General features: G+C 46.2%; 2 protein-coding genes and 2 pseudogenes across 2 annotated transcripts; 1 reads left to right on the forward strand and 3 right to left on the reverse strand.

Moving 5' to 3' along the window:
- Positions 1-18,946: 18,946 nt before the first annotated feature.
- LOC128940336 (olfactory receptor 6Y1-like) lies at positions 18,947-27,042 on the reverse strand. The gene is made up of 2 exons (XM_054281688.1): positions 26,120-27,042; positions 18,947-18,977 (listed from the first exon to the last, which is right to left on the reverse strand). Exons 1-2 carry the CDS (start codon positions 27,040-27,042, stop codon positions 18,947-18,949), a joined length of 954 nt encoding a protein of 317 aa, XP_054137663.1.
- LOC128940262 (olfactory receptor 12-like) lies at positions 20,780-21,721 on the reverse strand (annotated as a pseudogene).
- A 3,864-nt stretch (positions 27,043-30,906) lies between the features above and the next one.
- On the reverse strand, positions 30,907-31,866 carry LOC128940068 (olfactory receptor 6B1-like). The gene has a single exon (XM_054281374.1). It carries the CDS (start codon positions 31,864-31,866, stop codon positions 30,907-30,909), a length of 960 nt encoding a protein of 319 aa, XP_054137349.1.
- A 5,353-nt stretch (positions 31,867-37,219) lies between these two features.
- LOC128940069 (histo-blood group ABO system transferase 2-like) lies at positions 37,220-51,033 on the forward strand (annotated as a pseudogene).
- The last annotated feature ends 20,523 nt before the right edge of the window (positions 51,034-71,556 follow it).

The following is a 71,556-nucleotide window of genomic DNA, read 5'->3' on the forward strand; positions in this document are numbered from 1 at the left end:
CTTTGCTCGTCAACTCGGTGGCCTCGAGCTACAAGGGAGGTATAGTCTTCTCGTCAGCAGAGGTATTTCTTCAGAAGGGTCTAACCTATCACTGTTATGCTGTTTCAGAGAGAAAGAGCTCATTACCAAAGAGTACGAGGGATCGGATTACAGGGGCACCGTCTATGATTTTGCCAAGAACTTGACTCCCCTCTTTTTCTCTTGTGGCTGATTCCACCATCTATCCTGACAAATTTTACATTTGCACCCTCTACTGTGGGGTTAATGAAGTCTTTTTCCATGATTTCATTAATATCCAATCACCTGGTTTAAATGTGATGGTTCATTTTTCAGGTTTCTTCACTAGTCTTTTGATTTTGCTGGCATGAGATTCACCTTCTTTCTGTGGTGGTCTTTGGGCTACCATGCTCTTTTCCACAGTTCTGCCCTATATCGCATTAGGGTGGTCAAGTATGTGTTAATCTGCTGGTCCCTGAGGCTGGGGTGGTCTTGGGGTGTATCCCGTACAGCATTTCGAAGGGGGAAACCCCCACATCAGCCCTAGGCTGGGTTCTAATATTTAATAGTACCAATGGTAAACACCTGATTCATAACGACTTTGTTTCTATTATCAATTTAGTGAGTTGTTTCTTTATTTCCCCATTCATCCTCTCAACTCTTCCTGAGCTTTGAGGGTGCCACAGAGTGTGATGGTCCCATTGTATCCCATTATTTTCATTACTTCCTGAATAACTTTAGACACAACTTCAAAGGCATACAAAAGGATTATTCACTCTTTGCATACCACTTAACAAAATAAGAATAAGGCACAAAAACATTTTGGCATGCTCAAAAATAATTATGAGCGATTTTTTACAATAAACTAAAAGAATAATATATGTACAAATTTCATCAGTATTAACTGCCTGCTAAGCCTGTTCTCCATTCTCAAACAATTGGTATATGTTTTGAACAGGGCTAGGCTCCAATGGAAATTTCTCTGATGTTCATGTTAACATTTTACACACCAATTATAAAATAAGCGTTTAGCATAAATTTATCTAACGTCACTTAAACCTAATAACACTTAAACTTAAAACACTTAAAACATTTGAGCTTAACAGAACTTAACATCACTAAAACTTATCTTTACTTAAACTTAACAGAAATTAAACTCAACAGAATTTTAACTTAGTAGAACTTAGTTTAGCAGACCTTAACTTAAACAAAACTAACTTAACAGAACTTAAAAGATTTTCAAATCAACAGAACTTACATGTAAAATCACTTAAATTTAACAGAACTTATATTTAACACAACTGAACTGACTTTAGATTCTGCATGACTTAAACTTAAGAACACTTTAACTTAACAGGAATGAAACTTTAAACACTTAACTTTAACAGTATTTAACCCTTAATGACACTCAATAGACAATTTAACTTTCCACCAACGGAGTTATCTGGGCTTCTGATGCACTTTGACAAACAAAACACACATATCAAACACTCACACGCTTAGTTTGGCCAAACTACGTAAAACATACATTCCTTACTATAAAAACTTTTACCCCAAATTATTTGCTTTTATCACTTCAAATTGTAATCCTAAAAAGCAGATTTATGTACTATGGTAGACAAAATGCTAAAAATCTAAAAGCATATTTTTATCCTTAGTATGAGCCCTCTCTGAAAGGCTCTAACACATTTTGGTTGGCAGCATCGTAAGGAGCAATGAAATGTTTGAGTTCTTCAACGCATTGCTCACCTCTTTCATGCAAGTTCTGCCTCAGGGCGAACTGAATGGGCTTCTCTAATGAGAGATCTTTTTCTACTAACATCTTAACTACCACGCTAAAGGTTTCACAGTCTTGCCTGTAGGCCTGTTCAATTTCCTTTGTTTTAGTTGTAATTGTTTTTAACCGGTCTAGAGGCTGCCTGTCTGTTAGATTTGCCTCTATCATTTTTGTTTCGCTGTGGAGGCCAAATTCATTGTCCGTACTCTGCAGTTGAGTCAATAATTTCTGATCAACTGGAGCATTTGTGACATCGACATTTCCCTGATTATTAGTTCTATTTACCAGAGGGAAAGCTTGTATCTCACTCATAGTTTTCAGGAAGTCATAATCCTGATGATCTATTGCCTCCCTTGCAATTGCTTGCCAATTTACTCATGAAACCCTATTTTCAGACCCTTCATCTTCATCCTGCATCCATTCCTTTTCCTCATCCTCCTTCCTCTTACGGCATTCTCTCCTAAAATGTCCTTTATTCCCACAATAAAAACAAACAATCTTCTCCCTTCTTTTAGTCCTCGGAACTCCAGCTCCTTCCCTTTTCCCTCCTTGCAACATACGTCCCTTTTTATCATCCCTTCTTGCACACACCTTCTGAGCTTCCCTTCGGAGCTCATCCAAGTAAATATTTTTCTTCTGTTTCTTATTAATTACTTTGTCGATATTTTGTCCCTTAAGGGGAACTGAAATAAACCCAATCCCGGCTTGAGCACCCGCATCGGCACTTCCCTCAGGGGATAGAGGTGTAGCCTTTTCGGTTTTACTTTGAGTCAGTGGTCCCCAATCGTCTAGATAACCATCCGGGAAGGGGAGAGGATCCCCCTCCTGACTCCCAGTTTGAACAGGGGGTGCATTTGGTGGGGGAGGAGTATATGATGGTGATACTAAGGGAACCTCCTCCTTCTTCTTATTTTTATAATTTATGCGTGGAAGAGAAGGGAGACGACCCATCCTCTGATCAGCATTGAAGTCCGATTTATTGATCCACCAGGCACATTTTATAACAGTGTTAATTAAGTTCATACATATTGCAAAACCTGAGCTCATCATTGGTTACAGATTAAACATAATCCCTCCTTTTGTTTTCAATACCTGTGGTTTGGTATTGAAACCAAGATTTGTTTTCTCACCCTGATATGAGTGGTTCTCAAGGCCTCCATGTTTGTCACTTTTGCTTTCCCATAACTTATCCAAGGACAAGATATTTACTTGTTATTAAAAACAACCTGAGAACTTCTGCTGTTTACATAAATGTGCCTGAGAACCTTGTTGTTTACAGAAACAGGCTTTGAGAATTTGCTCCTCACAGCTGCCTTTTACTCCTCCATCAGCTGTATATGATTATGGCATGTCTGAACAAAACTCTATAAGCCATTTCTGAGCAAAATTCTCCAACATTTATGCAGTCATCCCTCTCCCTTAGAGGGTATATTTGCTCATTGTTAATTCCTGAAGGACATAATTTTACGCTGAATTTGCCTTTAGATAACTGTATTCCTATTCCGAATTCAATCATAAGGTCCCGCCCAAAAAGATTACAATCGGCTTCTGGGACCAGCAATAGAGACCCTATTCCCATTTTGGAGGGTCCTTGAATTATTACATCTTTTATTATAGGTACCCCAAAGGGTTCCCCTGTAGCTCCCTTTAGCTGCACCATTTCTGTGGGCTGGGTGCATCCTTTGGGAAGGGTTTGGATTGTAGATAGTTCGGTCCCTGAGTCTGCAAGGAACTCGTATATCTGTTGCTGGGGACCTATCATAAGTTTTATCAGGGGCTTCTCTTTTTCTCCCAGCAAACAGAACTCCTGGTCTTGAAATCATTTCCCATCCTTTTCCCTCTTTTGACATGTTCGTTTCAGGTGTCCTCTCTCCCCGCAATAATAGCAAACAACCACTAGAGGTCGTTCCATGCTAAATGATTCCCTTAAATTCACGTAATATATCTCGTCTGGAGTGTCCTCTCTCGGCACTCCGGTACCGATGGAGTGTTCCCGGAGGGCTTGGCTTGCTCTTCCCCCTCCCGGAGTGTCTCCACACACACACACACACACACACACACACACACACTCGCCCTCTCCGTTCGTGGCCCAGTCCCTCTCGGGTACGTGGGAACCGCACTATAGGAGGTCCGCAATTGCCTCATCCATGGGACGTCTAATACGCCACACTCCGGGAGCACTCACTGCAACATCCCAACGGGAGCGCCCCTTGTTGCCCCTTGTTCATACTCACATATACGCTCGCCTGCGTCTTGGTCCGGACTTCGTTCACAAAGATTATGGGTGGTTTTGTTGCCAGCTTTCCTTTGCCTATTACCTGAATTTGGGTTCGTCGGGTCGGGGACCCGGGAGAATAGCAACCCTGGGGCCACTGGGAAGTGGGGCGCCTCCCCAACAAGTTCTCTTCTCCAGGAATTAGCCCGAATCCGAGTCACGGCACCAATTTGCTATAGATTAGTTGCGGTGGGGAATTAATCACCGACTAAGAAGTCCAAATAAAATGAAATTTATTAATTGATAGAGCAAGCAATAATAGGCAAAGTCAGCGCTCCGGGCACGCTGGGCGACAGGAGAGTCCCCGCTCTACCACTGCCACACTCTTCTGATATTTCGTGGAGTTCTTATACAGTCCTGCTTCCGCGTTGATGTGTAGTACTCTGCGAATTCTTTTGTGTCTAGGTGGTCATAGTCCACCTCCCGGAGGTCTGAAAATGAAGGCCGGTGTGCTCCTTGTTTGCTAGGTCTATCTGATTCCTGGAATTTTAGGCTCAATCTGCTGAGTTCCTGGAATCTTAGGTTTACTGAGCGGAAATCTGATACTGTGCTATCAATCATAGCAAACCCCCCACCCATATTAACAGTTTACTAAACAGATAAACAAATGTTTGTGAAACCCATTGTCTTTGGTTTCACCATCCTTATCTTTTTAAGTTTGGAAATTTACTTAAGCAAACAAATGGAGGTGGTGCAACTTTGTCAGCTCTGATGAACAAACTTAAAGTTTTACCCCATTACACCATGAGCTCTGTTCCCTTGGTAACCACAGCTCCGGCTGCTCAGGGAAACTTTCTAAAAGAATCACTTTATCGAAACAGTAAAAGTTCAGTTAGAAGAAAGCCCTCTCCTGATTCTTCCTAAAAATACAGGACAAAGACTATAGAAGATAAAAATCCAAAAAGAATGGGATAAATGGATTGGTCTGTTTCCATTAAGAGAGGTCCCCATAGGAGGGGGCGGACCGGGGTTTGTAAATGCTCCTTTGACTTCATCTGAGGTCTGAAATTTTAAGAAATAAATCAAAGGGATATTTTGAGGATCCCATAGGCATAGCTGAACAATTAGACCAATTTTTAGGTCCAAACATTTATACTTGAGAAGAGATGTGGTCAATAATGAAAACAATATTTTTCTCAGGAAGAAAGGCAATTAATCAGAGCAGCTGAAATAAAAGCTTGGGAAAAAAAGATAATCCACGGGGATCCCCAGAGAAGATAAAATGCCAATTGTACCTCCTGAGTGGGGTAAAAATAATGAGGGGGAGAGTAAACACGTGAATAATTATCGTAATTACATAATCAAGGGAATAAAGGAGACAGCATATCAAAGGCAAAAAAAAAAAAAAAAGCGGTTTTTAAGGGACAGCTTTTAGAGGGGAAAGAAGAAACTCCAGCTAAATAGATAAACAAACTTAAGAGAAATAGGAAAATGGTCCTAAGCAAGTGGAAGATCTGAAAATCTTTAAAGAGATGGGGAAAGAGGAGGAATAGGGAGGTCATAAGCTCTAATTTTTTGGGGGGGGACAAATACCATCTGGAGCCTTTGATAACTTTAAAAGTGGGTCCCCAAGAAGAAGAAGAAGAATTAGAATTTGCAATAGACACAGGGGCAGAGAGAACCTGCCTGTTAAATATTCCAAAAGGCTATAGTGTGAGCAAACATAAAGTGAAAGTAACAGGGGCAAAAGGAGAAAGTTTTACGTTTCTTGTCATTAAACATGTGGAAATTGAGGGAAGAAACTAAAATTTGGATGGGAGATGTCTTATTGGTCCCAGGGGCAGGTAGCAATTTATTGGGCAGAGTCTTACAAGTGCAATTAAGAATAGGAGTTATACCAGAAAATGGGAAAATGACAGCTAGAGTTTTAAAATTAGGCCAAGAAGATGAAGGAAAAAAAAATCAACAAAGAAGAACAGGTTTGATTAAATATCGACCCCACAAGGGTTACAACTGAGAGAGAAGATTGTCCCATACATGTACGTTAGTATCCTGTATCTTTAGAAGGACGGGAAGGTTTGAAGCCAGTAACAGAAGGACTAATAAAGGATGGGGCATTAGAAACTTGTATGTCTCCTCATAATACCCCTATTTCCCCAGTAAAGAAGTCCAATGAGAGTTATAGACTAGTACAAGATTTAAGGGAGGTTAATAAAAGAACTCAGACTTACTACCCAGTGGTAAAATATCTTAGACACTTCTTAATAAAAGTAGCTAGAAGCCCAACCATTAGAAAATTGCAAGAATTTCATTCCTTCTCCCTCCCTCTTCAAAGAGGGAGATCAGAAAATTACCTAGATTTTTAAAATATTATTGATTATAGATTGAGGGTTACACACAAGCAGCAAAATTTGTGTATGAAAAATTGACAGAAGGAGATGATATAAAACAGACCAAGGAAGATATTGCGAAATTAAAAGAGTTAAGTTAAAACTAGCCTAAGTACCAGCTTTAAGCTTAGCCTTGTTTGAAAAATTCTTTATAATTTATAGATAAATACAGAAAATGGAGTAGCTCCTAAAATTTTAATTCAGGAGTGAGGAAGAGTAAAAAAATATCTAGAAGCTTATATATCAAAGATGTCAGACCCAGTAAGCCACAGCTAGCCAGTATGTATGTAAGTTACAACAACTACTGCAATCCTAGTAAAAGAAAGTTGTAAGCTTACTTTTGGAAGTAAATTTGTTAGGTTCACCTCGTACTGTCTGAGGTGTGTTGAATCAAAAAAACCCCAACAAGTAAGAAGAGAAGAAAGAGACATGTTGAAGTAGGGGGGTGGCTAGCAAACTCTGAGATGCTGGAATGTGGAGTGATGACATCTTGGTGCTAGAAGAGAGCAGAAGTGTGAATGCAGGTTTTTTGAATGAAAGGCAGGGAAGTGTCTTAACACATGGTTGTTGGGAGGTTATTCAATGCCGAACTGAGGTCCAGAGAGGGTTTAGCAGAACGGGCCCTCCTTGAAGGGAAAAGAGGATAAGTTGACTAGAGAAAGAAAAAGACTGTCAGGAGCACCTGGGGACGCCAAGTTTGGGGTTGTCAGGGCTGGGAAGTGTCTGACCGCTCCCTACGAGCGGCGGGGTCTCGGGGGCTGCGGCAGGAACCGATCCATGGAGGTGACCCGGGCGGTGCTGGCAGCAGAGGACACAGGTTTGCCGGCCAGGAGCGGGCTGGCTCCGTGGCGGAACTGCCGGGAGGGCTCCCAGACTGTCGGGGTCCCGAGTCCAGGATGGCAGCGTCGGCCCGGGAAGTGGGCCGAGAGAGAGGAGGAAAGAGAAAAGGAGAGAAGAGAGAGAGGGCAAAAGGAACCCAAGGCAGCCCCCAGGGTCCCCATGCCCGTGGCTGCTCTCCCCGCTCCGGCCCTGCAGCCAAGGGACAGCGCCGGGGAAAGGGCCAAGAACAGCATTGACAGCAGGGCTGTGAAAAGAGGGGCAGGGGGGACTAGCACTAAAAGATAGAATCAAAGCGGAGATTGCTGACTCTCCAAACCTCACAAAGTGGTTTGTTTTTCTAAAGTAAGAAGTTTTTTGTTTTTTTTTTTCTTTTGTGTGTTTTGTTTGCTGTTAAAAAGAAGTTGTTTGTTTGGGTTTTTTCCTGAAGAATGGGTTTGTAAGGCTAAAACAATAAAATGCTGCCAAAAAGGTAAAAAGCAATAGATGTGATACATCTCGTGTTAAAATTGGTCTAGCTTTTCTTATTTAATTAACTGTAACTCACAGAAAGAAGAATTTGCCTCTGCAGCTATTAGCACAGCTGGATAGAAGAAGAGGCTGCTGTGGAGAAAGCTTTTAGCTAAACCCAGAAAGTTTGGAAGAAAAACAAATGGTAGAAGTAAAAGCAGTATTGTCTTTCTTTTAGTACTATGCTATTAAGAAGTCCTTTCCAGGTACTACTGAAGCAACGATCAGAATTGTGGAAAGAGGGTGAATTCATGCCAGCAGAATCAAAGGACTTGTCAAAGAACCTGAGGAATGGACTATCACATTTAAACCGGGTGGTACCAAATTGACTTTCCAGTGGGGACTGAGTGGTAATAGTTTGGAAAAAAGACAAATGATCCAAGAAATGTACAAAGAATAACACTGAATTAAGAAGTAAGACAACGCTATATCACTGGTTTCGAGCACTGCTTGAATAAAATATCTCCTTGGGGGAGGAATACTTCAGATAGGAGGATCAAGACAGTTTTTGTATTCTGACCTTAGCCTGAGAGTTGTACAGGGGAGAAGGGGAATTACCATTTCCATCAGGAAACTTTATTTGATTCATTCCAATACTGGACATCCTAGCTGGGTTATAAGTAAATGCTTAAATTGTGAGAGTAATTAGTGTTGTGATTTTCAAAATTTATTTTCTTATTGCAAAAAAGTGTTAAAGTAATAACTTGGTTGTGTGGATGGGAATTATTAGTGCCTGCTGAATGAGAGATACCTTAGGAACAGTAAGAGACCACAGTTAAAGAGTGTCAAAAAGAATTTGCCTAGAAACTAGTTAAGAGAAAGTGACAAGGAAATAGAGGGCAAGACCAGATTGGCCTCTGTATTTCACCACTGAGAAGATCAAATAAACCTGCTGTGGGTTGCAACCTCACAGGCATGGGAGGTGGGAGTATAAGCCATACTGGACCTCTATTATTCCTGTTTCTGGCACTCATTTGTTGTCCTTTCCCTTTCGGGATACCAGCAAGATTGTGTCACGAATGCTACAGAAAGCATCACATGGAAAGAAACCAAAGTTCCTCTTCTATTACACACACACCTATGTCAACAGCCACTGTTATAAGCCATCCAAATTAAGAACTTTTTGGCAAAAGAGAGTAAATTATTAGATTACAAGAAACTTAAGAAAAAATGGCAATAGATTTAGAACTGAATGTCCAAAAGGAGAGAGATGGATTTGTTTTAAATTTAACCTTGAAGATACAGTTCAAGATTTGGGGAAAAAAAAACCCCAAATAATAAACGAAAAGGTAAAACCAGCACAGCAATCTAACTCTGTATTGACTCCAAATTATCTGTTGAATTGTATTACAAGACTCCAAGCAGTTATAGAAATGATAGTAAATAAGGCTGCCCAGGCATTAGAGTTAATATTAAGCCAGTGTCATGGTTTAGGCCTGGCACAGAGCCAGTGCCCCCATGAGAATACCCTCTCCCTGGTGTCTGCTGTGAGATGTGACCAGGAATAAGCAAAGCTGGCTCCAGCTTAGAAATAAAGAAAACTTTATTACCTAAACTACAAGAAAAGAAGGAAAACAACTGTGAGGGAAAAATTGAAAACCTTACAAAAAGCACTTGCCTCCTCCCCACCACCAAAATTTCCTAATCCGATACATTCCCCCAAATAACCAACTGCCCAGTCTGGCACCATGTTGCGGTGTGTCTTAAGCTTCCGGTCCCTTTCCCAGGTGTTCCTATATGCCTCTCCCTTCCCCCTCGCCCCCTTGCTTAGTGTGTTGTGTCAATCAGGCTTAACATTCCAGCAAGGCATCATGTGATTGGTCAAGTTCAAAAGATGCCCCTATGCCCAGGGGTCATTGGCCTATGTCTAGGTGTCCCTCGTCCCTTGAGACCGCGCCCGTTTCCCCTGGTTGGTGCTCAGCTGTCCCCCCCCCTCCCCCTGCCCCAGGAGCTTAAAAAGGTGATCAGGCCATGTGCTTATTATTCTGCTGGAGCAGCTGCTCCCGTCCAGACCTCTGTAACCATGGAATAAACTTCTGGACATTAAACCCTCCAGCGGAATCCTCTCCTTTTTCTCTTCACCATCGCCAGAAGCTCTCTCTCCTGAGGTGAACGGAGTTCCTGACAAGCCTGGACTTGCTCAGTGCCCAGCTGCAATCTCCAGCAGCCAAGGTATCTCTGGGGTGATTTACACCACAGTTGCTGCCTTTGGCCCAGCAGCGAGGGTCAGACTGGCCCAGGCACCATCTAACTGATAATATTGGGATTCATATTCCAATAACTGGCGTCCCTGGGTGGGCTAGCGACTCTGCAACCCGAGAACGGACTCCCAACACCTCGGAGAAGCTTCTGGCAGCCGTGCATCCAGCTGGAAGGGCTTTGGTTGCATAGCGTTTAGCTAGAGACTTTGGGAATATTCCCAGAAGAAGTTTCGTGGACTGTTCGGTGCCTCTGGAAAGCCCAGCTCTTTTGTGGTGAGCAGATTTTCCAGAGGGAAGACAGGGGAGCCTCTCTCGTGCCCAGAGAGAAGTCGTGTCCGGTGAGGATACCTTCCTGTACCCAGCCAGCTTCAGCTTCCATTTCAAGTGAGTATTTCTGCTTTCAGTAGAGCAGAAGCTCAAAAACAGACTCTGCCGTGAGTTCTGCTCCTTTTTTTGCCTTTGCATTTTTGGCTGCGCAGCCCCACAGAGGAATTCGTTGCGTTCTAGCTTTTGCTTCCTGCCGTGTGTTTCACTGTCTTTTAGAATTCGCGCCGGAGCGGCGGGAGTGCTCTGCCCTTCCCCCCGGCTCGGCACTGCAGCGTGCTCGGCTCTCCACGTGGCCGGGTGACCTCTCTCTCTTTCTCTCTCTTTCTCGGTGCGGGGGGGGCGTTCTCGGTACACGCGGCGCCGGGGGGGCCCAGGTTTCGGCTTGCCACGTGGCGTGGGGGAGGCTGCTCTCTCAGCTCCACGGGGGAGCTGCATTCCACGGCGGGGGAGGCTTTGTTTCTGCCTCGGCTCGGCAGGGCGTTCCCTGCTGTTGCTGCCCGGGAATTTTAAAAGCAGTGTACACAGCTGCATTGTGAAGCTTTGTCTGTTCGTTATCGCTTTCTATCTGTGGTTTCTTTTCGAAATCGGTAGCTGATTTTAGCTTTGTTTTTGGTCAGGCAGGATTAAGTACTTTGCTTTTTACATCTAACATGGATTCCAAACTCAGCATTGTACAAAAAGGAGTGTATTATAATATTGTTAGCATTTTAGACAGTGGTAATGTGAAGTTCTCTAAAGGAAAATTAAAACAGTTTATAAGATGGCTTTTCCTGCACTTCCCAAAAATTTCCCCTGAAGAAATCCACAATATTCAATTCTGGGATAAAGTTGGGAATGCATTGATAACCTTAGGACAATCTGGCAATGTACCCTCAGCTAAATTTGTGTTCTGGAGTTTACAAATTCGAACAGCATTGCTCAAACAAAGGGAAATGGAGATAAAGCCAAATGCCAAGCCATGTACCTCTGCTCTCCCTGTTTCTCCCTCTCCTAGCTCTAAAACCCCTAAACTTCTTACCCCAAAACTTGGTATTTTAAAGAGAGCAAACTCATTGGGAAGTCGTCTCCCAGAGTCTGCTGAATTGCCTGAGTTGCCCTGTCCACAAGGCCCTGGCCAGGCTGCGTGGAACCTTTCCCAATCCCCTGTGTCCCCTCCTCTGAAACCCAGAGTCAGCTTTCCGGAGAGCAGTGATGCCCAAAATGGCCCCCAGTCCCTAGGGGGTCTGCAAAATGGTGGATGCCACGTGGCATCTTCCCAAACCTGGTCTTCTTCTTCCCAAAATCCTCTTAAATATCCCAAAATTCCAGCCCCGTCCCCCTCTCCTCCTGTTCCTCATGACCCTTTCCCCCCTTCCCCCCCTTTCCTGCAGTACCCTCAGCTCCGCCTCTTTACTCCTCCCAAGGGGCGTCTGCTGACGTGATGTCACCAGGTGTCCCCGCCCCCTGCTTGCCCCCTGACCCCGCCCCCTGTTCCCACGGTTTCCCCGCCCCCTGCCAACCCCCTGTCCCCGCCCCCTCCTCGGGTTCCCACGGTGGGGACACACCCACTGCCGGTCCCCAAACCTGTAGCTGTGATCCCAATGCTTCTGTTTCAAGGGATACAGAGCAGGGAACAGCAGATTCAATGCATAATCCCATGTTGTCACTGGCTCCTGTTACCTTTCAGCCTGCAGCACAAGGGGGGGCAGCCTCGACTGCTATTTGGAATTCTTTTGAACGACAATTGATTAAAGAGATCTGTAAATCTCATAAAGAATATGGTCCACACAGTCCATATTTCCGTGGCCTTTTAAATTCTGAATTGAGTAGGACTGTAGTGATTCCACATGATTTAAAACAGCTTTTTTCTTGTCTCATGACTTCCACGGAATTCAAATTATGGGAAACTGCATGGAAACAGCTGCTAAAAGATGCTCTCCCAGGCTTGCATGCTGATCCAAACACAGCCAAAGACAACAGTGGTAACCCTATTACCATTGAGCACCTCTGTGGTGAGGGCCAATGGTCTTCACCCTCAGTCCAAGCTACTGCAATTCCTGCAGAAACACTCGAGAAAGTAAAAGAAGCAGCTGAAAAAGCATTCTTTTCCCTCCAACTTGAGGGGCCTTTTGAGCCCTATAGTAAAATTAAACAGCTACCATCAGAGCCTTTTGTGAAATTTGTAGAAAGGTTAACTAGAGCTATTGAAATACAAGTTAAAAAAGAAAATGCTAGAGAAGCAATTTTAGAGGAAATGGCATTTACAAATGCAAATGCACAGTGTCAAGCGGCAATCCTGAGCCTTCCTACGGAACTTACTCCTACATTAAAAGACATGCTTCTAGTCTGTAACAGGAAAGTGCCTCTGATGAGTGTGGCTGAAGACTCCAGACCAAGGCTGCTGCCAAGACCACATCAGCGTGTCGCCGTTGCCGGCCCTGCGCCTTTCCCCTCAGCACAGCAGTACCCTGGGCAGCAGCGGAGACCAGCAATGGTTGAGCCCACAAAACCATGCCTGCTTTGTAATAACCTAGGGCACTGGAGTAACCAGTGCCCCCTGAAAAGGGAATTTGATGAATTTAGAAATGGCAGGGGAGGAGAACTACAAGCCCCCGCTGCGGGTCAACAACAAAAAAACTGAAAAGGAAGCGCCCGCCTGCCAGGCGTGCAGACATAAAAAGAGCAGGCCAAGGGAATATGGGTAGCAAATCAAATCAAGCGCGCGATAATATTAATGTTTGTGTAAGTGAAGCAGGTGCTTCAAAGACCAAGTCTGCTAGTACGCTGTTGAAAGTGAAACGAAATAACCTTTGTTATGATTTAGGTAATCCTGTGTTAACCACGTCTTCTGTCAATGAGCCTTACAGGTTGCAGCTGACAGAGTCACTTCTCCTGAAGGACAGCAACTGGCATTTTGTCTCTGTAAATCCTGAACAGAAGGGTACTTGGAACCGAATTCGTTGTAAGTACATCGTCATTGGGGACACCAAACACACACCACAAGAGATCAGAATTGCTCCAGGAATGACAACATCAGATCCTGAGCAATTTGTTCTCGGCCTGCACTGTTTCCACCCACCCCTGTTTCTTCCCAAGGGACAAATTGTTGCACAAGCTGTCCCTGTGCCATCTTTACCTGAAAATATCGAAAAACAAGGGCCCACAGTTGCCCGGGTCCAAGTTATTGGGAAAGATAAACCCAAATTATGGTGCAATGTCAGTGGGGGTGGGGAGTCTAAACGCATTGAGATGCTTGTAGACACAGGTGCAGACTGCACAGTGATTCCAGTACAAGACTGGCCAGCACATTGGCCTTTGCAAAATGTTGCCGGTCACCTTCAAGGTGTGAGAGGTCTGCAATTAGCAAGACAATCCAAAAGTATTATTCAATTTGAGGGACCAAACGGGCAATTGGCAAATATCCGTCCATTTGTGTTAGATTATTCGGAACCTTTGTTAGGGAGAGATTTAATGGCCCAGTGGGGTGTCACAATTGATATTCTAGACTCTCCACAGCATTTTTGTGCAGCAGTCATTGAACAACAGCGCCCCACCCAAAAACTGAAGTGGAAAACAGACGAACCGGTTCAGGTGAAACAGTGGCCACTCAGTAAACAAAAAATAAAGGCGCTTGAGGAACTAGTGCAAGAGCAACTAAAAAAGGGCCACATTGTGGAGACCATGTCCCCATGGAACTCTCCAGTGTTTGTCATCCAAAAAGTTGACAAAAAGAGATGGCGACTCCTCTGCGACCTCCGACAAATTAATAATGTAATTGAAGATATGGGTTCTCCCCAGCCTGGTATGCCATCCCCAACAATGCTTCCCCAAGATTGGAAATTAGCTGTTATTGATATTAAAGATTGTTTTTTCCAAATCCCCTTGCACCCTGACGATGCACCGCGTTTTGCATTCTCGGTCCCTTCCATCAACATGGAAGCCCCTATGAAAAGGTACCATTGGACCGTTCTTCCTGAGGGATTAAAGGTATCTCCAGCTATCTGCCAGTGGTATGTCTCTTCCCTGCTTTCCCCAGTACGTGCAGCCGCAGAGAAGGCCATTATTTATCATTACATGGATGATATCCTTGTGTGTGCCCCCAATGATGATTTACTCACACATGCGCTTGACCTAACGATCGATGCATTGATTGTTGCAGGGTTCGAGCTCCAGGAAAAGAAAATTCAAAAGATGCCACCTTGGAAGTATTTGGGCTTAGAAATTGGAAATAGGACCATTGTTCCTCAAAAACTAGAAATCAATCCAAGGATCAAGACCCTTGCGGATGTCCACAAGTTGTGTGGGTCTTTGAATTGGGTAAGACCATGGCTCAGTCTGACTAATGAAGACCTTGCCCCTCTTTTCAATTTACTGAAAGGGGGAGAGGACCCAGGTGCTCCTAGGTCTGTTACCCCAGAGGCACGGAAAGCTCTAGAAAAGGTGCAGATTGCAATGTCCACAAGACAGGCCAACCGATGCCGGCCTGACCTGCCATTCAAATTTATCATTCTAGGTAAGTTGCCACACCTCCATGGAATTATTTTCCAGTGGGAGGAAAAACAAACACCTAAGGCAAAGAACACACAAAAAAAGGACCGGGACCAGAGGGACCCTCTCTTGATCATAGAGTGGGTTTTCCTCAGTCACAAAAGGTCCAAGAGACTGACAAAGCCTCAGGAGCTGGTAGCAGAACTGATCCGGAAAGCAAGGACCCGGATCATGGAGTTAGCAGGATGTGATTTTAAGTGCATTCACATTCCAGTTGAGTTAAAATCAGGTCAAAATACTATGAAAATACTAGAACAATTGTTTCAAGAAAATGAAGTGTTTCAGTTTGCTCTGGATTCCTACTCAGGACAAATTTCGGTAGCGCGGCCCGCTCACAAATTGTTTGAACAAGACGTTCAATTTACTCTAAAATTGAGAAGTGCTCTAAGTAGGAGACCTTTAAAAAGGGCTCTGACTGTCTTTACAGATGCGTCTGGGAGGTCCCACAAGTCTGTTGTGACTTGGAAGGATCCTCAAACCCAGCAGTGGGACACAGACATTGCTGAGGTGGAAGGTTCACCTCAGGTTGCTGAATTGGCTGCGGTTGTTAGGGCTTTTGAAAGGTTCTCAGAACCATTTAATCTGATTACAGACTCTGCATATGTGGCAGGAGTAGTATCCAGAGCAGATCAAGCAATACTGCAAGATGTATCTAACATCGCACTTTTCGAATTGCTCTCAAAACTGGTAAAGTTAGTCACTCACCGAGAGCAACCATTTTTATGTGATGCATGTCAGGTCACACACTGACTTGCCAGGGTTTATCGCTGAAGGCAACAGAAGGGCAGATGCTCTTGCTGCACCTGCAGTGATGGCCACTCTCCCAAATGTTTTTGAACAGGCAAAAATCAGCCACCAGCTTTTCCACCAAAATGCACCTGGCCTGGTTCGTCAGTTTAAAATCACTCGAGAACAGGCCAAAGCGATTGTGGCCACGTGCCCAAATTGCCAACAACATGCACTCCCTGCAGTGAGTACGGGAGCAAACCCAAGGGGACTGAACAGTTGTGAACTGTGGCAAACAGATGTAACACACATACAGTCTTTTAGACGGCAAAAATATGTTCATGTTAGTGTAGATACCTTTTCTGGAGCGGTCTATGCTTCTGCCCACACAGGAGAATCATCTATTGATGCTATTAAGCACCTCTTACAGGCTTTTTCTTTCATGGGCACCCCCAAGGAGCTGAAAACTGATAATGGGCCTGCTTATAAATCCAAGGAATTTGGGAGCTTCCTGCAGCAATGGGGAGTAGAGCACAAAACTGGCATCCCCTACTCCCCTACAGGTCAAGCCATTGTAGAAAGAACTCACTGTGATATTAAAAGGGTCCTGGACCAGCAGCAGCAGGTTCTGAAGGTGGAACCTCCCCATATCCGGTTATCCAGGGCGCTATTCACAATCAATTTTCTGAATTGTTCTTTTGACAGCCTGAACCCACCCATCCTACGCCACTTTGGGGGGAGCAGTCACAGGTTGATGAAAGAAAAGCCTCCGGTTTTAGTAAAAGACCCTGAGACTTGGAAAATGGTGGGACCTTACAAATTGGTTACTTGGGGACGTGGATACGCCTGTGTGTCCACCCCCTCTGGTTTAAGGTGGGTTCCTTCCAAATGGGTAAAGCTCTATGTTCCCAAGGTCTCAGAGAAATCTGCAGAAGCACCCCACGTTGCTCATGCTGCCTGGAGAAGAAAACGCCGCACGCGTTCTCTGGAGGAAATTCCATTTAAGCCTCCTATCTGGAATAGTTTGTAATATATGTTTGTTTCAAGTTTTTGTACCAGTTTAGATCCCACTGTTTGTGTGTAGCCTCGAGATGCCATGAGACCGAGCCTGCTTCTCGTTCTGCTCGTGATTATCCCACCTGCGATCTCCTGCATAGTGCCGCAGCCCAAACCACATATGGACTACCTTGACAAAGGCTCTCGGACATCAAGAGAGAAACTGACAACGGACTGAATGGACTGTTCAAAGGCTGGGGACTCTCGGGCTGGTTGGGATCTATTCTGAAAACTGTGTTTTTAGTGCTGTTTATTTTAGTTATAGTTATTGTAGTTTTTAGCATTGTTTTTAGACTAATCAAACGCATGGTCCTCAAGTTAATTTCAAGCTCATCTCCCCCTCCTGAGGTCTACCATTTGGAAGCCCTCAGTGCTCCCATGGATGACCTGGAGGCCTCAGTGGAAAACACTGACCCTCCTGTAGAGGAAGAACTGATTTACCAACCATAGTTTGGCAATCACTCTGCACCACAAACACAGCCCTCTTCTTTTTAAACAAAACTAGGGGGAGATGTTGCGGTGTGTCTTAAGCTTCTGGGTCCCTTTCCCAGGTGTGCCTATATGCCTCTCCCTTCCCCCTCGCCCCCTTGCTTAGTGTGTTGTGTCAATCAGGCTTAACATTCCAGCAAGGCATCGTGTGATTGGTCAAGTTCAAAAGATGCCCCTATGCCCAGGGGTCATTGGCCTATGTCTAGGTGTCCCTCGTCCCTTGAGACCGCGCCCCTTTCACCTGGTTGGTGCTCAGCTGTCCCCCCCCCTCCCCCTGCCCCGGGAGCTTAAAAGGTGATCAGACCATGTGCTCGTCATTCTGCTGGAGCAGCTGCTCCCGTCCAGACCTCTGTAACCATGGAATAAACTTCTGGACATTAAACCCTCCAGCGGAATCCTCTCCTTTTTCTCTTCACCATCGCCAGAAGCTCTCTCTCCTGAGGTGAACGGAGTTCCTGACAAGCCTGGACTTGCTCAGTGCCCAGCTGCAATCTCCAGCAGCCAAGGTATCTCTGGGGTGATTTACACCACAGTCGCTGCCTTTGGCCCAGCAGCGAGGGTCAGACTGGCCCAGGCACCATCTGACTGATAATATTTGGATTCATATTCCAATACTCCACCTTATCCCAAGAGCACTATGGAACATCAAGTTACCTGCGGAAAGGGTTGAGGACATTTTCACCAGCCAAGTTGACCACAGCTTCGCACAGGGGCAGCCCGGAGTGGGACAGCTCCTCCTGGGCAGGAGTGACAGACATGACAAATCAGGCCACCCCTCTGATCAAGCCTTCCCTGCAAATAAGCAGAGCAGGCTCCCAAGAACTTCACCCAGTTTCTTCCTGGCATTTGCAGAGACAGCACGAATGGAGAAGATTTTGTTTCTTGGAGCTACAGCAGTACCCATTCTAATGAGTGTGACCCACGGAACACCAGCAAAAGGACATCCAGAGGAGCCAGACCTCCCCTCCATGCCATGGAAAGCCACGGCACGCAGCCTGGTTTCTCAGCCCTGTCACACTCGCCCTGCTGTGACAGCTCTCATTTCATACCCAGCTGATCCGATCCGTGCCCCCTGTTCGTGACACATGGGTCACTTGGTGCCCTGGGCTCCGCAGCAGCTGGGTCAGGGCTCTGCCCACGAAGCCCGTCCCACCACCTGGTTAGAGAGACAACATCAGGGCTGTGTTGCTGTGCCATCACCCCTCTGCAGCAGAGGCGGCCCATGCCTGGGGCTGCATCACCGCAGCACCGCCCGTGCTCATGGCCAGCTCCCATAGCCGGGGAGGAAGCGGCGGCTTGGCTCCAACCCAGCGGGCAGCACCCACAACCCAGGCCCGCCTGGCCCTTCTCCAAAACTCCGTTCCGCTCAACACTCCCGCTCCCTCACGGGACCCGCTCCCTTACGGACCTGCTCCCACAGGCACCCGCACCTCCACGGGCCTCACTCTCTCTGTCCGCCGCTCCCTCACGGCTCCGCACCCTCAGGCCCCCGTTCCCTGAGGCCGCGGCTCCCTCACGGCCCCGCTTCCTCAGGGCCTCCGCTCCATCAGGGCCCCCGCTCCCTCACGGACTCGCTCCTTCACGGCCCCCGCTTCAGACCTTCAGACCGCCGCTCTCTCAGGCCACCCCTCCCTCACGGGCCCCGTTCCCTCAGACCTCCACTCCCTCACGGACTCCACACCCTCACGGTTCCCGCTCGCTCACGGCCCCGCTCTCTCTCTGTCAGCCGCTCTCTCTCGGGCTCCCGCTCTCTCTGTCCTCCGCTCCCACACGGGCCCCGTTCTCTCTTGCCCCTGCACCCTCACGCCCCGTTCTCTCTGGCCCCTGCACCCTCACGCCCCGTTCTCTCTGGGCCCTGCACCCTCACGCCCCATTCTCTCTGGCCCCTGCACCCTCACGCCCCGTTCTCTCTGGGCCCTGCACCCTCACGCCCCGCTCTCTCTGTCCGCCGCTCCCTCACAGCCCCGCTCCCCCAGCCCCGCACTCACCCACCACCACCCGCATTGCCGCGCCGCGCATGTGCCGAGCAGCGCCCACGGCGCGTGCACCCCGCCCTCCACGCACGGCGCCCCCTAGCGGCGCGGAGGCCCTTAAAGGGCCAGCGCATCCCAGCGCCGGGGCCGTGCTCGGGAATGGGCGGCGAACCGGGCTGGAACCGGGCTGGAGCCGGGCTGGAACCGGACTGGAACCGGGCTGGAACCGGGCTGGGGACACGGGGAGCGGCCCGGGGCTGAGGGGACACTCGGGAACTGCCTGGGCCCAGGGGCTGAGGGGGCACTCAGGGAACAGAGCAGAGCGGGGCTGAGGGGACATCCATCATCCATCCATCCATCCATCCGTCATCCCTCCATCCATCCATCCATCCATCCATCCATCCCTCATCCATCCATCCATCCATCCATCCATCCATCCATCCATCATCCATCCATCCATCCATCCATCCTCCATCCATCCATCCTCCATCCATCCATCCATCCATCCATCCATCCATCCATCCATCATCCATCATCCATCCATCCATCCATCCATGATCCTTCCATCCATCCATCCATCCATCCATCCATCCATCCATCATCCATCATCCTTCCCCCAGCCCCAGTCTGTCACTCAGTCACAGAACCATTAAAGTTGGAAAATACCTCCAGGATTGTTGTGTTTGACTGAACACCACCATGAGCTAAATCATGGCACCAAGTGCTGTGTCCTGTCTCTTTTTGGGCACTTCCAGGAGTGGTGTCTCCCTTGCTTCACTGAGCAACCACAGCTCTCCTCATCCCTCTGGCCACCAGCTCTATGAAAGTGCCATATCCTGTGGTTAAGAAAAGAAGAAATGCGTTTTCTACGAGGAGCCAGCTTGGATATTTGAGTTTTAAGAGCTATTTGCAGAGACACATCTCTGTGCTTCACTCTTGTCTGACTTAATTTAGCTGTGGATGTGCAGAGTGAGAATGCCTCCACCTGAACTGGCTATGTTCCAGAAATAAGTGCCAGAATCTGTTTGTGTCCTATTTTACATGTTCAGTACACTTAGGTGTGGCAGCAGATTCTGCTGCCAGAATCTGAATTTTCTGTCCTATTTTACATGTTCAGTACACTTAGGTACTCTTCAAATTGTCCAACCCATCGTGTTAATTATGGCTTTAAAATGCTGGTATCTTTTGAATGGCTGTAAGAGGCCTCTAAATTACAGGTCAGATGGATTGTAAATATCTAATTACGGTTAAATGAAACCTCACTTTCATCTGCTCTAGAAAAGGAATAAAGCTGGCCAGAGAAAAATCGGGAAAAAAGAGATACTTTTGTTCACAAGAATGTAAAAGAAAATGTCAAAATTGTGTGTCACTGTGATCAGCCATTTAACAGATGTGTGGTCTTGGCTTACTTAATTGACCTTACTTTTAAATTCTTATTTTTATTCTGGTTTTATGGGTAAGCATCAATGATTTAAGTGTAATTGATGTAAACTTATGAAATAATTTCATAGAAATCAAACATATTGCCCATTGAAGGATATCCTACATCCTATGAAAAATTGTTTAGTTGAAATAACAATTACTAGATTGTCATAGATTTGTTTATATATCCTGCTTTTACTGACCATCTAGGAACACAAAAGACTCTTGAAAGCAGGTCCTGATGTCCTTAATTTTACATCCTGTCCTTTATTTCACATTAAGGTCCTGATGTCCTTTATTTTACAAATTGGACCCTGTGCTCATTCTCAGCTTCAGGAATGGTGCTTAAAAAACCCTTTCCTCTTTAACTGTTTTTTCAGAGCCCCTTTTACCTCCCTGTTTCTGAGGGTGTAAATGAAAGTGTTCAGCATGGGAATAACAACAGTGTAGAGGATGGAGATGATGTTGCTCTTGCTGGGTGAGGATGCAGCTCCAGGCTGAGCATACATGAAGAACACTGTCCCAAAGAACTAGCAGATTGTCACCATGTGAGACGAGCAGGTGGAGAAGGCCTTGTGCCTGCTTTCTGCTGAAGGCATTTGGATGATTGTGACGATGATATAAGCATAGGAGACAAAAACCACCAGGGCAGTGCCCACAATTATTGGTCCACACACAGCCAGCATTACGAGCTGGTTGACAAGGGTGTTGGAGCAGGAGGTGTGGATCACTGCAGCAACTTCACAGAAGAAGTGCTTGATTTCTCTGTGCCCACAGAAGGACAGGCTGAAGGTGAAGCCTGTCTGGATGGTGCAGTTGATGCAGCGTGACAGATAGGAGCCCACCACCATGAGCACACAAAGCCTTCTGCTCATAACCACCTGGTAGAGCAGCGGGTTGCAGATGGCAGTGAAGCGATCATAAGCCATCACAGCCAGGAAAAAAGCTTCTGTTGTGCCAAAGAGAGAGAAGAAGAACATTTGGGAAGCACAGCCAGCATAGGAAATGCTCCTTCTGCCCAGCAAGAATGCCAGGGCTGCCCTGGGAGTGATGGCAGAGGAATAGCAGATGTCCAAGGTGGACAGGTTCCCCAGGAAGAAGTACATTGGGGTGTGCAGCTTGGGCTCCATCCTGATGATGAGGATCATGCAGATGTTTCCCACCACAGTGACAAAGTACATTGTGGAGAAGAGAACTGAGAGAAGGACTTGGGATCCTGGGTGGGATTTGAACCCCACCAAAATGAACTCACTTATCCTGGTGTGGTTTTCCATCTTGGCTTTCCAAAAGGAAATTAGGATGGAGTGGATTGAAGATACTTTGCCTGGAGAAGCAATTGTAGAAGAAGAAGACAAACAATGAAATACATGAAACATAAGAAATATAAATTAATAAAATTAATTGTAAATTATATGCATTATGTAAAATAATATAAACAATACAAAATATTTAAAAATTTAATATAATGTAAATACTATATAACTAAGAATAAAATAAATTATAATATTATATGTAATTAATTAAATATATAAATATATTAAAATAAGTATTAATATGACTAATAAATATCGATAATAAATCAATAAATATAAATATTATTATGACTATAATACTATATATATAGTATATATTATGTAATATATACTGTATATGACATATAATCAATAATATATTGATTGTAGTTATATTATTATAAAATAATTATTAATTAATAAAATTAAATAGATATTTGGAAAAATTATAAAATTAATTATATATCATATCTGCCAGTTTTTGTCAACTACTACAGGATAATTTGTAAGCTAATAATCCTGTAATATTATCTTCAGTATAAAGAAACATTCTGCATGCAGCTTATCCAACCTATTTTAATTTAATAAACTTTACAACCAACTAGAAACAGACATTCCATTCTACAGTTGAAGACCTATTTCAGATTTAACTGGCAGAAAATAATCTCACCCTAAGACTGCAACTAACGCACAAGATTGCTCTCCCCTAAACAAAAGAACAGGAAAAATGCTGCTTCAGGTGATGCAAAACAATTGTAAATATATGAGCCAAGAAATGTATTCATTTAGATAATTGTTTAAAAAAATTTCAAGTCTATTATTTTTAAAAAAGCTGAGTGACAGAAATGGTATTTTATTTGCTTTGCTGTCATTTCCATTAGATAATTTTTCTTAACCAGCATATACTTAATATTTTAAAAGCATTGAATTAATTTTTAACAATTTCTCCAGCTATCCCTCCGTGGTCCTTGAAATGTGGCCTCACCTCTAGGTACCCTCAGAAGGTATTAAATATATTTAATCCTTTGTTCTATTTAATCCTTTTTTCTTATTTACCCACGAGTCTTAGGAAAGGGAAATAAATTTGGAGAAAGAATTTCTCTTTGCATAACCTTGCTTATTAAATATTTAGTGAGTTTTCCTGGGGATTTTTGTGTGCAGAGAGCTCAGGTTTAGGCAGTCAGGTCAAGTATCACTCAAAGCCTTTCCAAGGTTGTTGTCTACAACTTTCACAATTCCTAAGCCTTCCCTTATTGTCAAAAGAGAGAAATAGATGCATCCACAGTGTGATCCTTCTAGTCTCACCATACCTGTTCAAAACAGGGGAAAAACTGTCCCTTAGAAGTAGCTGGTTTTGATAAAAAAATAATAAAGCAAGCCAGAAGAGAATAAGAAAAAAAGAGATACTTTTGTCCACAATAATGTAAAAGAAAACATCAAAATCTTGTGTCATTGTGGTCAGGCATTCAACAGCTGTGTGCTCCTGGCATATGTAATTGACCTTATTTTTAAATTCTTATTTTTGTTCTGGTTTTATGTGTAAGCATCAATGATTTTAGTGTAATACATGTAAACTTATGAAATAATTTAATGATAATCAAACATATTGTCCATTGAAGGATATCCTACATCCTATCCGAAATTGTTTTGTTGAAATAACAATTACTACTGCTTAATTTAATGGCTTTTTAAAGAAGGTAAACACCTCAGCTAAGAATGAAGATGCTGCAGATACTTTTTTAGCCAGTGAGAAAGGAAGATGTTTGATTCACCTGAGAAGTCTCTGGATCTATCTGTCCCTTGATTGATCAAACAAAAAGTCTAAATGCAGACACATTAAAAACTGTCTTCCTGATAATGTATTTAATTTCCAGAAGAACTAACTGTATACATAATTACTACATTCTATATAATGAGAAAAAAGAGAAAACAGAAACTTTTAATCCAATTCTGTCATCCCATTTAACAAAGCAAAACTCAGATTTCACACACCACAATACACATACCTTGTGACACAGTTATTGAAGCCAGGTTTGGTTTTTTGGAATTCAGGTTTCTTGAACACATTGCCAAAAATACTGAACATTTTTTCTACTCAGCTGACTTTTCTCTTGTAATCAATACATCACTGGTTTTTCCTCTGACTGCTTCTAAGAGCATTCTCCTTAGCATGTTGCTTATGTATACTTTAATAAGTGTACATAAAAAACCCCAGGGATTCAGTTTCCACAGTCCTGGACCTTCACAGCAAACATCTGAAATCTCAAATGAGATATTTTTCCCTTGTGCCATTTTTATTTGCCTGCAAAAGTAGAAAACTATAAGGAATAGAAGAGATAAAATAACAAACACAAGCAATAAAGTGTAAAGCTGTTTCTGTGCATCTTCTACCCCTACTTTTTTCACTGCTTCTTATGCAGAACCCTTCCTGCCTCTTGTAGATTTTTTTTCTGCTCAGCAAAACACTGTGGACCTAATCAAGATTCTCATTAACCATTAGAATCTGCTTCCTTCTGTTGCAGTTGAGACAGAGACAACACAAAGCCACATTCCATTTTTAGAAGGCTTCAAACTGTTTTTATTATGGCATGCATGCTTTTTATGCATTCTCATAAAACTCATAAGTTTACACTTTACTCATTGGTCACAAAAGACAAATGAAGTGTTCATTGGAAGAGGCAGCTGCAGGTTTGTCTTATTTATCCTGCTTTCTTTCTTGATTTCTATGTCAAGGACTTTGGTAGGAAATTCTTTCAGGGGTAAACATGGATCCCCTTCTCAACCTTCTCTCTGGCTCACAGAAGTCACTGTAAAACCTCTTCCAGATTATCAAAATAGAACAGACACCCTTGCCTTCTCCCCAAGCAATAATGGTTCTCCTCTCTAAACAAAAGCAAGTTTTCACTAAATGTGTTTTCTTCTCTGACTCCAGGAGTGTGCTCACCTCTAAAACTGAGAAATCTGGTTCAGGTGAGGGCCCAGCCTCTAAGGGAACACTGCTGTGGGGTGCAGCAATCACCCCAGGAAGGGAAAAACATCTCACAACCCCTGTTTGGGTATCTCACACACCCTAGGACATGGCTGTCTTTCAAAAAGCAAATTTGCATTCTTCTCAGCACAGGAGTGTCCCATTTAGTTACAGCAAACTATATTAAATTTTCTTTGTTTTGGCACGTGGTTTTAAATAATCTGCATGAAATAGATGTTTCTGTTCTTGATATAATGGCTTCCCATATTTTGTGACTGACAATTGATCAGTGCCTTCTAAACCCAGACTATCTTACATTTGCATACGTTCCTATCAGTTTCTCTCATCTGCACGCAGAGAGTGAGATTAAGAGAAAGTTTCCCAAAAGCTGAGATTGGACTTTGTTTTTACCTTCTTAACTTGTGGGTAGTGACTTATTTACAGTACTTTAAAAGTACTTGAATTTGTGAAAGTGTTTATTAGGAAAATTTCCAGAAATAAGCTTAGATGCAAGAGGGAACTTGCATTCTCAAAAGGTTTGTGTTTGTGTAAGACTTTTCTGTGTTCTCTCCTTCCCTAAGGTACCTCCTCTGTTGAATAAATTATGAATTATTTTTTTCAGGTTATCTAACAATATTATTATTAGTGTACATAAACCCCATAATAATTGGATGATAATCCTCTTCCCAGTGTATTTGAAGGATTTTCCTAAAATTATTTCAAAACAATCACTTCAGATCAGGGCTTTAAAACCAGTCAATGTGTATAGCCAAATCACTGCATTAAAGGAACTTCAAACCTTGCAAAATTTAAATTAAAATCTCAGGAAGGAGTTGTGGAGCTGAGACAGAGGCCAAGTCACAATGCAGCTGTACCATGTGAATATTCACATTATACCTTCTCTAATGCCATATTAGAAACATTTTCTTCATCAGAGGATGGTTCTTTTTATCCTACACCAGGAATCTAAGAATGTTACAATTACCCATCCTTTGCTGCTGCCTATTTCTCTCAAGGGATAATCACAAAATCTTGAACTAAATAAATCACACATAACTGATTTTCACATGCATTTACAGTGTTTTCTGGACTCTGTTCCATTTAGAGCAAACAAATCTGGGCTTTATTTTCCAGCATTTCCAAACACCTTTAAAAACAGCAGTCATTCAGTTGGAGACTTTTAAGAAAAGGTGACAGCATTGATTCTTAGGAGGAAAACAAGCAAAAAAACCCCAAACCCACACATCTCGAGTCAAAACCATAGTATATACATAAATATATCAAGGTTTAGTTCAATAAATATGAGTGGTGGTTGCACGGATTAAGGTTTGGACCTCCTGACTTCATCTCCTCAGCGCTGCCGTTGATCTTCATGAGCAAAGCCCCTTCAGTTGATTTCTTTGGTGTCTCTTCTGCAAGTAAAAGTCCTCCTCATGGCAACCCTGACCTCTTTGTTTCTAAGGCAGTAGATGAGAGGATTCAGAAGTGGCACAACCGCCGTGTACAGGAGTGACACCAGCTTGTTGGCACGATAGGTGTACATGAGCTTGGGGTGGGCGCAGGTGAAAAGAGTGGTGGAGTAGAACAAAACCACCACGGTCAGGTGGGAGCTGCAGGTGGAAAAAGCCTTCTGCCTCCCCTGGGAAGAAGGAATCTTCAGCACAGTGAAGAGGATGCAGATGTAGGAGGCCACCACAGCGCACAGAGGCAGCAGGATGACCAGCAGGGCCAAGGTGAAGTCCACGAGCTCGGCCAAAGAGGAATCGCTGCAGGAGATGTTCAGGAGGGGGGAAATGTCACAGAAATAATGATTGATTTTGTCCACGTCGCAGAAGGAGAGGCTGGCTATGAAGCCCAGCTTGATGGAAGAGGTGGCCAAGCCACACATCCAGCAGGCAGCCACCAGCTGAGCACAGAGCTTGGGGCTCATGATCAGGGCGTACCTGAGGGGTTTGCAGATGGCCACGAAGCGGTCGAAGGCTATCACGGCCAGCAGGACGTACTCAGTGCAAACAAAAGTCACAAAGAAATGCAGCTGTGCCATGCAGCCCTGGAATGAAATCCTTTTGTCATGGGACAGGACATCTCTGATCATCTTTGGCTCAATGGCAGAGACATACCAGATCTCTAAAAAAGACAGATTCCCTAGGAAAAAATACATGGGTTTTTGCAGGCTGTGGTTATTTTGGATGATGAGAATGATGAGGAAGTTTTCCAACACAGTTAATAAATAAGCCAGAAGTAAAGCAGAGAAGAGAAGCAGCTGCTGTTCACCAGTGGTGGGAAAACCCAGGAGAAAGAAATACATGACTTTGGTTTCATTCCTCCCACCCATTCTGTAGAAGAAAGATGAACCTTATCCACCTGCAATAAATTAATGCAATCACATCTAACTACCAGGCTTAAATTCTTAGCCATAAGTTACACCACCACTTAAAGGCTCTGTAAAAGTTCAGACATTTTTTGCTGGGTTTTTAGAAATGAACTTTGTGAAATTTATCTGCTCATTTCAGAATTTTTTTCATTTTAGAAATTAAAACATGCTTTTAAATTTACATTTCATGGAGATAAACACACATTACAAATTGACATTTCATGGAGATAAATATACATTACAAAACTTTGTGGAGTTTATCTGCTCAATTCAGATTTTTTTCACTTTAAAAATTAATACATGCTTTTAAGTTTACATTTCATGGAGATAAATATACATTACAAATTGACATTTCATGGAGATAAATACACATTACAAATCTCACCTTAGACAAATGATGACTGATGCTAATATATTTTCCATCCAGTATAAAGAAGTGACAGGTTTTGAGCTTGTAGACAGACATTCACATTTCCAATGCTTTAGTTTCTACATCTAAACATTTCTAAAGTTCTATCATATATATCCCAGGAACTGTAAGAGAAATGTGAAGCAGCAATAAGGATATATTCATTTTTAAAATAAAAAACCTCTCCAAATACATCTGAAAGAGCCCACTAAAGGTTTCTGTATCTGGCTCTGAGCACACTTACATCTACACAAATCTATGGAGATGGTACACAGAGATCTCAGATACAGCATAAGTACAAGCAAATTCCAATTTTAGGTCTGGTTTGTTTGCAGCTACCTCAGATTAATCCTTCAAAAATAAGAGTGGCTCAGCCTGTGCTGTTAAAAACAAAACTGTTCTCAACCTCCTGTAGTGTGAATCCACTGGTGCTGCAGAATGTGATCAGTAGGGAACAGCTGAAATGTGGACTGATATGTCAGTGCTGTGATCTATACCAGCACAGAGAAATCAACACTTTATTTACCTGTGGTGTCTCATGAGGTCTGATTCAGCAATTGTGGTAACCTCCCAATGGAAGCAATCACAGAAAGAGGAGGGATGTTATTGTTTCCTCTGTGATTCCATGCAGAGCAGAAGAAACTCTGAAGATTTTTTTTTTCTGAGACACTGAGCAATGAAAGAATACCTGCTAGTGTCTGCTGATTTTTATAGGGCAGATGAAAGTAAAAACATACCCTGAGGCAGGGAATATGGCAGTCTTTTACCAAAAGGTAATCTAGAAAAATATTTTAATGTACTAATCTAAATAAGTGGCCTTAATTGGTAATGGCTTTTGGAGTGAGTGATTTTGGATATATGTAGTTTCACCCACACTGGAGTTGTGTTCAGACCCACAAATAGCCAAGTTATGCATTTTCTTAATTTTTTAAAACACTACAAATGTGTTCAGAGCAAAAGGAGGATCAGAGATAACATTTATCTGTCCCCTGGTGAGGTCAGCTGCCTCCCAAACAGAGCTGAGGAGCTGCTGCAGGATTCTATAGCATGAAAAGTACAAAACCTGATGCGGTTCCCCCTCCATGCTGCAGCTGTTTGTAAAATCTCCCTCCACTTGGTCTCATATTAATTAGATATCTTCCTTAAGCCAGAACCATGACTAAAATGACATTTATTACATTTAAATTACGTTTATTACATGAAATTACATTAATTACATTTAAAATTACAATTATTTTCATACAGTGAAAATAATGGGACTTTAGCATCTAGGAGAGCTGGAATCACAGAAATTATTTGGCTGTTAGGGCATAGTTTGATTTATTTTGCAAATATGTAAGAATCTAGTGACATTTGACATACCTTATGGTGTGCTGCTGAATTCTAACTTCTGGCCAAAGCCACATGTGCATGCTCAGGAATGTAAGGGAACCTCATAAAAAAGACAACTTTAAAATAATGTCAGTGCATGGAGAAGGGAGTAGTGTTAGTTCTTACCTCATTTCTGTTAGGCTGATGAGGGTCCAACTACCATGGACCAGTTTTGGGTTCCCCGGTATTTACATAATTTTAATTTATATAATTTTATTTATATAATTTTAATTTATATAGTTTTATAATTTATGTAATTATAATTTATATTATATATGTGTATATATATTTATAATTCAAGGAAAATGTGGATTAACTAGAGAGGTGCTTACCAAGGCCTGCTAGGATGTGAAGATATGACTCAGGGTACATGAACTATGAAAAGAAGTTATTGGGTTTGTTAAATATGGGGTATTGGAGGCTGTGACAAGCTATAAAAAGGGATAAAAACAATGCTTTGCAACTCAGTAACTGCTATTTAGGCCATTGGATGTGAGGTCAGAGTGCTTAAACAGCTTCCCTGAGAGATTTTAGTACCTCTGACATTTTCAGCTCTCAGCTAGACCAAGGCACTTCTGATGTAACAGAGACGTGGGCAGAGTTATGCTATAAAATTATAAATTATAAATATATATTAACATCTGGAGTACTGCATCCAGGAGTGACATGGATCATCTGCAGAGCATCCATTCCCTGGATAGGATTGAACATATTGCTCAATCTGTGGGTACCAGATTCACTTCCCTAAACATCAATTTCTGTTGCAGTTTGTCATGCCACAGAGTTTTCCATTTGACATCCAGATCAAAGAATGATACAAAAACTCGGGTTGGAAAGGCAGAACTTTAATTACAGAATATTTTAACTCGCTCTGCTGTCACAAACATATTTCAGAGTTTCAGGGACTTGTCAGGTCGAGCTTTGCAAAGCTCAAAGGACAGAGATTTCTTGACCTATTTGGGACTGTGTTGTGGTGCTTCACCACTCTATCTTATCTGAATTTAATTTTGTTGGAACAAGTTCCTGTTGCTTTTGTCTTTTCAGGCATGCCCACTTAAGAATTGCCTCTATCTCCTCTGTAATCCTCTTCAGGTGGTGGCAGACTGCAGCTAAACACCTCCTCAACATTCTCTTTTCTTAAAAAACTGCTCCCATCTGTCTCTCTCTGTGTGCTCCCACCCTTCTGTCATTTGGTAACTCTCTGCTGGTACTTCCATTTTTGTCTTTCTTCTAGTGGGAAGTTTCAGACTGGACACAGTACTGTTGATTTAGTCCTGGGTAACAAACAGAGCCCAGGATCATTTACCATCAGGCTGATGATGCAAGATTTTGTGTCTGTGTGTTAAATTACCCTCAAATTCTTCCTGACCCTCTCCTTTGAATGTTCCTTGGGGAAAGATCTGTGCTTAGACAACTGATTCTTCTCTTAGTGCTTATATCTCCTTATGTGATGTTGAAGGACCACAGGAAAAAAATTTAAGAATCAGGAGGTTGATTTAGCATTTAAAATGGAAATGAAACTGTGCAAATTAACCCTCTTCCCCAAAAGTAAAGGTTTGTTTTCTGAATCTGAGCTACTTCCCAAAGTTATATTTGAAGTTAATGAAGAAGAAACTTCTCAGTGGAGTTTCATGGTCTCCTATCACAGCTATCTAAAATGACTGAAGTTCCCATCCTCATTCCTGTGAAGAAAGCTGACATAACTATTTCTTTGGTGCCTCAAGTTCTTGAATCCTAGTTTCATGTTAAGTTGAATCAAGGTCAGAATGCAATTTTGTTCTTTGATGCATACCAACAAAATACATTCAGAGAGGACAATTATGGTTATTGCCTTTTCCACTCCTCGGAAATGATGTGTGATGTGTTCAGTTAGAAAAACCTTTTACATTCACATAGATTCAGAGATTTTAGCTGAACATGCAGATTGACTCCAATAACCAATAACTGGAGAACCCCAATAACCCTTTCTGTCAAAGTAAAAATCTAACCTAGGTTTTCATAGAATTCAGACACATTCAGTTGGAAGATCATCTCACAAGAATTCATTAGTGATCAGAGGCAGAAACTCTGGAGAGAGCAGTCCTGCTAGACAAGACCTTCAGCAAAGTGTCCTTCACCTCCTGGTTCCTCAGGCAGTAAATGCATGGGTTTAGCATCGGGGTGACAATGGTATAAATGATGGAAACCAGCTTGTTGAGATCCCTGGAGTCTGCACACCTGGGCCGAGCATATATGAAGAGAGTTGCTGAGAAGAAAATGATGACCACAGCCAGGTGAGAAGCACATGTGGAGAAGGCTTTCTTCCTGTTCTGAGCCTTGGGGATGAGCAAAACAGTCCTGATTATGCAGGTGTAAGAAACAATGATGACAGAGAGGGGGATCAACAAAGTGAACAAGGCCGAGATGAAATCCACCATCTCAGCAAGGCGCCGCTGGGCGCACGAGAGGTTGAGCAGCGGGCTGATGTCACAGAAGAAGTGGTTGATGACCCCGGGCCCACAGAAGGAGAGCTGGGAGATGAAGGAGACCTTGAGCACAGCTATGAGGAAGCCAAGCGGCCAGGAGGCCGTGGCCAGCTGCAGGCAGGCCCTGTGGCCCATGGCGAGGGCGTAGTGCAGCGGGGCGCAGATGGCCACGTAGTGGTCGTAGGCCATGGCCGCCAGCAGGACACACTCAGTGCACACCAGGGCAATGAAAAAGTACAGCTGGGCCATGCAGCTTGTGAGGGAGATGCTCTTGTTCCTCACCACCAAGGTGAGCAGCAGCTTGGGAACGGTGACTGAGATGTAGCAGGCCTCAAGGAAAGCGAGGTGGCCCAGGAAGAAGTACATGGGCTTGTGGAGCTGGGGGTGGGTGATGATCAAGGTGATGATGACCATGTTCTCGGTGACAGTCAGCAAATACACAGCCAGGAAAATGACAAACAGCACAGCCTGCAGCTCTCTGCTGGTGGGGAATGCCAGGAGGATGAACTCATGGATGTGGGTGTCATTTTCTTGTGCCATGATGACCTTGAAGGCCTGGAATGTTGTGGTATTCACATTTTCTAAGACATCCCTTTGATCAGCATTTTTCTCCTGAGAAGCTGCAGAGAAAAAGGAGAACAATTATTATTTCATTTGCTTCTCCTGTGTTTCTCTCATCTGGAATGTGTTTGGAAATTGTTTACCCACAGGTGATTGTTTCATTGGATTCTGGTGTGAGTTGTTTTCACTCATTGGCCAATCAGTGCCAAACTGTGCCGAGACTCTAAAAAGAATGATGAGTTTTCATTATTATCTTTTTAGCATTTGGTAATATAGTATAATATAATGTAATGTAATGTAATGTAATGTAATGTAATGTAATACAATATCCTTTTAAAAACATGGAGTCAGATTCATCATTCCTCCCTGCCATGAAAATCCCTGCAAATACAATAGAATGTATGAGGAGCAAAAAGGAAAGAAATAAGGGAACATTTTGTATTATCTCCCCCAAGCATCCTCTTCATGCCTGACTTTCAAATATACAGTTTAACTAGAGATTCCACACCAGTTATTTAATTGACATTTCTTATTATTTAACCATTCCTTATTATTTAACTTCTGAATTATTTTTGTGGCCTACAGCAGGATTGGTGATTGGAATCTTGGCTCCAAGAAAATAGTTAGGCTTCACTGATTTCTTCACAGACCTTATCTTAACTTAAAACACAGTCAGAGGGGAAGAGACAACATTATTAAATGCGTGTTTGATCTTTTGCATTAATTGATAGAATTAATCTTAATTTTTCACAAAATACCTGAAGTATGATGTTTATGCCTCTTATTTTCACTTCTTAGGGAAGATTTCAAACAACATTTTTTTTACATATTCCTGCACATTCCTATCCAATACTCAACTGACTTTCTAGAATGATGTTCATTATTTGTTATTCACAAAATATTTTCTATGGAAGACATTAAGAGAAAAAAATCCATTAATGTTCTGAAGAAAAAGAAATATGTATTTTTGTGATATCATTATTTGAGTTTCGAAATATTTATTTCAAATTAAATTTTTCTCTTGCATATAGATAGTCTCTGTAGAATCAATCTGATTACATAACTTACATATTTCATAATAAATACATCACTGCTTCCAGATAATAAAGTGACAAAATACTAAATACAAATTCATTTGTAAGGATGGCTTTCACATCTCCCAGCGTTCCATGAGATTTAAGCTGTGGTAAATACTGACAGGAAAGGCGGGTAACTCATTTTTCAATGTAGCCAGTAGAAATTCAAGCAGAACAAGGAAAAAACCTCGTTTAAGTGTTTTAGCAGGCTATAGAATACAGACCATTATCGAGAAGTGCCTGAACCAAAAGGATATTAAAAAAAGAAAAATTATAGTTCCCCATTCTATTATTGACTTTAAAAATTCCAGATCTACTTTGAAAGTACCTTAGAATATTGACTGGCACTACTTTAATTTTAAATTAAAAGAATTGAAAGTGTCAGAATTGACTGACTCTACTTTTAATTTTAAAAGGGTGATTAACGGGAGCATTTCAGATACCTTCCTCAACTAACAGATCACTCTCAGGTGGCACAGAAAGCCAACTTCCATGTTTCAAGAATGAAGCTTTTCAATGTAAAAATAATGGTGAATGTTTTTTACATTCTAGTCCACTGAAAGTAGAATAAAAATGCCTTTTGACCACATAAACATGCCCAGAAGCACTGCTATTGCATAGAAAACACAGAGAGAGAGTGAGGGAAAGGTTATATTTGACTTATACTCTCAACAGAGGTCGTAAGACTTTTAAAAGCACATCAAGTACAATTAGAAATTTCCATATTTCTAGTCTTTTAATCTGTCAAATCCAAATCTGCTTTCCTTTCCAAGCAATCCCTTTCTCTTCTTTCTCACACTTTGAGAAAAATGTCCATGTTTCTCTTGAAAAGTGCTCACAGCATCACAGAATCAAAAAACCATAGAATCACAAAATCACAGTATCCCAGAATCACAAAATCACAGAATCCCAGACTGGTTTGTGTTGGGAGAATTTTAAAGCCCATCCCAACCCACCCCTGCCATGGCAGGGACACCTTCCACTGTCCCAGGCTGCTCCCAGCCCTGTCCAACCTGGATTCGGGCACTTCCAGGGATCCAGGGGCACCCTCCCCACCATCCCAGAGAAGAATTTCTTTCCAATATCTAATCTAAACTTATTCCTTTTCAGTTCGAAGCCATTCTCCCTTGTCCTGCTCCAATTCTCGATAAAAACTGGGAATGCCATTTCCAGGACACTCACAACTTATGTTGGAATTTTCAGAGCTCAGGTGAGATCAGATGAGAAGAAACAGCTCTAACAAACCTACAGAAAAATAAATTAAAAGCTTTTTGTCTAACGAGAGATCATATCTATGCTTGTCTCTCTTCTACTAAGCTAAACCTTACCCCTGTGCTGTTCTGTCTCTCTCCAGTGGCTGGAAGCTGCTTTGTTGGTGGCTGCTTTGTTAAAAGCTGTGAGCACAAACAGTTCCTGCAGGCTTTTGTCACTTCAGCTGAGCAGGAGATTTCCCAGGATGCTAAAATATCTCCCAGTACATTATCCTTCAAAGCCCAAGAGAGCTGGGAACAGAATTAGAGGGAATAATTTCCCCTCTTTTTTCTAAACCTCATGGAAAGCGTTGCTCTGCTGCTGTTGGTTGTTTGCTTGTTAATTTTTTTATGTGCTAACTATTGTAGCACTTTCATACTTTTTTTCTTCCTTCTCCCAAGTCACTGTGTCTGTGTGACAAAGCATCAGAGCAGAACTCAGGATATTTGTACTTTGCTGGTGGCTCATGATGGGTAAAACTCTTCACTTATCAATGCTTTAGTTTCTCTGTCCATTAAATTGTGGAAGAGGTTTTACAGTGACTTCTGTGAGCCAGAGAGGAGTTTGAGAAGAGGATCCATGTTTACCCCTAAAAGAATTTTCTACCAAGGTTGCTGGCACAGAAACCAAGAAAGAAAGAAGGAGAATAAGAGAAACTTCAACTACATATTCCAATGAGCACTTTGTCTCTGGTGACCAATGAGTAAAGTGTGAACTTATGAGCTTTGTAAGAATGTATAAAAAGCATGCAGGCCATAATAAGAACAGTTTGAAGCCTTCTGAAAATGGAGTGTGTTGCTTTTTGTTGTCTCCATCTCAACCAGGACATTAAATAATTATTGCACTGGTCTTTAATATTACTTGAGGTTCCACAGAGACAGCAGTACCCAAGGATTAAGTATCAATAATATTTTTAGGTGTGAAAGACACCATTAAGAGGGGAAATCCAACTCACTGCATATGACTCCAACTTAGAGTGAGATACAGCCCAGAGAGAAGACACCCAAACATTCAATACACACCCATATTCAATCAATAAAACCACTTTTCATCCCCTTAATTTGGTCTGGCTCTGTGTTTAGGTAACCCACACAGGTTGCAGTGCCAGGGAATAACTGGCTGCTGCAGGTTTCTTGTTGTTTCCCCATTGCTCAGGTGTCAGCACTCCCACAAAAGGTGAGGATTGGGGTGGAGGCTCCTGCTGGCCCCGAGCCCAGGGCTGACACACACACAGGAGGATCTGGGAGCTGGTACTGGTTCAGCATGGCTGGGAGCAGCAGAGAGCTGCAGCTGCTGGGGTGTGAGCGTTGGGAGAACCACAGGTGAGTGCTGGAACCCTGGAAAATGAGAATTTTGGATTTTCTGTGCTGCCAGGCACTGACCTCCAAGAGAACACTGCATTTGACCTGAGGCCATGGAGAAGCTTCCAAAATGGAATGATAGAACTGGGATTGTGAGTGTAGAGTTTGAATAGAAGTGTGTAATATCACAGGGTGATATCACCTTAAACTTAGAGTTTAAGGGTTTAGAATATAGTAATATATATAGAGCAAGATGGAGGTTTTAGGGTGGTGGCTGATCTTTCTTCTCCTCCTTCTTTCTTCTCCTTTCTTTTCTTTTTTCTTCTCCCCCTTCTCCTCCTTCTCTTTCACCTTCTCCTCCTTCTTCTCCTTCTTTCTTTTTCTCTTCCTTCTTTTTCCCCTTCTCCTCCTTCTTCTCCTTCTTTCTCCTTCTTTCTCCTTCTCTCTTCTTCTCTTTCTTCTTCTTCCCCTTCTCCTCCTTCACCTTCTCCCCCTTCTCCTCCTTCTGCTTCTTCTTCTGTTTTTTCTCCTCCTTCCCTTTTCCTCCTTCTCCTTCTTTCTTCTTCTTTTCTTCTCTTTCTTCTTCTCCCCCTTCTCCTCCTTCACCTTCTCCTCCTTCATCTTCTCCTCCTTCACCTTCTCCCCCTTCTCCTTTTCCTCCTTCACCTTCTTCTCCTTCTTCTTCTCCTCCTCCTTTTTCTCTTCCTTCCCTTTTTGTCCTCCTCCTTCTCCTTCTCCTCCTTCTCCTTCACCTTCTTCTCCATGGGTTTGGGTGGTTTTGTGTATTTGGATAAAAAAAAATCCACATTGTGGGCCACGGGTGATTGGTTTTTGGGTTAAAAGCAGAAATAGTTGAGGCGTCATTTCTTAATTGGATAAGTTTTTTTCCCCTAAAAAGACCTTGTAGAGAGAGAGACGGGGCTATTTTGTAGCTTGCTAGTGAAATGCTGTAGAACTCATGGCTTGTAAAATTGTGATATAGATAAGAAATTAGGCTGAGAAACGGGTGACAGCAGGAGGAGATGCTGAAATCAGAGGATGGTCAATATTGACAAACAGAATGCCCCAGAGACTTTTCAGAAGGCTGGGACAAAGGAAGATGTGGCCGAACCCCAGTTGTGAACAGCCCCAGAATGGATGGAGAAGCTGAGCCAGAGAAAAGGACTGTGACTTTCAAATTAGAAAAAAAGAGAACTGAGCAGTGAGGGGCAGAGCAGGAAAATCAAGGCGGCAAGGTCAAAATGGAGAGCTAGACAAAAATAAATAAAATAAAATTAAAAAATAAAATAACAAAATATAATAGAAAAACAACAGAAAAAGGCAGGGACAGAGGGAAAGGAAGAAAGAAAGACCAAGATCAGAGAGGGCACTGGCTGGGGAAAAAAATAAAACCTGATTCAGAGAAAATCTGGTATGAGAATTATTGCTTTGAACAATTAAAAATGGTTTACTATACTATTGTAAAATGAGAGCTCACTGTGTAAATATGTAGTATGTATTATAAATACCTAGATGTCAAACTTTCTATCTAGAAAAACTAATTTTTCTCTGTATTATGTCCAGACTTGCAGTGCAAAACAAAATACTTATTCAGTATTTCATAACCAGTATTTGCTGCCTTTTTGTTTTTGTGTTTGTTTTGGGTTTTTTCCCCACTTTGCTGTCAATCCAGAGTTCACAATCTTGCTTTGCAGCACTAAGGAGATGGGAATGACAAAATTACATGGCCTGGCTATTCTAGTGACAGCAGGGATCACTGGTGCAATCTGGTGGGTGTTTAACCTTTGACAATTATTCTCAACAAGAATTTCTTTCTACTGCCCAGACTCAGACAGGTTTCTTCTAACTAATGCAGGTACAATGTAAGCTTTGAATTTACACAAATTCAAAATCTCCTTTTACATTCAAAATATGAAAATAAGCAAGGTGTGAACACTTTTAACCTTTTCTGTGAAATTCTAAAAGTCTGAATAATTATATATAATACATTATATATAAAAATATACATTTTATATATAATATTATATATCTATAAAAGATATGTTATATATTTTATATATATTTATTTATATATATATATATATATATATATATAATATCGAGAATATTTCAAGTATTCTTCAATCTAAAAATGTTGTTTCGTGGTGGTTGGTTTCATGCCAACATTGAAATCTGAGCACTGATTGGTTTGACTTCAAACTCCCAAAATCTCACTTCCTTTCAAACCAGGACAGGTGTGTATTCAGTGTTCTGGAGCCTGAAATCAGAGCAGGTGGGGTTAATTCAGAGTTGGCTGGAACAATATTGAAGATCTGTTCCAGTTGTAGGAATCAAGACAAATTTTCAGCCATTCTTTCTCTGCAGCAGAGCATCAAATGCTCAAATGTGAGCACAAATGCTCACATTTTTGTTTAAATTTACACTCAGATCCCACAGAATGGCCAGAGCCAAGGGGTGCTGTGAATATCTGGATTCAAGAGGCAGCTGCAGAGTTCTGGCATCAGCTGAGACCAAGCTCTGCTCAAAGCACACACATTTCCTTTGGTGCAAACAGTCTGGGGCAAATTAAATGACTCGCAGATCCTCAGAGCTGATTGATCTTCAGATAACTTTAGGCTAAACTCCTGTGTGAAAAACACCAATCACTTTTTAATAAAATTTTAAAAATTTAATAGTAATAAAATGGTTATAAAAATAGTAATATAACTGGAGTAATGAAAATTTTGACAATTTGGATTAGGACAATACGAGACAAAAAAACCCCAAAGAGTTACAGACATCTGGGTGCCTCTTTCTGGGCAAAATAAGCCCAAAAAAGGACCCATATGAACAGAGGATTACCCCTTAAAAGCAACAGCCTGTTGCATATTCATACACCTCATACATGATGCGTAAATTCCATTCAAACACAGGATTCTGTCTGGTCAGTGTCAGCTTCTTCCTCTGAATCCTAACAGCGTCTTCAGGGCGGAGCGAGGTGGGAAGAAGTTCATTTCCTCTGATAAGGGAGCAATAAATTCTCTTTCTCTGAAAGATTCAGGTGTCCTGTGGCTGCTGAGTCCTCTCTTTAAAAAGTCTCTTACATGGCACAGTTTCTATTTTAACATTATGTTATAACCTAAAACTCTATTTAACACACTACTTAAGAAAATTAATACAGCATCACTTTCTGACATAACACATATAATATTCATTTTAATATTTTCCAAAAGCCAATCATAAAATACACATTTTTTGCATCCTGTCTTGAAACAGCTGGGATTTGCAAATCCTCATCACCATACTGACCCCACAAATGTTCTGTTAGATTTGTTTTATAGTTTCAGTCACAATGGAAGTGGGTGAGAGGTTGATTTTGGTTTTATCATTGACTCATTGCCTTCTTATCCTGTCCAAGGTACCACTACCCTTTCTCCCCAGCCAGAGCTCAGGAACACAAAGCCTCCCCTGGAGATGATTCAGTCCTGTAAGTTCATTCTGCAAAATGAAAAAGTAATAAAAGAGGTATGGACATACAGGAGAGCGTCACAGACATATTTTATGAAAAATCCTTCTGTTAGGATGTTTTCTCCTGACAAGCTGAGAGGCCTCAGAAGTGAAATGTGAACAATGGTTATCTGCTGCTGTGGAATGCAACAGGTGCATCTGTGATTGGTCTCATGTGGTTGTTTTTAATTAATGGCCAATCACAGTCAGCTGGCTCAGACTCTCTGGTCAGTCACAAGACTTTATTATGATTCCATTTCTTTCCTTTCAAGCCTTCTGATTAAATTCTTTCTTCTATTCATTAAGTATCGTTCTAATATATAATTTTCTTTTAATATAATATATATAATAAAATAATAAATCAAGCCTTCTGAAACATGGAGTCAAGATTCTCATCTCTTCCCTCATCCTGGTACCCCTGCAAACACCACCACAGGAATGAGTTTACCAAAGGATCAGTCCAGGCCGTGAGGACAACACTCACCTAAAAGACTCCTTTTTAGGCACCAGATCCATGCCCTGGAAGTGCAAATTTCCATTTTGATATGAGCCACCCTGCAGGGTCACATTGTATATGAACTCATGTAAATAAAAAAATAGTGCTTGTGGTGGAGTCTGGATGCTCACTGACATTGAACCACACAAAGATCTCTTGCGGTGCTCATCTCTCATAAAAAAAAAAAAATCTGGAACTTCTGTGCCACAATTCATTTATGTACCCTTTATTTCTCCCTGTATAATATTTCCAATATTTTTTTTTTATTTTCATTTGCAGAAAAATAGATGAAACATCTCTGATGCTTCCATGGTAAGTGCACCTGCTCTGGCACAATGGAATATCATGACCATGAAATCCCATTGATGTCAGAAACACAGAGTGGCACTGACAGGATAGCCGAGAGCCAGACTGAATGAAATAGAAGCCTGACTAGAAAATCAACTCTTCCATAAACCATCAAAAATGCATAGATGAAGAATCTGTAATTTGTTACTTTCAGAAAGGAAACCAGGTAATGATGATGAAAGTTGAAAATATTTTGGTTTAATTTTATCTTAATTCAGTTTTTTGCATCCTCTGTCACAACTCAGAAGCCAAAAAGTCAAAATACTATTTTTTGTGATGGCAGTCACCATCATACCTGATGTGTAAACACCTATGGAATTAACATTTTTGGTCACTGGGATAAATTATTTTCTGGAATTGCCTATTCAGAAATCTGTGCTGCAATCAGAAACCTATGCTGTGATTTCAAAGTGAGACTGGAATGATTAATTCAGTGTTACATCTGTGTTTGTTTTGATGAATTTCCTGGGCCATCTCAAGCCTGCCTTCATTGCCAAGCCCTTGCAGGAGGAGGGATGTGCTGGTGCTGACACCATGGCTGGCTCCAGTTGTCTGGGAAGGCACGTTCAGCAGAGACATCCTGGATGCTCAATATCTGCAGAAGAACCTGGTCACTGGAGTGGTCACTTTTGCTGTTGAAAAGTACTGGTTTGTCCTTTATTTCTTGTCAAATAGTTAAACCTCTCTGCAGTACTGCTGGTGGAGCATGATTGTATCTGCAAGGGGTGAAGGAAGGAATGATGAATCTGACTACAGGTTCTCAGAAGGCTAATTTATTATTATTTTTATTTTATTTTATTTTATTTTATTTTATTTTATTTTATATACTTTGACTATCATATATAATTATTAATTTTATATATAATTAATTATTATATATTATCTTAAAAATATTATACTATACCAAAGGATACAGAAAGGATACTTACTGAATGCTAAAAAGATAGTAATGAAAATTATATATATTCTATATATAAATTATACATATATGATTACATATATTATTATATATATAATTACATATACTATGTATATCTTATATAAAAATAACAATATATAATTTATATAAAAATAATAATATATAATGTTATATAAAAATTACATATAATAATTAATTATATGTATAATTAATTTTTATATATTATATTATAAATACTATACTATACTAAAGGATACAGAAAGGATTCTTACTGAATGCTAAAAAAAAAATAATAATGAAAACTCCTGACTCTTTCCAGAGTCTCCACAGAGCTTGGCCCCAACTGGCCAAAGAGTGAAAACAGCTCACAGCAGAGTAATATTTTCCTCTTTGAGCCAGGTCTCATAAGCTCTTGGAGATTTATATCACACCCAAGATAGCTCAGCTAGCTTAGAAGGCATAAAATCAGCAGGATGGCTTCTGTGGTAGTGTTGGAAACAAAAAGGTATAATAAAAGGCAAAATAACAAAACTCTTTGCAGAGAAAAACCCAGCAGCTGTGTTAAATAAAGGACACTAACATCATAAAAAGGAGCAATAGATAGAAAAAGAGAAAGAAAATGAATTTGAAAAGCTGTCACTCCTCAGCAGAAGGAGCCTCTCCCTTCTCTTCCTTTCCATGTCTCTTAGCTATGTCCAGTTCATCGAAGGGTTCATGAGCTCTGCCAACAAATACTTCCTTGCTGGGCACCCCGTGAACTTCTACCTGTTCACAGACTGTCCCGAGAAGGTCTCCCACCTTCAGATGGCCCCTGAGAACCACCTGTTTGTCACCCCTGTCCAGCATGACCCCAGGTGGCAGGACATCTCCAGGAGCCGCATGGACATCCTCAGCTCCTACACCAGAGCCAGTTCCAGCACGAGGTGGATTATCTGTACTCCGTGGATATCAATGTCCAGCTCCTGGCACACATTGGCGTGGAGATCATCGATGCCTTGGTGGCCACCATCAGCTCCTGGCAGGTCACCCCACAGCAGGAGGACAAAGCCTCTGAGAAACACTCTGAGTCACAACCTGCCGTCCCTGAGGGACAAGGGGACTTCCACTACACTGCCAGCTTCTATGGGGGCAGCGTGGCTGAGGTGTACAAGCTGAGCAGAGCCTGCTCTGCAGGGCTGCTGCAGGACAGAGAAAATGGCATTGAGGGTCCCTGGCACCACGAGAGCCACCTCAACAGGTACCTCCTGCAGCACAAACCCACCCGGCTGCTGTCCCCAGAGTACTACTGGGACACAGAGCTGAGCTCCAGCAGCGTCCTGGTGAAGAGGACGTGCCCTGTGCACCAGCACAGCCAGAGGCAAGCTCCTCAAACAAAGAGTGTGAGGCCTTTCTTCTTCTCTGTCTGAAGCTTCCCTCATCTGCTCTTGGGAAGGATGAAAGTTTGACAAGAAAGTCTCACAGATATGTGTGCTTAGCAGAAAGATTTTTAAATGTAGAGTCTGATGAAGGAATAGAGATGGAAGCAAGTTTTAGTATAGAAGTGTCGGAGGAAGGAGACCCAGACACCAATTGGTTCATCCAAGTCCGATTTATTGATCGAATACGGCGGGTTAAATATAGTTCTTAATAAGCTTCATACATATTGCAAAAGTTGAGCTCAGGATTGGTTAGTTACATATCAACAACTACACCTACTTCTACATTCTTGTGCTTATTCTTCTGTTACATTCTGCAGATATTCAGGACTAATCTCACCTCCCTTTCCTCATGTTGCAGCAAGGCCATCCGGCATTCTTGCCTGTCAGCAGTCACTGAATCAGAGACTGCTGATCTCCCTCTTTCAGCTTAACCAGTGGCATTATGTCAGTATGGCCTTTCTCAGCTAACCAACTCTTAATAAAATCCTCCACATTTCCCCCGTTTTCTTCTTGAGCAAGAAGACTAGTCTGCATTTTTGCTATCATACGACTGACCATGTTTTGAATACAATTAAAGACACAAGGCAAAATAAGCAAAAACAGTAAAACTACACCCAGTAGTCCTATAGCATAGATCACAATGTTCCTTAGCCATGGTCCAAGCCCTAAGCCTTTAAGCCATTCGTCAATTCCTAAACCTTCTTCTTCTTTGAGATTGTGAAGTCCCTGTTGTAGTTCTTTTATCTTAGTATGAATGGACACCGAATGATCAGACAAATTCATACAACACATTCCCTCAAATTCTTCACATCCATGCCCTTGTGCTAAGAGCAAAAAGTCTACAGCAGCTCTATTTTGTAAAACAGTATGGTTAACACTTTGCACATCTGCAGTCATCATATCCAGAATTTGGGATGTCTTGTTCAGCTCATTTCTTGTCCAGCACCCTAATTGTTTTGCTAAATTCATAGCTTTATTGGCAGATCTTCCTGGTAAGATAGTTGAAACTACTACTTGTCTGAATGTACCCCAAAACTTTGGATCTCCTATCTGGCTGCAGTCCAAGTCATGTATACTACGCCTTTTCCTGTTTGATGCTTGACTGAGCTGCATTAGCAAGGATACATTAGGGTGAAACAAGGACAATTTTCCCAAATAACAGGGTCCACCCTGTGGCTTAGCTGGTACACCATTCCACGCCCTGTCTCCACAAATTAGAAATATTCCTGTAGGTAATTTCATTGGTGCCGTGATGTTTGTGCCGTTACATTGACTGTAATGCTGTGGAGAGAATTCACTCAAATTCAGGGATGAATCCAAGGTGGCCCATGTGTCTTTAGGTTGATTTAAATTTTGAACATCCAAGGGTTTGAAACTAAACTATCCTCCAGCTGTAATGTTAGGCATACTGGCATTTGCACTTCCAAAAAGATCTAATTCTTCAGGAGGAGAATGCAAGGAGGTGTTAAGTGATTGGATTAGTAAGCATTGGCGATAGCCATCACTCTGACCCGCAGTATATCCTTGCTGTGCTGGCAATGTGATGTTTGACATGTTCCCACCAGGCATGTTAGAAATGGGTTAGTGACTCCTCCAAGACTAAGACAAAGCGATGATTGATTAATTTGATTAGCAAGTGTTACCCATAGATTTTCTCTTGGCTGACTAAAATGCGTTATTCCTACTGCTTCACTTGCTACAGCATTGAGCAATATAATAAAAACAAACCTCATTTTTCTTTCTGCTTTCTCTGTTTTTCCTTTCTTCGTTGTCTTTTCCCTGGTTTGTTAGAATGTCTATTGTAAGGCTGAGTCAATTTCTGAATACACTGGTCTAATTCCAAATCAGCATCCTTGCTTACGGGTATAGCGTGAGGTAAGTTTAAAGGCAAATCAGCTTTATAGCGAGCTGCTATGATGCGTGAGGATGTAGTAATTTCAAGCTCTCTAAGTACTTGCTGTAATTTCCACCTTATATGTGCTATAGCCACTTGTTCTGCACTCTCAAAAAGCTTTAATCCTGCCCTTCCTGGCAGGCCAGTACTTTGCTCAAGAGCTCTAACCCAGACAAAATCTTGAATCCACTTCCCAAAACAAGGTCTACACCATAAATTTCCTATTGATCTTTGTGAGTACCAATAAACCTTATTACAATCAGCACAATGCACAGCTACCCAAGCATAGCACTTATCATTATCCTTTTTGCAAACATAACAAGGAAGTGTATATAGGAAAGGATCAGTATTAAAATTTGTCTGTGTGATCCAATCCAACCAGTTCAATGGTGGTGATTGCAAAGCCTCTTCAGCTTTCTTACTATATACAGCTACCAATTCAAGCTCCTTCTTTAATGCAACATGTATCTTATCTCATAATCGCTGTTCTTGTTCTTCAACACCTATAGCATGCCACGAAGCAGGGTCCCGTGGAGCTACAGCATCCCACAAGGCAGGGTCCCATAGATGTGAAATTGCCCTAATCATAGAAAGCTAATTAGCAATCACTAATAGCCTTATTTAGATGAGGTCGTTCCCTATCTTACCTTCTTTTTCTTATCTGTTTTCAGTTTTGCTGCTCCTAATTTCACTGGTGCTGTTACTTGCAAACTTAATTTTTGCAACTTTTCAATGCAGCAGTCTAGTGCTCTTTCAGAATTCCCTCTGAAGGACCCTACAATCGAACGTTGCGTTAAAGGTACTAATTTTCTACACCTTACAGAGACTATACGTGATTTACCTTGAACCTTAATTCTATTCACAACACATTGTACTTCCCATCGATAATAAGCAAGAATTTTTTTGTTCAGGAGACTCATAAAGATTTAAAGCTACATATGCATTTAGCCCTGTTTGTCTCCTTAATTCATCTTGCCAGCTTTTACCCCACGTGTGCTCGTGCTTACAAATGTGACACCACAAATCCCATAATAATGATTGTTCTATCCAAAAAGTTCTATCACAACCCCTACAATATAGGGCTATCCAGGCAGCACAGTGTGGATCGTGACAGTCAAGGCAATGTTCCTTTGCTGGATTTGTTAAACGAAAAGTTGATAATGAGTCAATAAAACCAATCGGCTCCTGGGCCGTCCGATAGTGACGTGTCAGTGCTCTGTCCAACACTTTCAAGTGTCCCTTCAACTATAACAGTAGTGATCGTAGGATTAGAAACAGTTTCTTCCCCAGTAGCTCCTTGTCCTCCTCCGTGAGACAGTCCACCAGAGGCTGTATCAAAAACAGGTTTAGTCCACTTAGCAGGCACCCACAAAGGCCCTGTAGGTGAGGAAACACAAAGATATCCCCGACCCCAGTATAATACTTTTGCAGGTTTTTCCCATAATCCTGTAGTCGGGTTTTAATTTCCTGACCTGACCTCGGATGATGTTTAATTGCAGGAGGGGATATCGTCTTCCCCAAAAATACATAAATGATTGATCACATACAGAACCTTAGCCAAACATGATTGTGGGTCCTTTATATCTTGATGCTTTTCAATATACTACTTAAGGGTACCATTTGCTCTTTCCACTATTGCCTATCCAGTAGGAGAGTGTGGAATACCTGTCACATGCCTAACAGACCACTGATTCAACAATTTCTGGACCCTAGCACTCACATAAGCTCGACCATTATCCGTTTTGATACTCTTTGGGACTCCCATGACAGCAAAGCAACTTAACAGGTGCCTGATAACATGTGTAGCTTTTTCTCCTGCCTGAGCCGTAGCCCATATGTAATGATTATATGTATCTATAGTGACATGCACACACTTAACTTTACCAAATCTAGCTATATGTGTAACATCCATTTGCCATTTCTCATTTATTTCTAAACCTCGAGGATTAACTCCAATGCCTAAACTTATTCTACCATTATGATAACTACATGTTGGACATGCTCTAACAATGGCTTTAGCTTCTGACAAACAGCTCAAAGTGCTTTGCTAATCCCTTTGCATTTTGATGATATTTACTATGTGCTTCTCTGGCCAATGTATGCTTATCAATAGGACAAGAGTTATCAATGGGTAAAGTAACCAATTTGTCTGCACGTTCATTCCCTTCTCCTAAACCTTCAGACCATTTATGGCTCCTAATATGAATCACAGAATACACTGCATTTCTCTCTCGTAAAGCTTTCCTTAATTGTATCAATAACTCATACAATCGTTTATTATTCACTCCCTTAATTGCTGCTTCCTCTATTCGTCTGGCTACTCCGGCAACATACATAGAGTCTGTGACCACATTTAAAGGCTCCTGTAAGTTGGACACTGCCCATACTACTGCCAACAATTCCAAAGTTTGTAAACTATCTGCAGGATCTGCTGTAAGAAGTTGATGCTTCCATAGTCCTTTTTCTTGCCAGGTGACAGCAGCACGCCTTGATTTCTTTCCTGCATCTGTAAAAGCTGTAATAGCTCCTGTATCCAATAATCCATAAAGGGTTATGCTTTGATGCCCATGGGTAATTTCCACTTTTTGTTTTGGTCTATTTTGTAAATCCACAGTTAAAAGTGTAACACCAGTAGAGCCAAAATCCTTTTCATCCCGTGTTTGTCCAGTAAATGATGGTATACCAGATGTCATTTGTGATAGTGGTATTAATTGTGCAATGCGTTGTCCTTTTGTTATTTTAATAGGAGGATAAAGGGTGTAAACCATGATTTGTATTTCCCCTGTATAATCCACATCGATAACACCAGGCAATACAAATAATCCCAGCATAGTTATTGAAGAACGTCCTAATAACAATGCTCCGCATCTTTATCCATTTAATATAAGAGGACCCTTTACTCCAGTTTGTATCCTCTCAGGCCGGTTCGTCATTAGTGTGACGTCTACTGCTGCTGATAAAACCAAACCGAGGCTCTCTGCTGTTGCTGTTGCAGACAGGAGGTGACAGTGATGTTACGGCAGCAGCTGATGTCTCTGATGTCACGGCGGTTCTTGTGTCTGGGCGCGTATGTCCCTCATTGCCGCATCAGTAACACTTGATGAATGGTCTCGAGCTCTGCGTGTCCACCAGTGAGCCGCTTCGGAGAGGAGCAAGAGCAGCTAACACCTGATTCTGAGCAGCTAACACCTGATTTTGAGTAGACTCTGCTTGCCTTTGTAACCCTAATCCTAATTCCTTTAAAGTTTCTACTATAAATGCCTGTGAAGCTGTTGGCATTAATGCCATTCGCTCTAAAGCTTCCTCAGTAGTCCAATTTGCCCCTAAAGTAGCTAACACTCTTGCATTTGCTTAACAGGTTCACTTTTTACTCCAAACTAACCATAGAACGTAATTGAGCTAACATCTTCCAATCTAAGGGAGTATATTCCGCTATATTATGTGTAAGGTTCCCCTGTGCATCATACTGTGGTGTGTATGTGACCGGACATGCAAGATTAGAAGCTACTTCCACCGCCTCGCCATCCCCCATCTGCATTACTTCTTTTGCCACAGCAGCCCAAGCTTCCCTCCTCTGTTTAGGCATCTCCCCCCATAGGTCACTGTGTGCCCCCGGGATGGGATCTGACTCTTTAAGGGTGCTATGCTGCTGGCACTTCGGTACCGAGACCGAGTTCTCGCACGGGGAAGGCGGTGGAGCAGGAGCTGACTCGCACGGGGGAAGCGGCCCCCCCCGCTGCTGGAGCTGACAGTGAAACCGGAGACGACTCGCGCGGGGGAAGTGGCCCCCCCGCGGAGGCGGCCCGCTCGGGGGAAGCGGCGGAGGCAAAGGTGGCGGCGGAGGCGAAGCTGGCCTGCTCCCACCCCCACCATCCGACCCGCCTGAAGCTGGCGGCGGAGGCAAAGCTGGCTTGCTCCCACCCCCACCATCCAACTCGCCCTCCTCCCCCTCTGACAGGAAGGGTGCAGATGGTTCCACTGTATCTAAGGGAAAATTTTCCACACCATTTTGCTGGGGACCCTTAGGCATAAGTATCTGAGTTACAGAAGGTGCTAAGGGATCATCCTCACGACCATACCCTATATTCCTCTTATGAGCTTCTGTCGCCCTTTCTGCTGCCTTTCTCTCAGAGACCTGCTGAAGTAACGTATTATACACAACCCGCCATAACTTGCCAAATATCTTTGCTGACTTATCATCATCTAACACTGTATCCCACAGGATATCCCCAAACCTTTTCCACTCTACTATCTCATGAACTGTATATGAATTAGCAAAAATTGCTTTAGAATAACCATAAGCTAATAACCCTGGTAATTCCTTTTTAAAATCTATCCCTTTTACTCCTCGCCTTTCTAAATATGAGGAGAAGGAATCGTATGTCGCTTGCCTATCCATACCTATATATCAGCGCGTGCTGTTGCAGCCTTCCAGGCTCTCGGCGACACGTAGAGACTTGAGATACCTTTTGTAATCCTCAAGGGTGCTTTTAAAATCCGGCACCGTCCCGGCTGCAAGGACTCTCACCCAACTTCCCCGACCGTGGCGAATTTATAATCCAAGAGAGCGAACGTTCAGAATGCTGCCTTTGCCCGCATTCTCCACCATTTGTCGGAGGAAGGAGACCCAGACACCAATTGGTTCATCCAAGTCCGATTTATTGATCGAATACGGCGGGTTAAATATAGTTCTTAATAAGCTTCATACATATTGCAAAAGTTGAGCTCAGGATTGGTTAGTTACATATCAACAACTACACCTACTTCTACATTCTTGTGCTTATTCTTCTGTTACATTCTGCAGATATTCAGGACTAATCTCACCTCCCTTTCCTCATGTTGCAGCAAGGCCATCCGGCATTCTTGCCTGTCAGCAGTCACTGAATCAGAGACTGCTGATCTCCCTCTTTCAGCTTAACCAGTGGCATTATGTCAGTATGGCCTTTCTCAGCTAACCAACTCTTAATAAAATCCTCCACATAGAAGAAAAGAATTGCTGAGCCAGTCTTACTGGATAACCAAGGAGGCAAAGGGTGTGTTAGTTAGAAGGGGTTTTTATGGCTTAGAGCAAAGGATAAACCCATCTCAAACAAGAAAATGTTTTTACCAAGCACAAAGATAGACAGGCAAACAAGTCAGCGAAGTTGCAAGTAGAAAAAAGGTCTCAGAATTTTCCACTGCAGGAAAACTGAAAAACAACTTCCAGCTTAAATTGTAATGTATTAACGTTGAGTGATTGGAGAACAGTAACATGAATATGGTAATTACAGTAGTTATGATAGGCTAGAGATAAAAGTTAAGGTATAGATTGGTTCTACTGTATGAAGATGCTCAGCAAAGAGAAGTATAGAATGCAATGTAACTAAAAGAAAAATATATAATGCATTGGAACCAAAAGTATAGAATGCATTGGAACCTAAACTAAGGGTCTCTGGAGCTGACAGCTGTAGGCACAGCTCTGTTGCCCATGACCCTGGACTGCTGTAACCTCTTGGATGGAATAAACTGCATTTTGTATACAATAAACTGTATTTTGAAGAGCCACCTGGAGTCCCACATCCCTCATTTCAGCTCTTAAAATCTGCCTCATGATCATCATGAAAGGGACACAGATTGGGGACCACCAAAGAAAAAGGATCCTTGTGTGAAATTCTGGCCCTGCTGGAGAAAGTTGCTTGCCAAGGACCCCAAGGCCTGAGCACATTGCTGAGCTGTTGTTCACAGGTGTGTTTGCTGCATGCTACACTGAACCTGGTGAAAAGATTTATGGGGGAGGCATTTTAATGGTGGTATGTGCCTTATTGCAATTTCATTCCTTAAGAATACAGATTTGAAAACAGAACAAGGAGACAACATCGTGCTCAAACCTGGTTTGTCCAAAACTGGGCAGTAAAAGGTTACTGAAAGAGGGCCAGACAAGAGGAATCTGTGTGATTTGATGAGTTTTCAGATAAAGATTGGTGTGAACATTCAGCTGAAGCATTCTGGGGAATTGAGTTAGTTGGTCACTAATTTACTTAACTAGCTACTTAGGCAAAAGTAATCAAATAATTTTAGATCAATGGAAAAGGACACAGATTTAGATGTAAGACTCAGAAAAAGTCAATTCTGGTATGAACCAGCCCTTTTGAATCACTTCAGAGAGCACAGATGATGTTGGTCCCATGAAATCAGAGTGCTGAATTAGGTGAGATGGCCTTTGAGCCAGGACTGTGGGAAAGACAGCCAAGAGCCGTGGAAGAACATAGCCTTTGAGTCGAGGAGCTGTGACAGCCAAGAGCTGTGAAGAATACGGCCTTTGAGCAAAGAGCTGTGTGTGTGTTGTACGAGGCCTTTGAGTCTCGGGGTAAAATATGGATTGTGGGAAATGTATGTCTTGTACTTAAATATCTGTATCATATTTGAACATCTGTCAGCAAAAGAAAAAAGGGGAAATGTAGGAGGAGTCCTTGTAAAGCATATGTATTGTATAAGTGGCTGTTCCCCAGTCCTAGTTATTCTAAATGAGCTACAGCTGTGGAGTCCTTAGTTGGGCAGCAGCTGTGACTCATTTAGAATAACTAGGACTGGGGCACAGCCACTTATACAATACATATGCTTTACAAGGACTCCTGATACACAAAACCCCACCTGAAACCCCATTTAAGAGCGGGGGGCAATGCCCCTGACCTGTCCCAGGGCTCGGCAGGAGGTTTGTCCCTGGGAGACGCCCCTGTCCGGCCCTGCCTCTCCCGGAGTGTCCCCGTTGTCCCGCAGGAGCTGGAGGAGCGCAGCCCACGGGGTCCGCAGGTGCTCAAAGCCACCTACGAGAAATTCGAGCTCCACCTGCGCGGGGGGGACGCGCTGGTCAAGAACTACGGGCTGCTCTCGTGCTTCAAAAAGGACCTGCACAAGGTGGAGACCTACCTGAAGGTGATGAGGTGCCGGCGCTACGGAGAGGGGAACTGCGCCCTCTGAGCCCGCCCCGCTCCAGGGAGAAGAAACTGGAGAATAAAACCCGCTACTGCCGACACGAGTCTGGCTTTGGGGGGCACGCGTCTGGATTTTTGGGGGCACGAGGCTGGCTCTTGTGGGGGAAAAAGTATGAGTTTTGGGGGACATGAGTCATGCTTTTGGGGAGCACAAATCTGGATTTTGTGGGGGTCGTGAGTCTGGCTTTTGGGGGGATCATGAGTCTGGCTTTTGGGGGACAGGAATCTGGGTTTTGGGGGGCACGGAATGTTCGGGGCATGGGAGGGGTGAGATGCTGCAGGGGGAGGTGTGATTTGGGGCTGGGAGGTGTATTTTGGGTTGGAGGATGAGGATTTGGAGCTAAGGAATGGGGATTTAGGTCTGAGAATTTGCTTGAATTCGGAGCTGGGGGAATTTGGGGTGGAGTTGGGAGAGGGGGATGAGGATTTGGGGCTGGGAGGTCAGATTTGGGGATAAACTTGGGACTACGGGGTGGATATGGGGTGGGGCACAATTGGGGCTGAGATGGGTGGATTTGTGGCTTTGGGGGAGATTTAGGGGTAGATTTGGGATTGGGTGGTGGATTTTGGGCTGTGAGGGGGGATTGGGGAGAGGATTTGGGGCTGAACAGCAGTTTGGGGCTGGGGGTGGATTTGGGGCTGCAAGGATGAATTAGGGCTTGGATTTAGGGTTGGGGCGGAGTTGGGACTGAGGGGAGTGAATTTGTGGCTTGGGAGGGATTTGGGGGTAGATTTGGGGCTGAGAGGCAGATTTGGGGCTGGGAAGGTGGATTTGGGGTCTGAGGAGGGTGGGGGCAGGGGTGAATTTGGAAGGTGCTGAGTCCAAGGTGGTTGGTTGGTGGTACTCATGAGGTGGGTGCTGGCACCAGCCTTGGCACAAGCCCTGAGCAGAGGATTTTCCTGTCACTGCATTTGGGACCACCACAGCTTCCCTGGGGAGGCTCAGTTTTGTGCCACAGCCCACTCACCTCCGCAGGTGCAGGCACTTATCACCACAAACCTCATGGCAAATGGGGAAAAGCTGACAGCAAGGGAAGCCCTGGCCCTGCAGGGTCATGCTTGTTATCGAAGCAGCTGAAATGAGGGCACACAGAGGTGTCCCCAAATCCCCTCAGTTGTTTTAACTTATTCCCAGTGCTCAGCTCCATCAGTGCTTGTCCTTGTGGTGCCATTTCCTGGGACCCTGATGTGCTTCTGCTTGTCCCATTAAAAGAAGGGTTTGCATTTCCTTGTCTGCTTGGAAGGAGCCAACTCCATGGTGGCTTTGGCTTCTCTGGAGCTGCTCCTGCCATGAGCCAGCCCTGGGCACTGCCAGGGAATGGTCCCAGTCCCCAGGCTGCCAGAGCTCCCAGGGATGCCCAGGGTGGGATTGTTGGGGTGTCTGTGCAGGGCCAGGGGAGGGACTGGATGATCCTTGGGGGTCCCTCCCACTCAGGATATTCTGACTCTTCCTGCAGTTTGCCTGGAGCAGTGTCTGCCCACCCTTGTGACACGTGGTTCCCTGTGGTGACATTGAGTCACCTGCTGTCCCTGGGCATGGATCCTTACTGAAGAGCAGCAGCAAAACTGGAGCTTTTTGGGGTTTGACACAACCAATACCCATCAGATTTTTTGTTGAGAAGATGGAATTTCTGCTGGCTTGCTGTCTCTCCACACTCCCCCTTGCAGGCCCTGCTCTCCAGCCCCTTCCAAAGGCACAGCAAGCTGTGGCCAGTACTGCCCCCAAGGGAAGGGAGCAGCAGAGTCAAACAGAAAGCTCTGTTCCTGCAGAACCATCCCTCAGCTCCCTGCCTGCTCCCTTCCCTTGGGACAGGGTGGGAGGCAATTAAGAACCCACCCTCCACAAAGCACTGTCCAGCCCGATGGAAAGGGGAACAGACAGGGATTTGGAAGGACTTGCTCAGGATGAGAGTGGCCGTGTGTCCTCCTGGCTCATTGCCTCGTGATGTCAGTCAGCCCTTCCGAAGCAGAAACATTCCCAAGTGGTAAATTCTAGGGAAGCTGCCCCTCATATATGGCAAAAATATGTGCACAGGGAGGAAACTAGAACACGTTGTAGAGAGGAATTTACACTTGATTTCTCTCCCAGGCCAATGAATTGTCTTTGGAACAGTTTGACCTCAAAGAAGAAGTTTTATTTGATCTCAGTTTTAATGATGCCACAGAATTAAAGCAGCTCTGTTTTCATCGTTTCCAAGAGTTTTGCAGTGTTTTATTAGGGATGAAAGTTTAATGTTCTGAGACACCATGTGCGTCGCATCCAATGTCTGCTTCTCCTCCAAATATGTAACAGCAACAGAAATGGGCAATAAACCTAAATGCTACTAAAATTAAGCCCCCAGATAAATGCTGGTTTTAGAAAGGAGGTGTTTTCCTGTCAACTTATTGAGGTCAGCTATATCTGGAACCAGCAGAGCTGCAGGATTATTTAGACAGAGTATCAGACGTGTGCAGCACTTCCAGAACAACAAAAGGAACAAACCCTCCCTGCAGGAGCCCACGTAAAGCCCAGAGCTGCTCTGAGAAAACTGGAGGGGGAAGGTGTCTTACCAGCAGGAGTAGCTGTGGGACTTATTTGCACAGGCACAGGAAAAGTATTTCTCTAAGAAGAGAAAAAAAAAAAAAGCCTTGTAATAAATGTGTTGAGCCACAAGAGTCTTGTCAACCACAGGTGTTGAACCCCAAGTAGTTGGGGCATTAACATTACGTAAAACAAAGGTTCCTTCTACTTTCAAACATGTTTTCCATTAAATGAAATGAGATTGTGTAACCATCTGAGGCAGCTCAAGCAATGGGAAGGGACACCAAGCTCACCAAATCATGAAGGGAGGGGGGTGTCTTAATTCATAACAAACTCCTGCCCAGGTATTTTGACCTCGCTTTGCAAAAAGAAAAGCTCGGGGATGAGCCACAGGAATGATGTGAAATCCCTCTTGAAATTAGAGAAATGTAACCTGTTTAACAACTAGAGAGAGCAAAGGGGTGATTTGCTACAGGAGAGATCACCTGGCCCTGGCTGAGCTTGAACCGCAAAGGCAAAGGTAAAGCAAAATCCAGTGTGAGGACACAGAACTTGGGGAACTCCAAGTGGGAAGATGTGGTGATTCATAAGGGAGTGACCAGGGAGCCTGGTATCTGTGAAGGTATATCCCTGCTGGGGCAATTTCTATATTCTATTGGCTTATAAATGCATCAAAATATGAAATTATCACCATCCCCAGCAGTGTCACCAGAGGGTGAGGGGGGAATTCTGCCCTGCTCAGGTGAGACCCCACCTGCAGAGCTGCCTCCAGCCCTGGGGTCCCCAACACAGGAAGGACGTGGAGCTGCTGCAGTGAGTCCAGAGGAGGCCACGGAGCTGCTCTGAGGGCTGGAGCCCCTCTGGAGCCAGGCTGGGACAGCTGGGGGTGCTCACTTGGAGAAGAGAAGGATCCAGGGAGAGCTCAGAGCCTCTTCAGGGCCTAAAGGGGCTCCAGGAGAGGAGAGGGATTTGGGACAAGGGGTGGAGGGACAGGACAAGGGGGAGTAGCTTCCCCAGGGTTAGATGGGATATTGGGAAGGAATATTCCCAAAATTCCGTGTGAGGGTGGGGAGGCCCTGGCAGAGGACTGAGCAGTAGGGGCAGGGCTAGCTCCTGTCATGGTAACAGAATCACAGAGTCAGTGAGGTCAGAAAAGCCCTCCCAGATCATCGAGTCCAACCTGTGCCCATCCCTGTGGAAACCCAGGGCACCACAGGGAATATTTCTCTCTCTGCTCTGGGGTGCCCTGACTCCCAGGGCAGCACTGACTTTGACCCTCATTCAAGGAGAAAGTTTCCCAGACTTCAAGCTAGACTGGAATCCACAAAAGTGTGAAATGGATTATAGAGAATAGTGTAGGTGGATCACTGGGTGAGAAATTGAGGTTTTGGGATGTTTAGTATGTTGTGGATGGAAGCAAGATGGACGGCACAGGGTGTCATCCTGGGTTTCTTCTTCTTCCTTCTTCTTCGTGGGTTTGGGTGGCATTTTGCAATTGGACAGAAAAGTCTGCATTGTCGGCTCTGTGGGATCAGTTCTTGGGTTAAAATAGAAAATAATCTAGGTGTCAGTTCTTAATTGGATAGTTCAGTCTTAAAAAACTTTGTACCAAGAGATTGTTGGCCATTTTGTGCCTTCTAAAGAAAAGCTGCAGAACTCATAATAACGAGATGTTTTACTGAGAAGAAATAATAAAGACCTGAGTCCAAACATTAATTACTGCCTCAAGTGCCATCCATCCAGACCCACAGAAACCAACAAGTGGTACCCCCACGATCCCCACCTTGTCCCCCAGTCCAGAGCACTGAGTGCCACAGGCAGCCGGGTCTCAAGCACCTCCTCAGACAGTGATTCCACTGCTTGAGCAGTCTATTCCAATGTTTAATCCTCCTCCCTGTGAAGAAATTCTTCCTAAAGCCCAACCTAAACCTCTCTGGCACAGCTCAAGCCATTTCCTCTCCTCTTGTCCCTCCAGGCAGCCCCTCATGTCAGGGAGAGCCAGAAGGTGCCCCCTGAGCCTCCTTTTGTTCAGGCTAAACAGCTCAGCAAGAGAGAAGAGAAGAGAAGAGAAGAGAAGAGAAGAGAAGAGAAGAGAAGAGAAGAGAAGAGAGAAGAGAAACTGCTTTTACAAACATACCAGCAAACTGGGGACTAAAAAGGAAAATTTTAGTTCAATGGGGTTTTCATAATCAGTGGAGTTTGATCCACCAACTCCATCCCAGGGGTTTAATCCCTGCCACGTCAAATGTGAGTCCTGCTTCTGGCACCAGAAAAACGAGCACGCACACATTCACAAAAAAACACGTGCACAGCCCTGAACATACACAGATATTTCTCACAGCTCACTCTGGCTGCACAAAACCAACATTAACTAGGAAATAACCTCCAAGGAAAGAACTGTGAAAGAAGTAATACTGAACAGGGAAGTGGAAAGATAAGGAGTGTCAGGGTTTAGGAGAGGAAGAGGGACTGCTGGAGCCACTCTGAAGCAGCCATTGGACAAATGTCCCAGACAGACACCTGCCAAGAAGCCGAGGATCACCAAGGGTGTGACCAGCAGGCAGAAGGAGGGGACCCAAAAAGCAGGGGGAATGGAAACAGGTCCCTGCTGTGGGCAGCAGGGGAATCCCCTCCTGGCCCATCTCACCTTCCCAGCTCCCTCTACACAACAGGTGGAGGCTCTGGGCCTCTGGGGCCGGGACAATCACGGTGTGGCCAAGCTCCATCCAAGCTGGAGGGGCAGCCCAGGGGAGTCAGTCCAGCCACGCTGTTTGAGAGGCTCCCTGGGGACGCTGTGCTGAGGGGCAGAGGAGTCCAGGGAGGCTGCACATTGTGCAGGGAGAAATCCTTGAAGGCAAAGGCAGGAACAGCCTGTGCCCGTGTGCCCAAAGACGAGCTGGTGGGGAAGCAGAGCGGCTGAGCAGGGAGCTCTGCCTGGGACTCAGAGAAAACACAGAATTGACAGCTGTGGAAGAAGGGCAGCACCACAGGAAGATGGCGAGAATATTGTTGGCGCATGCAGGGAGAAAGGTAGAAAAGCAAAGGCTAAGCTGGAACTGAATTAGGCGAATTCCATGTGGGAGAACAGAAACTGATTTTACAAAGACATCAGCAACACCAGGAGGAACAAGAACAAACTTTATTTATACTGAATGCAAGAGGAAAAATTACCACAAGGGATGAGGAAAACCCTGAGATGCCTCCTCAGGGTGTCCAGAGCTTGTGCTTGTCTGCAGCACCCTCCGGCCTTCCCTCAGCAGGGGCAGCAAGAAAATAACAGTCAAAGAAAAAGCATCCAAGGAAACAACCTCAACCAAAGAAACAGCATTCATGGAAATAACAACAACCAAGGAAACAGCATCCATGGAAATAACAGGAACTAATGAAACGGCATCCAAGGAGAGCCTCAACTAAAATGTGAAGTGAAGAATCGCGGGCATCCCATTAACTTCTTGAAACTCTTCCAACATACTTCTTCAAAATATATCTCTTGCTGGGATGCCTGTCTCTCGGATTCATAGACAACCCTAATGCGTCGAATCCATGGCAATTCAGACTTCTTGAATAGGGAAAAGCACGGGAAAGCACCATGAATGGGTGGGAAACAGGGAAAACAATCAAAGGAGCTGTCTGCACTTTTCTGTTCTACATGCTGTGCCTCCTTGTAATACTTCCTCCCACTCTGTGGCAGTTTTACACAGAACCTGAAAAAATCAGAAAGGGAAAATAGGGTTAAAGAGAGAAGGCAGCTGGTGATGGAGGCTGTGGGCAACAGGGCTGCCTGTGCTCTGCCCTGTGTTGGCAGCAGCCGCTGGAGGAGTTGGGAAGGGGCGTTTCCAACACTGCAAAGCAATGGAGTGAGCGAGGTGAATGGGGACAAAAAGGCTTCTGGCCATCCCATGCCCAGAGCTCCCGGCTCCCGCTCTGTGAGCAGGGAGGTCTGGCCAGGGAGGGCTGCAGCAGGTGCCAGCACCTCTCCCTGCTCGGGGTTGTGCCAGCAGAGCCCAAGGAAGATGGGGAACCCCAGCAGGGATGGCAATGGATGGCAATGCAGAGAATGAGCCCTGCATACAAAAGGCAAGTGGAGAGGATGGGAGTGAGTTCTTCAGCAGCCACTGCGGGGAGGGAGTGGGGAGAAATAGGGCAGAGCCATCAGCAGAGGAGACTGTTCTGGGAACACAGAGGTATTGCTGGTGCTCATAGAAACTCGGGAGCACACCGGTGCCCAGGACATCCATCCCAGCGCTGGCGTGGCAAGGGCTGGTTGGGCTGGGAGCCCCCGGCCGTGCCCAGCGCTGCCGCTCAGGAGCCGCTCGCCCGGGGCTGCCCCAAACGCGACGTGTTGGAAACACATCTGGGAGAGTCCTGGGCAGCGGCTCCTGCGCGGCTGCGGGGCCCCAGGAGGAGCTGCTCTGCACGGGAAAGACTCTTGGTGGCACAGCAGTGGCAGGGACAGGGAGCAGTTACCTTCTCAGACACAAATTCACAGTGTCGCAGGGCTGGGAGTCAAGTTCACAACGTCGAGAGCGGTTCTGGGGAAGGAAAATGGGAGATTTGCAACATCAGTTTTCCTGTAATATTCTGCCAAACAGGAGAGGGCAAAAGCTCTCATTGCTGTGTGGCTGAAGGCAGGAGAGCAAAGCAAAGCTGGGGAGAGCTGTGAAACAAGGCAGGACAAGCTTCCCTGAGGCAGGCTGGACCCTGCTGAGCTGGCTGCTGTGGATGCTGCCACAAGCTCCAGGCTTGGAACAACATCTCCTGTGGTAGCCAGCACCTGCAGGGCCATCTGCAGTGGCACATGGGGCTTGTCACATGGGCACTCCAGCTGCAAGGCAGACAGCTCTGTGTCAAACAAGGAATTGGCTTACATGGAAGATTCACATCAGGGTCAGGAAGACGAAGATGAAGAAAATCAGCAAAACCACACACGTGACCACGTACACCACAACTTCTAGTTTGCGCTGTGAGGAAAGAAAGATCACAGGGGTATGAGGATTGATCCTTCCATTCTCCTTTGTCCAGAAGGACACCTGCAGCAGTGCCCAGCAACTCTCCTACCTTCCGTGTGTGTCCCTTGCCATTGTCCACGGCCATATGAATGATCATGTTCTCTTGCCGACGACACCGGGCCATGAGATCATAGGCTCCCTGGTTCTCTTGCCTCTCAGTGAGCAGCTTTAGAAGCAGCCTGGTCTTCATGACCATCCTGGCACAGGCGTGCTTGAGCTGGGGCAGGCTGCACTCCCTGTTCAGGGCTCGCTCCACGTGGGCCGTGAATGCTCGCAGGCCTTTGTGTGCCTCCTGCAGTGGCCGGTGATGATCAGCGTTGGTTTCCCGTCCTTTTGGAACTGGCGCAAGGTGTGGATTTTGGGGCCTCACAGGTTTGTTGAGGAACATGGAGTCTTCCTCCTGTGTGGTGTCAGGCATCATCAGGAGGTGCCTGCCTATAGAGGAATGCTTCTCTTCAGCTGTGGCTCTTCCTCTCCTGCTCGCAGCGGGGCGGCTCCCAATCAACAGGTCAGAGAGAAAATCCAGATTCTTGTTTAGACGCTGGTCAGATCTGGACCTTCGCTCCACTTTCACAGGCTCTGAAACCTGGTAGAAAAGATGATTATATCCAACCCCATACTGCCTATCCTGCTTCTTGTGCCATTTGTGTCTCTTGATGTAGTGCTTGCTGGCAGCTGGATCTTCCTCCTCATCTCTGTGTGGGGCAGACATGAAAGTATCATCACCACGTTTTAAACCACCAGCTACCGCTGAATGCTTTGATCCTTGCCAGTATAAACGTGACTCCATTTTCTCCTGCTGCCAGCTTGAGGGTGTCTTTTTCACCACATTGCTTTTGGCAGTCTTGATGCTTTCAGCCTTTTGCAGCTTCTTCTTGACCTTGGCCCTCAGGTCATGAGCGCTTCTTTTGCCTTCATGCCCCAAGAGATTCTGAGGGGGATGTGAATTTGTTCTGGAACTGTCCAGGCTGCTGACATCACCCTCAGATCTCAGGGTCAGGGCAACCACAAGCGTTACACTTTCACCATCTCCCACTGAAGGCTCCTTGGGCTCGACGCTCAGCACTGGCATGCTGTTCAGCTCTCTGCCTTGTTCCATGTCCATTATTTCTCCCTGACTCTGTAGAAGAGTTGTGTGATCTGGAGAACAGCAAGAGAGCATATCAGCAGCTGGGCACAAACACAGGCTCAGAGGTTACCCCAAGCAGCAGGAGCTCATCTCAAGGCCAGGGAGCACAAGAACAGAGAGGAGGATGTGTTGTGGTGAGGAGAAGAGCCCTTCAATCCATGCCATTATCCCCTTGGGGCAGAGCAGAGAGCTGGTTCTTTACTGGTGTCTCCTGGGGCTCTCTTTGGATGGAACGGAAACATCCCAGGGGAATGGGATTGCTGTCAGAGAGGTTCCCACAGCTCCAGATGAGCAGGCTTGGCTTGCTCTGCAGGAGCCGGTGAAGAGGCAGAGACTCCAGAGGAAAGATCAGCACTGCAAGGGGGGCACACACTGGCAGGGGAGGAATAATGCCCAGGGACTCCTTCGCTCTGGGGCCATTGCAAGGAGCAGCAGCTGAAGCTGTTAGAGCATGAAAAACTTCCTCAAGGGCACCAGAGCTGTGGCACTGTGCTGTGGGAAACCTGGGGCTGAGGCAGTGAGAGAAGCGAGCTCCCTGGGGCCCTTGCAAACCTGGCTGTCTCTGTTTGCAGAAGGGCAGCCTGGCCCTGCTGTGCACAGCATGTGCTGTGCCCTGTGCCCAGCTCGAGCAGGACGGGGCTTTGCTGCCCCTGCACAGGCCAGCCGGGGCATGACGGTGCTTGGTGTTCACCCTGCAGAGCACATCAGGGGCCCTGCCCTTTGCCCTGCAGTGGGCACTGGGGTGGCACAGAAACCAGGCTGTTAGGGCAATTTGGGGCCTTTATGGGCAGCCCTTGCCTTCCAGCACCAGGGAAGGGCACGGGGCATTCCTGCTTTCCTTGCCTGGGGCCATGGTGTGGGCAGGAAATGGGTAGGTTTGGTGGGCCCAGTGAGCTGTTCCTTCTCCAGACAGTATGTGACACACAAGATAAGTACAATCACCAGGAACTTTCCATCCCAAGGTGTTGTTTCCAAGGCCTGTACTGCAAGGGCCGGTCAGCACGCCCCAGCACGGGGCAATGCTGCAGCATCTGCCCAGGCTCAGGAGAAGGGGCAGATTGGAGCTCCCCCAGCCTCTCCGCACACTCACCGCACTGCGGGACGCTGGTGCTGCACAGCTTCTTGCACAGGAACTGGATGGTCCTGCAGGGGCTCTCGGGCAGGGGACGCTCCTGGCACAGGCAGCAGGCCGCCTCCTTGGGCACTTGGCTGCAGACAAGAGGGGATTCTTGGAGGAACGCCCGGCCACCCAGTGCATGGCTCAGAGCCCAACTCAGGGAACACACCCATTCCACACATGGGGCTTGTGCCTCACTGTGTGCCACAGCTCTGGGAAAGGGCCCTGACTCCCAAGGAAAAACATTAAAAAGGGGATTTTATCCTGGAAAGTAGAACTGCTCCTAAAACACCACGTGACACAGAAATGCACCCGCCTGGAGTTCAAACTCCCCTTTGAGCAGCCTGCAGCAAGTCACCCCAAAGGTGAGATTCTGCCTCTGAGCTGGTGAGCTTTGGCACTTTGCCCAGGAGGAAACAGCAGCTCTTGAGCTTACTGGGCTTGTTCTGGTTTTGTGGCACACGGATTTGTTTCCCAAGCAGAGCCCCTGTCCCACCACTCTGGGCCTGCTGGCGGCTGGGGCTCAGTCCCACACACTCACAGGGTTTCCAAGCTCACTGTGGTCTGCAGCAGCTGCAGCAGCGTCTGCGAGTTCACTTGGGTGGCACTCAGGTCTCTGCAAACATTAGAAAGAGCTGATGAAACTCTCTGGTGACATTGCCACAACTCTGCTCTCAGAGCAGCCCCTGGGCCCTGATGATGGTGGTGCTGTTGGCAGAGGCGTCCACTTCTGCCTGCTCCAAGAGAAGCCAGGCAAGTTGTGTCTCCAGCAGACCCAGGCTGGTCGAGAGGAGGATGTGCTCCTGCACCACTTGTGCTGCTTTCCTGAGAACAGGGCACTGCAGAGAGACACAGCTCTCTGTGCATCTGCTCCAAATGAGCCAATACTTACAGAGAGCTCACTGAGGGCAGCTTGAAGAAGGCAGCATCATCAATGACAGCCAGCGGGTTGTGGCTGAGGATCCTGAGAAACAACAGAGCTCTGTCAGGGCTGATGGCAAGGATGTGAGCTGGCTGTGCCGGGTACGTGGGCAAGGCCTTGCCGCACTCAAGGAAGCCTTCCAGGAGAGGAGCAGGGCAGGGGAAAGGGCCTTGGCAGCTGCACACTCCTGGTGCTCCCTGGCTGACATCCACAGTTGGTATCAGGACTTTGCCAAGGGCAAATCTGCTCTTGCCCACTGACCCTGCAGAGACCCTGCAGAGACTCGCCCTGCCGTGCCTTTAGCCCCGGTGCCACTTACAGCTCCTGGAGGAACTGCATCCCATGCCAGGCCTGGAAAGTGTCGCTGCCGATCTTTGTGAGGCCATTCCAGGAGAGATTTCTGGGGAAAGAGGAGGTCACACAAAGCAATCAGGCCTGCCCTACAGAGAGAGGGGGCAAAGAAGGAGCCCTTTGCAGGAAAGGTGCCAATCCAAGGTGGAAGAGGGAGGAAACTGCTGCTTTCTCAGCGTTTGTAGCCTGCCCAGGGGAGCAAGAGAAGGGCACACATGCTGACTCTATTTCTGTTCCAGGATGCAGCCAAGGCTGCAAGAAGTGGCTGCTCTGATGGCTGTGTGTGGACAACCCCGCTGGGCTCTGTCCCCTGGCGTGGCCGCCCAGCCATGGGCATTGACCTCTGCAGCTCAGCTGGGCTCTGGGCAGGGCAGATTTAGGGACTGTGGGGAAAACAACAGAAGCCTTTGCCTACACAGGAAGGCTGCCCAGGCAAAGACTAAGCTAAAACCACCAGAAAGAAACTTGATCACTCACAGAAACTTCAGGAAAGGCAGTGGCTCAAATGCCCGTTCCTCAATGGACATGATCTCATTGCAGGACAAGTCCCTGTTCCAGGCAGAACATCATATGTCACTTCCATTTGCCCTGTTGCTTTTACCTGCCTCTGCAGCCTGGATCCCAGGAGGGACAAAGGCCACGTGCCCGTGGCTGGGCTGAGCAGCAGGGCCCCAGGCAGGGGCAGGCAGGAGCCCCCCGCCGTGGGCAGGGCACGGTGCTTACAGGTGCTTCAGCAGGAACAGCCCCTCCAGGGAATGCCTCTTCACTGCCCGCAGCTCATTGTCCCTGAGCACTCTGCAAAAGGACACAGGGACATTGTGACAGCGCCCACAGCCCAGCAGCAATTGGGATTCTCATGGGAAAATCTCCTGCAGCAGCTTGACTGAAGCATCTCTTTGGGGCACCGCTGCAGGGATCGTCCCCACTCCTGGCCACAGCAGGCCCTTGCTCCTGGCCGGCTGACGCTGACCACAGCTTGATCCCTGGGCAGACAGACATGGGGATAGTGTCCTGACTGCAAGAGGCTCAAGGCAATTCTTGCCATGCTGGGAAGCTGTGGTGATTCACACCCCTCCTGGCAGAGCAGCCAAGCTTGGAATTCCAGTGGAAGCGGGTGGTGTGGGGGCTGCTGCTCACACCAGAGACCAAAGGATGGAAACTCCCCACACTCCCGACAGTTGAAATGCTGCAGGGCACTTACAAGGTCTCAGTCCATGGGTAGTCCTTCCAGTTTCGTTTTCGAATATCCGCAATGGAGTTGCCAGTGAAATCTCTGCAAAGAAACAAAAACCCCGGTCCCCTCTCAGGGAAGCCCATTTCCCTGCCTTTCGGCTGCTGAGCTGGAATTGGGCTTTGCCTGGAGAAGGCGCAGCGTGCCCAGCCTGGCTTCACCTGGCTCATGCTGAGCTCAGGTCCCCAAACCCCCCCTGTCTCTGGCCAGGGAGTGCCCCGGGTGTCCCAGGTGGGGTTTGCAGAGCCAGGGAGCCGAGGAGGGGCAGCTGCAGGGCTCTGAGGGGCCGCGGCACTCACAGGAAGGTCAGGGCTCGGCGGCGGCTGCCGGGGGGCACGGTGGCCAGGCTGGCGTGGCCGCAGTTCAGCCGCCCACGGCCTGGGCAGTGGCAGGGCTCTGGGCAGAGCTCCTTGCCCACTGCTGGCGAGGGGGCCACTGCCAGCAGCAAGGCTAGCAGGAGCAGAGCGCGCACCAGACGCATCTCCAGGCCCATGGCGAGGCAGGGCTGGCTGAGTCGCGTGGGACACTGATCTGAGCTGCAGCTGTGGCAGCTCCTGTGTCCCAGTGCTGCTGCCAATGTCACAGTGGTCCTTCTGATGACACTGTAGCAATGCTCTTGTCACCGTGATGGTGTTTGGCATCAGAGCTTGCAACAAAGCGCAGTTCAGGCCATGCTGTCACCAAATGATGCTGTCTCAGAGCCATCAATCTGCAGAGTCTTGGAATGGATGGGCTTGGAAGGGGCCTTGAAGCCCGTCCAGTTTCACCCCTGCCATGGCAGCAGGGACACCTTCCACTATCCCAGGCTGCTCCAAGCCCCGTCCAACCCGGCCTTGGACACTGCCAGGGATCCAGGGGCAGCCACAGCTGCTCTGGGCACCCTGTGCCAGGGCCTGCCCACCCTCCCAGGGAAGGATTTCTCCTGAACACGAGATCTAAGCCTGCCCTGTGTCACTGTTAAGGCATTCCCATCTGTATTGGGTTGGTGTGGCCTGGCTTTGCATGGTTTTGGGGCCACAGGTGCTGTTGAAATTTCCTTTCCCTATCATTATCCTGCTCTGATTTTATGGGTAATAAAAGTAATGAATATCTCCAAGTTCCCTCTGTTGTGTCCGTGACCGTGACCGTGGAGGGATCTCTCCCTCCCTTTCTGTAAACTCATGAGCCTTTCGGTGTCCTTTTTCTCCTCTCCACTTGTGCGGAGCGCTGAGAGCGCCTTTGGTGGGCAGGCGGCAGGCAGGCAGGGCCAAAGGCCGCCTGGCGCTGGGAGGGCGCGGGGAGCTTGCCGAAAGGCGGGCAGTGTGGGCATGGCCGCCGGCAGAGGCTGAGGGAGCCGCAGCGGCAATGGCGGGAAGCGCCGGGAGCCTGAGGGGCGGCAGCTCCGCCTGAGCGCGCCGGCCCCGGCAGCGAGCGCCGTGCAAAGGGAGCCGCGGGCAGCTCGGGCAAGGCCGGTGCGGCCCCGCAAGCAGCGGCCAGAGAGGCGGCCCGGCCCGGCCGGGAAGCGCGGCCGCTCCGCCGCACGGGCAGCTCCGGCTCCGGGCAGCGGCACCGGCAGGGGCCGCCCCGGCCTGAGGAGAAACGCGCGGGGCAACAGCTCGGGCCGGGGCGGCTGCAGCAGCGCTTGGGCCAGGGCGGCCTCCAGTCCTGGGCATGGAGTCAAGAAAATTCCTTCTGTTAGAAGCTGCTGGAAGCTTCCAGCTTCCACAAAATGTCCACAAGAACCAATCCCTGGTGGCTCCTAAATGTGGATGTCCACCCTGGAGCCCACTGGCACTGCCTCTGCCGGACATGACGGAAGGTTCTGGCACCTTCTCAAGGCTGGCCCAAGTAGAAATGGCCATTACACCTCTGTGGTAACAGATTTCAGAAGAAAGCAAAATCAAGTTGTGACACAATTTTAATTTGGACTAGAGAAAAGCAGGAGTGAGCACATGTGAAGAGAACCACCTGCAGGCTCCACGGGCAGTGCAGACCGAGGCTGAGGAGATGCTCCAGGCTCCAGAGCCGAGATTCCTCTGCAGGCATTGGGGAGACCATGGTGGGGCAGCAGTGCTGCTGCAGCCCGCAGGGATGCACGGGGCAGCAGAGATTCACCTGCATGCTGTGGAGGGGCCCTGCAGCAGAGCAGCTGGATGCCTGCAGGAGGCTGTGATCCTGTGGGAGAGCTGTGGAGAGAGGGGCCCTGCTCCCAGGCTGGAGCAGCCTGTCCTTGCAGGACTGCACCTGTGGGAGAGTGACCCATGCCGCAGCAGCTCTGGGAGGAACGTTGCCTGTGGGACGGACTGATGCTGCAGAAGTTTGCAGTGAGCTGCTGTTGGTGGGATGGAGCCACATTGGAGAAGTTCCTGGAGAACTGTCTCCCATGGGAGGAGCCTCGTGGTGCAGCAGAGTGATAGATCTGCTCTCTGAGAGCCGGGGAATAACCCCCATTCCCTGTCTCCTTGTGCTGCTGGTGTAGGCAATAGTGCTGGGAAGGAGGGAGGGGTGAGGGAAAGGTGTTTTTAAGGGCTTCTTTTATTTCCTATTATCCTGCTCTGATTGTGTTAGTAATAAATTCATTTAATATCATTAAGTCAAGCCTGTTTTGTACTTGATGGTATTTGATGAGTGTTTTCTCCTGGTCCCTAACTCATGAACCTTTGTTAATATTCCTCCCGTCTGTGCAGCTGCAGAGAGGAGTGAATGAGCAGCTTTGGGAGTGACCGACATCTGGCTGGGGTGAACCCACATCAATCTCAAACTGAATTTGGCCAAATCCATAGGGGGAACAGAAACTGCTTTTACAAATACAACAGCAACACCAGGAGGAACAAGAAGAAACTTTATTTCTAGTGAATGCAGGGGGAAACATTGCCACAAGGGAAGAGGAAAACCCTGAGATGCCTCCTCTGGGTGTCCAGAGCTTGTGCTTGCCTGCAGCACCCTCCGGCCTTCCCTCAGCAGGGGCAGCAAGAAAATATCAGCCAAGGAAAAAGCATCCAAGGAAACAACCACAACCAATGAAACAGCATCCATGGAAATAACAGCAACCAATGAAACGGCATCCAAGGAGAGCCTCAGCTAAAATGGGTAGTGAAGAATTGCTGGCATCCCATTAACTTCTTGGGAGTCTTCCACTCCTTAGTTCTTCACACTATGTCTCTTGCTGGGATGCTTCTCTATGGGGATTGATAGGCATCCCTGAGGCTCTGAAGCCATGGCAATTACGACTTTCTGAACAGAGAATAGCACGGGGAACAGGTTGGGGAAGCATCTTGACCGGACTGGGAACAGGAGCAAGTCACAAGGGAGCTGTCTGCCCTTTTCTCTTCTACACTCAGTATCTCGCTATCCTTCCTCCATCTCTCTCGCAGTATTACAGAGAGCCTGAAAAAATCAGAAAGGGAAAATAGGGTTAAAGAGAGAAGGCAGCTGGTGATGGAGGCTGTGGGCAACAGGGCTGCCTGTGCTCTGGCCTGTGTGGGCAGCAGCCGCTGGAGGAGTTGGGAAGGGGCGTTTCCAACACTGCAAAGCAATGGAGTGAGTGAGGTGAATGGGGACAAAAAGGCTTCTGGCCACCCCATGCCCAGAGCTCCCGGCTCCCGCTCCGTGAGCAGGGAGGTCTGGCCAGGGAGGGCTGCAGCAGGTGCCAGCACCTCTCCCTGCTCGGGGCTGTGCCAGCAGAGCCCAAGGAAGATGGGGAGCCCCAGCAGGGATGGCAATGGCTGGCAATGCAGAGAATGAGCCCTGCATGCAAAAGGCAAGTGGAGAGGATGGGAGTGAGTTCTTCAGCAGCCACTGTGGGGAGGGAGCGGGGAGAAATAGGGCAGAGCCATCAGCAGAGGAGACTGTTCTGGGAACACAGAGGCATTGCAGGTGCTCATAGAAACTCAGGAGCACACCGGACATCCATCCCAGCGCTGGCGTGGCAAGGGCTGGTTGGGCTGGGAGCCCCCGGCCGTGCCCAGCGCTGCCGCTCAGGAGCCGCTTGCCCGGGGCTGCCCCAAACGCGACGTGTTGGAAACACAGCCGGGAGAGTCCTGGGCAGCGGCTCCTGCGCGGCTGCGGGGCCCCAGGAGGAGCTGCTCTGCACGGGAAAGACCCGTGGTGGCACAGCAGTGGCAGGGGCAGGGAGCAGTTACCTTGTCAGACACAAATTCACGGTGTCGCAGAGTTTGGACTCAAGTTCACAACGTTGAGAGCGCTTCTAGGGAAGGAAAATGAGAGATTTGTAACATCAGTTTTCCTGTAATATTCTGCCAAACAGGAGAGGGCAAAAGCTCTCATTGCTGTGTGGCTGAAGGCAGGAGAGCAAAGCAAAGCTGGGGAGAGCCGGGACAGGAGGCAGGACAAGCTTCCCTGAGGCAGGCTGGACCCTGCTGAGCTGGCTGCTGTGGATGCTGCCACAAGCTCCAGGCTTGGAACAACATCTCCTGTGGTAGCCAGCACATGCAGGGCCATCTGCAGTGGCACATGGGGCTTGTCACCTGGGCACTCCAGCTACAAGGCAGACAGCTCTGTGTCAAACAAGAAATTGGCTTACGTGGAAGATCCACTTCAGGATCAGGAAAACGAAGATGAAGAAAAGCAGCAAAAGCACAAACTTGACCATGTACACCACAACTCCTAGTTTGCGCTGTGAGGAAACGAAGATCACGCAGGTAAAAGGATTGATCCTTCCATTCTCCTTTGCCCAGAAGGACACGTGCAGCAGTGCCCAGCAGCTCTCCTACCTTCCGTGTGTGTCCCTTGCCATTGTCCACGGCCATGTGAATGATCATCCTCTCTTGCAGACGACACTGGCCCATGGGATCATAGGCTCCCTGGTTCTCTTGCCTCTCAGTGAGCAGCTTTAGAAGCAGCCTGGTCTTCATGACCATCCTGGCACAGGCGTGCTTGAGCTGGGGCAGGCTGCACTCCCTGTTCAGGGCTCGCTCCACGTGGGCCGTGAATGCTCGCAGGCCTTTGTGTGCCTCCTGCAGCGGCCGGGGATGATCAACGTTGGTTTCCCGTCCTTTTGGAACTGGCGCAAGGTGTGGATTTTGGGGCCTCACAGGTTTGTTGAGGAACATGGAGTCTTCCTCCTGTGTGGTGTCAGGCATCATCAGGAGGTGCCTGCCTATAGAGGAATGCTTCTCTTCAGCTGTGGCTCTTCCTCTCCTGCTCGCAGCGGGGCGGCTCCCAATCAACAGGTCAGAGAGAAAATCCAGATTCTTGTTTAGACGCTGGTCAGATCTGGACCTTCGCTCCACTTTCACAGGCTCTGAAACCTGGTAGAAAAGATGATTATATGCAACCCCATACTGCCTATCCTGCTTCTTGTGCCATTTGTGTCTCTTGATGTAGTGCTTGCTGGCAGCTGGATCTTCCTCCTCATCTCTGTGTGGGGCAGACATGAAAGTATCATCACCACGTTTTAAACCACCAGCTACCGCTGAATGCTTTGATCCTTGCCAGTATAAACGTGACTCCATTTTCTCCTGCTGCCAGCTTGAGGGTGTCTTTTTCACCACATTGCTTTTGGCAGTCTTGATGCTTTCAGCCTTGTGCAGCTTCTTCTTGACCTTGGCCCTCAGGTCATGAGCGCTTCTTTTGCCTTCATGCCCCAAGAGATTCTGAGGGGGATGTGAATTTGTTCTGGAACTGTCCAGGCTGCTGACATCACCCTCAGATCTCAGGGTCAGGGCAACCACAAGCGTTACACTTTCACCATCTCCCACTGAAGGCTCCTTGGGCTCGACGCTCAGCACTGGCATGCTGTTCAGCTCTCTGCCTTGTTCCATGTCCATTATTTCTCCCTGACTCTGTAGAAGAGTTGTGTGATCTGGAGAACAGCAAGAGAGCATATCAGCAGCTGGGCACAAACACAGGCTCAGAGGTTACCCCAAGCAGCAGGAGCTCATCTCAAGGCCAGGGAGCACAGGAACAGAGTGGAGGATGTGTTGTGGTGAGGAGAAGAGCCCTTCAATCCATGCCATTATCCCCTTGGGGCAGAGCAGAGAGCTGGTTCTTTACTGGTGTCTCCTGGGGCTCTCTTTGGATGGGACGGAAACATCGCAGGGGAATGGGATTGCTGTCAGAGAGGTTCCCACAGCTCCAGATGAGCAGGCTTGGCTTGCTCTGCAGGAGCCGGTGAAGAGGCAGAGACCCCAGAGGAAAGATCAGCACTGCAAGGGGGGCACACACTGGCAGGGGAGGAATAATGCCCAGGGACTCCTTCGCTCTGGGGCCATTGCAAGGAGCAGCAGCTGAAGCTGTTAGAGCATGAAAAACTTCCTCAAGGCACCAGAGCTGTGGCACTGTGCTGTGGGAAACCTGGGGCTGAGGCAGTGAGAGAAGCGAGCTCCCTGGGGCCCTTGCAAACCTGGCTGTCTCTGTTTGCAGAAGGGCAGCCTGGCCCTGCTGTGCACAGCATGTGCTGTGCCCTGTGCCCAGCTCGAGCAGGACGGGGCTTTGCTGCCCCTGCACAGGCCAAGCGGGGCATGATGGTGCTTGGTGTTCACCCTGCAGAGCACATCAGGGGCCCTGCCCTTTGCCCTGCAGTGGGCACTGGGGTGGTGCAGAAACCAGGCTGTTAGGGCAATTAGGGGCCTTTATGGGCAGACCTCGCCTTCCAGCACCAGGGAAGGGCATGGGGCATTCCTGCTCTCCTTTCCTGGGGCCATGGTGTGGGCAGGAAATGGGTAGGTTTGGTGGGCCCAGTGAGCTGTTCCTTCTCCAGACAGTATGTGACACACAATATAAGTACAATCACCAGGAACTTTCCATCCCAAGGTGTTGTTTCCAAGGCCTGTACTGCAAGGGCCGGTCAGCACGCCCCAGCACGGGGCAATGCTGCAGCATCTGCCCAGGCTCAGGAGAAGGGGCAGATTGGAGCTCCCCCAGCCCCTCCGCACACTCACCGCACTGCGGGGCGCTGGTGCTGCACAGCTTCTTGCACAGGAACTGGATGGTCCTGCAGGGGCTCTCGGGCAGGGGACGCTCCTGGCACAGGCAGCAGGCCGCCTCCTTGGGCACTTGGCTGCAGACAAGAGGGGATTCTGGGAGGAACGCCCGGCCACCCAGTGCATGGCTCAGAGCCCAACTCAGGGAACACACCCATTCCACACATGGGGCTTGTGCCTCACTGTGTGCCACAGCTCTGGGAAAGGGCCCTGACTCCCAAGGCAAAACATTAAAAAGGGGATTTTATCCTGGAAAGTAGAACTGCTCCTAAAACACCACATGACACAGAAATGCACCCGCCTGGAGTTCAAACTCCCCTTTGAGCAGCCTGCAGCAAGTCACCCCCAAGGTGAGATTCTGCCTCTGAGCTGGTGAGCTTTGGCACTTTGCCCAGGAGGAAACAGCAGCTCTTGAGCTTACTGGGCTTGTTCTGGTTTTGTGGCACACGGATTTGTTTCTCAAGCAGAGCCCCTGTCCCACCACTCTGGGCCTGCTGGCGGCTGGGGCTCAGTCCCACACACTCACAGGGTTTCCAAGCTCACTGTGGTCTGCAGCAGCTGCAGCAGCGTCTGCGAGTTCACTTGGGTGGCACTCAGGTCTCTGCAAACATTGGAAAGAGCTGATGAAACTCTCTGGTGACATTGCCACAACTCTGCTCTCAGAGCAACCCCTGGGCCCTGATGATGGTGGTGCTGTTGGCAGAGGCGTCCACTTCTGCCTGCTCCAAGAGAAGCCAGGCAAGTTGTGTCTCCAGCAGACCCAGGCTGGCCGAGAGGAGGATGTGCTCCTGCACCACTTGTGCTGCTTTCCTGAGAACAGGGCACTGCAGAGAGACACAGCTCTCTGTGCATCTGCTCCAAATGAGCCAATACTTACAGAGAGCTCACTGAGGGCAGCTTGAAGAAGGCAGCATCATCAATGACAGCCAGCGGGTTGTGGCTGAGGATCCTGAGAAACAACAGAGCTCTGTCAGGGCTGATGGCAAGGATGTGAGCTGGCTGTGCGGGTACGTGGGCAAGGCCTTGCCGCACTCAAGGAAGCCTTCCAGGAGAGGAGCAGGGCAGGGGAAAGGGCCTTGGCAGCTGCACACTCCTGGTGCTCCCTGGCTGACATCCACAGTTGGTATCAGGACTTTGCCAAGGGCAAATCTGCTCTTGCCCACTGACCTTGCAGAGACCCTGCAGAGACTCGCCCTGCCGTGCCTTTAGCCCCGGTGCCACTTACAGCTCCTGGAGGAACTGCATCCCATGCCAGGCCTGGAAAGTGTCGCTGCCGATCTTTGTGAGGCCATTCCAGGAGAGATTT

This window comes from Melozone crissalis, unplaced genomic scaffold (assembly GCF_028551555.1).
Source record: "Melozone crissalis strain CALT ecotype California unplaced genomic scaffold, PUWL_Pcris_2 ptg000032l_1, whole genome shotgun sequence".
In the NCBI taxonomy this organism is placed as follows: Eukaryota; Metazoa; Chordata; class Aves; order Passeriformes; family Passerellidae; genus Melozone; species Melozone crissalis.

Excerpts from the sequence above, each read along its gene's own strand:
- LOC128940336 (XM_054281688.1), bottom strand. The coding sequence starts at position 27,042 with ATGGGTGGGAGGAATGAAACCAAAGTCATGTATTTCTTTCTCCTGGGT. Across the intron at positions 18,978-26,119 it reads AGGAGGACTTTTACTTGCAG|GGGTGCAGGGCCCAGAGAGA; the intron begins AAGAGACACCAA and ends AGCGGGGCGTGA.
- LOC128940068 (XM_054281374.1), bottom strand. The coding sequence starts at position 31,866 with ATGGCACAAGAAAATGACACCCACATCCATGAGTTCATCCTCCTGGCA.